We start from the raw sequence: 72,089 nt of genomic DNA, 5'->3' as shown, positions 1-72,089 counted from the left end.
AGTTTTTTGCGGCAGATGTTTGCCGCCGTTGATTTAGGGTTTGGCAGTCGTGCAGCTACCCTATTTTAGTTAATCAATTTCCAAGCGTCGGGCGCTGATTCAAACAGACCGATCGGCCATGTGTGAAGACGAGCCGCTAGTGAGTGTGTTTACATCTCCTGGGTCATCTAAAATAAGATCTAAGCCACTCGATTCAGCTGGCGAAAACAAGCGGTAACGATCGATTTGCAACAGTAGCATATTGCCGCAAATATGAATTAAGGTTTTAGAAACGGTCGCGTATACCCTAGTTCAATCGAGCAATTTGATACGTCATTGACTTCCCACAGGTAAGTCGATCGAGTGGGAATAAAATTGGGCTGGCAGTGAACTCATGTGCACCTCTTTGATCGCCAGAAACACGATCTATGTCGTCCAACTATGCTAGCTAAGTTGGACGGACGATCTATTTGTGACAGTTGTATACTGCCGCGACCCAAATTAGGGTTTTGAAAATAGCGTGCTTGCCCTAGTTTGGGCAAACGATTTGTTGCTCTACAGACTTGTCGCGGGCAGGTCGATCGGCCAAGGGGGAAGTTTGGCCGCAAATGTGCATGTTGGCGCCTCTTTGATCATTCCAGGGAAGATCTCAGCCGTCCAACAAGGCTGGCAAAGTTGTACGGTCATGATGTATTTAAGACCTTTTTTAACAGTCTTAGCTCGTTTGAGCTATTTTTATAGAGCGCGAACACTCATATTTGGGTCGGCGTTTCAAGCGCTTGTGAATGAGCAACATAGAACTCGAACGACTAGGGCACTAGTGGTTCCGCCGGTGGTCACTATGATGATTTCCTAGTTCTTCTAGGAGTAGCCTAAGCTTGTTAAATCGTGTGGCCAAATCGTGTGGCCGTGATTATTTTTTTAGACTAATATGAACAGTCCAGATTTTCCTTAAGGAATTTAAACGTGTTCGATCGCGCTAACTTTCAATTAAAAGTGCGTCGACACGAAAATCTCTTTGTCAGAGGAAGATGCAGCATGTGTGAGTATTTTCATGCGGATTCTCAATACTGACACTTAGGGAGATTCACGCTACTCTGCTGAGAGTGAACATTTAATCGTCGTGTCATGCCAATATTGGGAGTCCGTTTGGGTACATAGCATAGGAAAATATCAGGCAGGTCAATGCATTAGCGAATAATGCGATATGTTAAAATTTACATAATATCTGGGACTGTTGCTTCACGCACCATTCTGGATAAATTTCATATATAAATGTACTGAATTACTCAATACATATGTAAGTTGAGAGGTTTGAGCACTCATCACTTTTAAATGGATCAACCTATTTGCAGAGCGATGGCGCATTAAATATATTGAATTGCTCAATACATATGTAAGTTGAGATGTTTGAGCACTCGTCACTTTTAAATGACTCAACCTCTTTGCAGAGCGATGGCGCATTAAATATACTGAATTGCTCAATACATATGTAAGTTGAGTGGTTTGAGCACTCATCACTTTAAATGGCTCAACCTCTTTGCAGAGCGATGGCGCATTAAATACAGGGTTTTACAATTTTATCCCTGAGCGATGGCGATGAGAGGTGAATTTTCAGATTTAAAGGTTGTTTATGAAGGTCTACCCCATGCAGTCCGAGTAAGGGTTGACAGATATCCCTGGCGTGCGCTATATAGTGTGAACCCTAGAAAACACATCTTTGAGTCTCTCACATACGCTTAAATCTCTAAAGAGCCAAAATGACGAAAGTATTGATAGAAAGGTGGTGGCCGACGGCTTACACGTTCCATTTTATGGATTTGGAAATTGGTAATTTGTTTAACTTAACTTAAATTTTATTTTTTAAATAATCAAAAGAATTAATTATAGTTGATATTATTCCCCTTGATTTGTATTTCATTTGTGGGATCCCAAGTGGAGTGGGAGATCCTGTACCATACAACCAAAACGAATGGATGTCAAATAATAAATGGAAGACGCTTCTTCTCTCGTTTATGGAAGCACGTGCACGTGAAGATCATAAATATTTGAAAGGAGGCGGGCAATTATGTTCAGAGTTGAAGTACTTCCTTAAACAAAATAGACACTCAACAAATGTAGATGACTATCCTGAACTCGAAAGGGTGTTTATCTTATGGTTACTGGGTCAGACGTTCTTTCCAAACTCAACTACTGTTTCTCATATTGGTTGGCCTGAAGCGTTAAAAGATCTTGACAAAGCACCAGATTATGACTAGGGCTCTGCAATTTTAGCAGAAATGTACCGTGGGCTGGATCAAGCATCCATTGATATACCTAACTTCACTGGTTTCTGGGGCATTATAGAGGTAAATATCCAAATTATTATTTTTAAATTTACAAAAAATTTATGAACAAGTGTAGATTAAGTCAAAATACTAAATTATGGAGTAATTTGCAGTATTGGTGGTATACCTACTTCCGTTTTGGTAAACCAATTCTTAAAGACAATACCCATAGTTTTGCAATCATGGTCATGTACCTCACGACCAACTGGGAAAAGGACACTAGCAGCGACGGCTCAGTTTCCAGTTTTGTTCAGAGGTTTCAACAGATGACTCGAAGCCACAAGAATGTTGTTGTTCACCCTTACATTAATTTTCATGAGTCTCGTGGTAATGATGTACAACATATTCTTTATTATTCTCTTCGTAGAGTTATATTTTACACTCCAGAAATGGATATAGGGTTTGGTACCTGAGAGAAAGACTAATGTACCGGTTACGCGGTATTTATGCAATTTCAATTAACCTGCCAGCACAGATGCAAACCTCTGCATCATATTTTGATCGGTTGAGATTGTTGTCGTGGGAGAGGTGTGAACTAAACACACAAAGGGATATTGATGAAGTGCAGTATGTCAACTGGTACTTGTCGATTGTGAAGCCTGTAATTGGGAGATACAACATGCACATCCATGATGCAAATATCGTTGCTAGCCAGCCGCCTCCGGAAAACCCATGCTTTGTAACTTACCCCGCCAGGGGTGCAAGTTCTTCATCATCTTCGTCAAATATGCTCAAAATCTGTTGGGAGATTCCAAGTATTACTTCACAAGGTGATCCAACCACGATCCCCGTTATTTCCCAAGCTATGGAACGTGATTATCCTTACTATAATGTGGCTGCCAGTAGTGAAGAGTTGAAGAGACAACTTAACGATATGTATTGGTTGAATTGCCAAATGGAGGATATACGCTTGAGTGTGTGTCAAAAATTTCAGATGGACACAATGTTTGGATTGAGTCTAACTGTAAATGATGATGGGCGTTCACAGTCTTCTGATTCTACCAGGAGCAACAGATCATGGCACGAGAGTGATACAGTGATGGGAGAAACACAAGTACGACACAGTATTTCACCACAAACTATGCTTGTATCTCAACCTCAAGTAATTCAGCCAGATCCTAGGCGCATTTCATCATCATTCTCGCCCTTCAACCCAAATGATGCTTGCTACACTGTTACACCACCACCAAAACAACAAACATCTTATATGTTTGGAGGACCGAGTGCTTTCCAATCGCTTAGTGTTCTTCAACTAGTTTTTTCCCCTTATTGAAATTTAGAAAATATGTTGGCAAGTGGGGATATCCCAGGTCTTGGAGACCGACTCCATGCCCCGAAGATAACGATGAGCGAGTGGACGATGAGCGGAGTTAGTGAGATTGTAATTTTTAATTCTGCTACATTTGTAATTCTAGTTTTAATTAATTAAAAGTGCGACAGTTTATTTGAATGAAATTACATATGTTTAAAATTAAGCGTTTTACATTAGCTTCACTGATGAGAAGTACTAGGTGGAACAACAACTACAAGGAATGGGTTGACATTGTTCAACACCTTAAGGATTTCGAAACATTTTTCAAAACAAAAAACCATATTTTTCCATCTTAGCCATTTAGCTAAAGATCTTTTACCATCTCAGCATCAGTTCTACCTCTCAGTCTATATCAATTGGCTTCCATAGTTAAAACTACAAATTCACTTACTTCTTTATTAATTGTACTAAAACAATTTTCTATGTCGCATAAAACACGACGACTCGGATTACGGGTGTCACTACAGAACCCGTCGTGAATAACCGCCCAGAAATCCACCCATAGATAGTTTGCTGAAGCAAGATGAGTAAATAAAAAAATAAAATTTCTGCAGATAGATTCATCTTCTTATTTAGTATACGGAACTCGCTGAACTAACAAATGCCGAGTCATATTCTTTCGACAAATTTGTTGAATTGAAGAATTGAAGAATTTTTTTAAACTCAGAGAAGAAGAGTAAAGAAACTAGAAGTGTATAATGTGTGAATTTGGAGTCGAAATAGGAGTATTTATTGAACTCAAAATTCTAGCCGTTGGATGACAAGATTTTTCATCCATCCATATTTAGTCGTTGGCAGTTTTGGATCATACGCTGGAGGATTCACTTCAGACGCTGGCGTTTGAAGGAAAAATTGGCGTTTTTGGATCACACGCCAACTTGTTTGGTGGCGCCGCACGGTTTTTCATCAAGCGCGCGTTTAGTCTACTGCCACACTCAATAAACCTAAAATTTGTTGGTTAGCCCATCTGTTTTTCATGTTTGTTGAGTCCATGTTTGTTGAGTCCACATATTTTTGTTGAGTCATGTTTGTTCATTCCATATGAACTTCTCTAATAATAGCCTCAATGTAACCTCAGGTCGAATCGATATTAGATCATGTTTTCATTGAAAAATAATTGTATTAAACTACAACAGACTTATGTCCTGTTTGTAAGAAAAACAACATAATTCTAGGCTAAGTACTGCCAACAAAAATATGTGGTTCTATTCATCAAAGGCTACGTACTTCAGGAATTCCCATCTTTTTCATGTTACAAGTAAGAAGAATACTACATGGAACTGAAAAAATAATAGCAATGGATCCAACTTCATTAAGTGCTTTAGTTGTTGGAATTTGGGGTGGAAAGAAAATCCTAATTTGGCAGGATAAGTAGGTACAAGGTTTAGAATTTCCTCATTTTTCTTCATCAAGTGCTACTTCTCCTTATAGTTTTACTTTAGTCATGGAATTTATTGATTTGAGAACCATGTGTGGAAATAAGATGCAATAAACAATTTTTTTTGACAGATATACATCTCAATAAAATATATTGGATACGGTAATTCCTATTAATAGTGAAGATAGGTTGATGTAGACCAGAACAAAAAAGATTTCCTCATTGTCAAGTCTGCTTACCAGACTCTTTGTAATCTCAATTTTAATGGGGATATTGATAGGCGGGTGACTTCTAATAAAATCAGATAACAAATTTGGTCTCCGAACTTAATTCCAAAAATTAAATTATTTTTATGGAAATGTACTAGAGATATACTAATTTTAAATCAGAACTGGTTGAGTTTACCAAGCATTGGTATGCGAAGTTTGGTTGTCAAGTTTAGTTCCAAACTCGGACTCTTGAATTGGTTACTAAAGTCAACTTCGTCAGATTAGCTTTCGGATAACAAAAATATTGATACTACCTCTAGTTATTCATTGAAGAGCCGAAGACGCATTGAAGATAAACGAAGAGATCATCGTTCAGATTTAGATTAGTAGTGACTTGGTTTCCAAACAAGCCTTGGCCATAACACGATAATAGTGAAATGCGTATTCGTACAAACCCATCCCTGTTGTCACACATATATTTTGATTATTTATTGTTCAACTAATGATAAGTAAGATTGATTTAGTTTAGGACGAAAGAGATTATGCATTAAAGTTTTCTTCTGGGATCAAGAAGCATTAGAAGTACCGATGGTGAGAAACTAGATTGTTATTTAGTTTTTGTTGATTACTAATTGTTATTAAATTAATAACATGTATAATTATCTTCTGGATAAGTTCTTGTTATTTTATGGTCCTTCTCTTTTGAAATAAAATCACTTAAGACTTTGAAAATTGACAAATAGAGATCCAATGATTCTTGATACGTGGGATAAAACTATTGATTTGTCAACATTAGTAGACACTGTTCTGTGATTCAAATCATTAATGAAATTAAGTGCAGGTTTTTACTATTAATTGAAGATTAAGATTAAGAAGATTGATGACTTCGAGTTCTTTTGTGTTCCTGATATTGGCGTGATTATCTGCTTGACTTGATTATTTGGAACAAACAAGTTGTTTATTTTTCATAAACGTAAAGTTTGTGGAGATCGACAAGTTTTTTGCTTGAAACTTATCTGTAAATCACGACTGATTATTTCGTTAATCATTATCTTGGTTGATCTTGATCAAGAAGTTTTGAATATATTATATCTTGTTATCGTAAATCTAAAGAAAAGATCTTTGATTATGAATTAAGCATCTATATCTTAGGTATTTGTGATTGGATTTGAGTGGTTAGTAAATATTTTAATTTCTTGTTATTTGTAAAACGCTATGAAGAAATAGGGTTGTGTAAATCTTTAAAGAGATGAAACAACACTTAGCAGTGGATTCCGTTAGGTAATTTGTGTGTGTTGGACAGATTTTTCATAGGCACAGGAATACTGAGGAAAGTGAGTTGCCATGGGTAGTTTAATCGATTCAACTATACAAAGTTGTGGGTAATCAATTTGTGTAGATACTTAATTCTAAGAGTATTCAAAACTGTACTAGGTCCCTAAGTTTTTCTTCCAGATAATTTTCCTCGTTAACGAAATCTTGCGTGTTTGTGTTTTACTTTACTTTCGCGTTATAACTGTTTTATAATTAAACTAATTAGACTCGTACATCATCAACATCTTGGATAGATCTTGTCCCCTCTTCCGTAATCGTAATCTAGACTATATCCAAGATTATCTTGTTAAAGTAATCTTGAGTCGTTGGTATTGATAAGATTATACAAGGTATGTCTGATATAGGTTATTACAAAATAATTAATGGTAAACTCTATACCCTTATCTTTTCAACTAGCATATGAGGAAAGAAATAGTAGACGTCTGCATCACATAATCAAAATTGTCGTAGATGCAGATATCAGATAAACATAGCTCAACATGTCATTGTCATTTTGGTTAAATTATGTTTGGAAGGCACATCCGGAGGTATATTTATGTCCAATACCACGGCTTGCAAATAGTTACACAAAATACCACGAGCTTTCCAATATACCCGAGCCGGATACTATCTAATTAGCAAATTCCGGATGTATCCCAAAAATTGACGCACTGATGTCGCGTTTGTATGGGCCATATAAATAGGAAAAGTATACTCCGGATACCATACCATTTCTCTCTCTTGAGATATGCAGCGAGTATCTCCCTTCGTCGCCTTCAAACCCTAGTTCATTTGGTGCAAAATATACCCACACTAGTGCTTTTGCCATCAAATTCATTAAACGTGAGCTAAATTCAATCCCTACCTTCACCGTAACTCGAATGATTTCAATGAATTTGGGTGTTTTCCTAACTTTTGATTTTATTGTGTCTAGGATTTTGGGCTTTCGGCACTGCTAAAGGCTTCATAACTGGTAAATTCTTCTTCATTAAACTTATTGATACTCAGTAAAGTGTTTCATGGGTTTCTAATAGTTATTTCAATTCTGAAAATAATAAATTACTACATAGGCATGTTGGTGATATGCAAACTCATATGCATCGTACTTATACTTAATTATTTGTTTATTCTACAATTGGAGACACAATAAGGACAAGCAATTAAGGTTTTATCGCTGAATTTAATTTGTCAAGACCATGGTTTAGTTCAACATTTTGAAAAAGAAAACTGTTTCTCCTTTCAGATACTAACCCTATAAAACCATATATCTTAAATACAGATTTGTAGTTCTTTGACACCTTTGGGATTAAGAATCTGTGGATGTAGAATTCTTTGCAAACTTAAGTACGTGTAGTTCTTCTTTCTCGAAACCCACTGAAATTAAGTTCGCATGTTCTGATCCATATGAAAAGAGAGCTCACTCTTGAATATACAAGTTGAATCATTCAATTTGTATCATGTTCTGGAATATACAACTGGAAGATGGCTTATGGAGTTTATCAATATCATTTGGTTGTTGTTTATCATTTTTATTGTACTGTCAGATATTATCAAGCTTAGGTTGGGGTATGCCGATTATATATTCTGTTGGAATATGTTTATTGCCTGAGAGCTTGTTGTTTCAAGAACTTGTATTTAAATGATGATATGTCAAGTGCTAGGTGAATTGAATTCGCTAGGGTTTAACCAATCATGGTAGACCATGTTGTGGTTCCAGGCTGGAGCATATGAAAACTTATTTATTGTGTGCCAGCTATGTCTTGAATTTATTTCTGCAATTAGAGGTATCAAGAAGCAAGATATTTGTATTGTTGGATTTGCATAAAATATTATGGGATAGCGGATGATATGTGGGATAATGTTCGTGAATAAGGGGAGTTAGAATTATATGGAGTCCGTTAAAATGAAAAAAAAAAAGTTTATCTCGTTGCACAACAATAACATACTATTGATACATAGATATGATCATTTTTATTTATTTATTTTTCTTTTGATTAAAGATCAGTTTTACTTACAAATGAGGACTTGTTGTTTATTAAAAGAGAATGAGTTAGGAATGAACTCTCTAAAACTCCCCCAAACTCCCTCTAATAAACTCTCTCAAACTCCCTACACTCGCCCAAACTCCCCGAACTCAAAAACACCAAACTCTCTCAAAATCCCTACACTCTCTCAAACTCTCTCAAAATCCCCAAGATTCAAAATACACTCAACTCCCCCCAACTCACCCGAGGACTAATCCCCTGGTAGTGCTGTTGAATTCATGTATGAGTATTGGATTTTTATTAAAATGTAGGGTCATAAATTGATCCAGGAAATGCAATTTGCAGCAGGAGTTTCTCTAAAATGCATCAAACTGTGTCAGTCAACCACATTTTGCCAATGAGGTGGCTAGAATAACTGAAAAGGATTGTTGTAACTTTAAAATCTCAAGGATGGTTTATGGTTTAGACTTATACTTGTATTGAGTTAGTTCAAAGGTAATTTTGTATTGGAAAATATGACTGAACAGTAAATATCATAATTTTGTCCGGAAATATTTGCGACACTTCATATTTTTCCACCTTTTATCCTAATCTACCCCTCACTTGGAATCAGGCCCTAACATGGAGAACTGTATAGTTTAATTTTCTAGACACACTCTTAAATACTCCTATATATATATATATGTGTATTCCTTTAACATTTCTTCTCTTTAGTCAAAGTTTTTTTGTTTTGAGTTGTTCCAAGTTTAGAACAAAAAACTAGGACTTCTAAAAACTAAGAGCTTAAATATTAACCTAGAGTAACTAGGACTCCAAGTTTTGAAGTGTAAATTGCCTTTTGCACTATATTTCACGTGATTAATTATTTTGGCACCATTTTTTTAATGGTATTTTTCCAAGTGCAAATTGTCTTGTGCACTTTATTTCACATAATTAATTGTTTCTGCTGCACCATGAACTAATCAGAATTATCCAATTAGGTGATCTACCAATGCACCTCTTAATGGCAATTTTGGAAGGTTTATCGAATAATGCAGCGTCTAGAATTAGGTTTTGAAAATATGATTGCATGGAGTAATGATGTTTCTGGAGAAGGTGTGCATGGCTTTGAATTGTCGTTAATATCCAAGAGATGGGACGTTTAACCAAGCGCCATAAATAGCTATTAATGGTGTTATACTTTCTATATATGAGGCTTCTCTCGGATCCTAAGTTGGCAGAGAGAAAAGTAATTATTTAAATCAGTAATATGGCCTATCAGGCCATTCTACAGAATCTAAAAAGGGAGGTCTTCCAATGTTACTTTCTGTCGCACCAAGCTGTAGCGTACAACCTCTCTTGGTCATCTCGTCAGCTGCAAAATTTATCTCACGATATACATGCTCAAATGTCATGTACGCATAATCAACTTTCACTACTAACCATCTATGTCGTACAATCCATTGCATATAGTCAGCCAAGAATGCATGCACTGCACTTTTGGAGTCCGAACGCACACGAATTTTCTCATGGCCAAACTGCTTAGCCCATTCCAATCCGCTAACAACAACTTCAATTTTCGTCATATAATTAGTTGTGGAGCCAGACCGATGCTCAACTCCCCAAGCACTTCACAACTGCTACTTATTGCCACTATACCCGAGCCAGCAGGTCCTGGATTACCTTCTAAGGCCCCATCACAACAAATTAAAATTTCTTCACATTCCGGTGGCCTCCATAAACACTCCATTGGGATGATAAGCTTCACAGTCCTATGTGCAACTCGAAAATACCGTAGAATTCGCAAATCCTGCCATGTGTTGAACATGTGTCCTGTCATTCTCATTCATTCATTCATAGAAGTATTGAAACCGATTCATAATCTTGGAAACGCAAGCCAATTTTTGTTAGTCATGTATTTGACAGAAGATATAAAGATCAGACATATATGGGTGTTCGTAATTTGTCCCTTTGCCAGATTGTAGATTAAGACTATATGTGTATATGCCTCTTCTTCAGCCTTTTAGAAGCTGAGCATTTGGGGAGTATCAGACTTTTAGAAGCTCTCAAATTGGCTTACTCCCTTGGTCCCAAAAAGGTTATCCTATAAATCAGGGACACGCCTAGCAAGGGACTAACCTAAGTTATAGGTCGTCCCTAATTATAGTCCAGCATTATTTTTGTATGAAAGTTTTTAAAAAAAGTTGGTTTAGCCCAAGTATTCCGGCTCCTTAACGATTCTTTTGGCACACTTGCTAAAAACCGAACCAGAACCACGAACTGAACCGAAATCGTTATATTTTTTACCGAACTGAAGTCAGATTCTAATGGTGCATGTTAATTTGTCAGTTTCAGATAACCGATACATTAGGTTTTGGTTTTGGTTTCCATTCAAAACTGAACCAAAAACCTTCAGTTAAACCGATTATGTTTGGACGTAGGATATGAGTGAGTTACAGCCGTGGACTTAAGAATTAAACCCTGATACTTATACTTACCTTCTCTTCTTTTCTCTTCTAACTATACCGAGGTCTCACATTACTTCAATGAAGTGAACACTCTCTCGATTTTTTCTTCGCCGCCAACACCTGTTCACCACCACCATCACCATTCGAACTCCAACCTAAAACTATCAGTCCACCACCACCTTCTTCTATCAAGTTTTAGTATCAACCATCACCTACATCATTAGACAACCTTAGAATCAACCAAGGTCATGCGAGTATCTACTATTGCGGATTGTTGCAGCAACTTATATATCTAGTGATTTTGTTATTTTTCTTTTTTCATAAATGAAATTTCTTGCATGATGATTGTTTTTATGAGATGGGTTTTAATTTTATTATCAAACAAACCCACCAAAATATAAGGTTATTCTATAATCTTACATACGTCGTATTTTCATTGAGATCAGTTTGATTTTTTATTCTTTTTTTTTGGAGGAAAAAAAAGAGATATGAAGTTGATCAAAGCAGTAAGGATTTTTACTAAATTTGGTGGTTAATCAATCTATACTATGTATGAACTCCCCTTTGATCCATGGATTTGGGGGGTAATTTAAATTTTTTGTTTTTCATTAAGTGATTGAATGGCGTGAACTCTCTATTTGTTTGTTTGATTAATCAATTGTGAATGGGTGTGTTCTTGAATAGTTAATGTTGATGTTGTAGTGAATATTTTGTGGGTGGTAATTAGAATTTGATTGTTAGAATTTATGTTGGTTTAGAAACAAATCTTGTTTTGGATTAAGGTAATCCTATTTAGCTTAAGGTAATCATGTTTTTGGTTAATCTGAATTAGTGCTAAGCTGGATTACCGTCAGCAGCTTAGGTGTCCTGTGACTCACCTAGTGAGGTATCAACCAACTAATGATGGACAGGTTGGTTGACACATAGCTGCGACTCAGCCCTCTTCTAGCCTCTTATACATATTTGTTTTCAGTAATTATTTCATCTAAGCAATGAGAGGAAATAGAAGTAGAAGCTAAGTCACTTTCCTGCTTCTGTTTGGATATGCTTTTATTTCTTTTCTTCTAAACTTATATGTGTTGTGTGTTAAACTATTTAATTGTGCTTATGTTGTACTTGCTATTAATACATAATTCAGAACTGAAAAGATTTATATTATGTTGTATTGATTATAGTTATCATCTGATTAACTAAAGGTGTAAGAATTATGTACTGAATAGTTGTTAAGATGTTGTTGAGAATGTTAAGACTAAGGTTATCGTTTGTTTCAGCATATGGGTATTCTACAATCATGTTTAAGCATAAAGTTAGGTGATTATGGAGGTGAAATTCAAACATTGATAACTTTGGGTTGGGAATTGAAAAATGGGGTTTGAAGATACACTAGGGCATGATTGCATGAATCATAAAAAATGTAAAGTATTGAGCAACTCAACGGACAACAACATCAGAAAAGATGCTGCTAAAAAGCAAGGCATTGGAATCTGGAGATAAAAATAGTGATGGAAACGAAAAACTTGGAGATATTTTTCTTCGGGAAAGAGATAAAAGATTATAGTTAAAAGTTTCGGTTAACCAAAACCGACTGGTTTTGTACCGAATCGAGAAGGCTTGTAACCGAACTGAACCATATCATCTAATGATTTTCATGGGTTTCCAAAATTTAAAAAAAGAATGCTTCAGATTCGGGTTTGTCTGGCAAACAACCATACCGAACCAAACCATGTGCACCCCTAGTTGCCAGACAATTCACCTACTCGAGGTCTTTAATGCAGAACTTTAAAAAAAAATCTAATTAATCTGATTTGAATTATTTTTTACTAAAATAATTAATATACTCAAAAAGATAACATCAGACCCTTATGCAAAATATAAATATACTTGCTTCAAAAATAAAATAAAAAGTGAAAAACAATAAAATTACAAATAACTGATATTCGGAATGACAACCCTAATCTAAAATAGATATCCTAAATCAAAAAAAAGTAAAAATAAAATTGATATCATAAATCAATAAAATAAAATTGATATCCCAAATCGACAAATCAATTCCTGGCGGAACTTAAAGAAACAGAAAGCAGATCCTTTTACCAAAGTTACAATATACCGTGAATAAACAAGGGTTATCTAGGAAAAGGGGAAGGAACAGTATACCGTTGTCAAACAACCAAATCTGTTTTGATTACACTACAGTACCAATCTTGACCGAACGCTAGTCAAAATATGGTAGCTTGACCAGTTCTTTCCTTGAAACCAACCCTACCACACCTTTTTAACCTTATCTCTCTCCCCATCCCCTCTATATAAAGCAACACCATAACTTCCCATCAAACCTGCTTGCTCTATTCATCCCCTCCCTCACTCAATCTCCATTCTCTCAGTTTCTCTTCTATTCATCTCCATCTCTCCTTCCACTTGTGTGGTCTGACAGAACTGGCTAACTCCCAAGAATCTAGTCTGGAGTCAGAAACAGATTTTAACATAAGGGTCGTACGCGCCCTATATGAAGCCCTGAGTATTCGAGACGTTGAAACTGTTCAGCGATTGCTTGATTCAGACATTGAATGGTGGTTTCATGGCCCGCCTTCTCACCAGTATATGATGCGATTGTTAACTGGTGTTGATCAAAACGTTAAATTCCAATTCGTTCCTCTTTCGATTGCTTCTCTTGGTTCCACAGTTCTAGTTGAAGGTTGTGATCAGAATCGTCAAATCTTCTGGGTTCATGCTTGGACGGTTTCTGATCATGGGATAATTACTCAGGTTAGGGAGTACTTTAATACATCCCTTACCGTAACTCGTTTCGGTAACTCAAATCAATCTACACCGTCCACTTCACCATCATCATCACCGTCCACTTCTCGATCATCATCACCATCATCCTCGTTTCACTGTTTGCCTCTTTGGCAGAGTACGCTTTCCAATAGTGCTGGAAAGTCCATGCCTGGTTTCGTTCTGGCCATTTAAGTTCCGGGGTGTTTTAGTATTTTTAGCAATAAAAGAGTAGATCTGTTGCAGGTGCAGCCTTAGATTTCTATGTGCTGTAGTACCGGATTATTACTCGTTTGTGGGTGCGTTTAGTATTTCGTTGCTTACCCTTTTGTTTGGTGTGTGCGTGTGATTTGAGTGGAAAGATGACAAGTTGTTTGTTGTCCTTAGCGCCTTTTGATATTTCTATGTTATGGTGTTGCAGTTCTATAATAAAAACTTGTCTCCTAGTTTGTTTTAAACGTGTATTTTGTTCTTTGATTTCTGTATTAGCCAGAGTAATGACACCGTTCAAATCTAAGATCCGGATCCAAGTGATTTGTTCTCATAAATTGCACCTCACCAAATGTGTATCGAATATCCGATTATCCGGATATCCAGTCCGGCTGCCGGATTCTCAGGTTCTAAATTTTCGACTTGTCAACTGTAATTGCCAGCCCCAACTTCGATTTGGTTGGTGTTGCGTGTAGATCCAAAAATATATGCTAGCCATGAAAGGAGCATATGGCATGGAAAAACCTAGCTCACGTTTGTCCATAAATTATTGGATTGATGTAGAACCATGACATAACCATAACCACACCTGAAATGGTCGGAAAAGGACTAAAACTATGGCGAGAGGAGTCCAAATTCTACTATTCTAGACCCACTGCTCTCTCAGTGGTTGCTTTCACACACAGTTTTTTACTGTTCTAGAAAGATCTCTTGCGGATGAGTGGTTAAAAAATCATGTTTATTGGCAAAATGTACCAGCTATGGTCCTGCGGCCTGATGGCCTAGATCTGCATTTCAACCACAATTTTTCTATCGGCTTGCAGTGAAGCTACAAACTTTAAGATGTACCACAAATCTCTAAAGACAGATGATGCCAAAGGAGTGGAAAGTCGAAAATAAAGATTGTTTTGCTCAGAACATTGTGACCTGGAGTGTGGCTTGATTGCCAGCTGGAATGTGCAATGCAGTAGTTCACTTGTCATTTTTGGTTCTGATACACGATGATCAAGATGATTTGGAGTTTGGAGTTATTGTGGTTTCTTTTTCGGCTATTGTTCGTCTAGTCGACTCCACCACAGAAGACAAATTGCCTAGAGCCTCACAACAAATCGTGTCTGGTGCAATGCCTAAATCACTCGGGTCCTCAGGTCCTACAGATCTTAAATTATTTATTTAGGTGGGTGGCATGGCATTATTTTTGTTGGTTCCCAAAATCCCAGAAGACATGGTGAGTCCATGTACTAGGACAACATTTTTCTCAAATGGGGGATCAGGTGATTGTCCCATTTCCGAAAACACCCTTTAATAGAGTAAATAATGAGCCACTAACAGGCAGCTTTGCACATAGTAGTTGTTTACACGATTATTAGTGTTAGTTATCAACTAACTCTTCAAATTGAAAATAGAGTTGATAAAATCAGCTCACACGAATGATTTGCGAGTCGACAGGAGAATAAAAAGCCAGCTGTTTATGAATCTTTGAGAAGATTATTTTAGGTAGGAGAGGACACAGGAATCTATATAATTTTTCTGATTTTTAAGTGATGAAATGGAGAGGTACTCAAATAATTCATTCCTCGTTATATGTAGCGTTCGATCTCACTCGCTGGTCCGCCTTGATTGTGGTGTGGGTGTGGCCTTGTAGGTCTCTCCACATAGCTAGGATGTACAATAATAGCTCGTGAAGAACGGGACTAAGAGGAAGAGAACTGTATTAAGAACAGGTATCATTGGCTACCTACCGTCCAAAAACACATGTTAGATAGTGAGGATGATCCGAGTCATCGGCAGTTAGACCCAGATAATGAACCAATAATACCGGACTTTAGGTTGCAAATGTGCAAGTAGTTTATTAAAGTATGCAGAAGCTATACCCAGTCCAGTGGAAATTCTTGTCAAAACACTTGCGCGAACTAAACAACTTGGGGGGAAAATTTGATCTACCACTGCTGGATCAAAATATATCTAGCAGCATCTCCACCGTGAGTTTTGTTTGATATAAAAAAACAATTTTATTATAGGGGCGGCATGTTTTATTAGAGGGACGTCATTATAATAGGACAAAAAGGGTCACTGCTTGATCGTTCAAGGTGTCCCTTATCAAAAAATTGGAAATGACAAATTAATCCTCATTATTGATAACCTAGTTTAGTAATTATAATCAAATTTAGTGTTAATGATTAATTTCACTTATATTAACTCAAAATCAAAACAAAATCAGATTTTTAGAGTTAAAAAGAAAAAAGTTTAGAGGAGAAGAAAAAGAAAAACTTGTGATATTTGTGAAGCCTTAGATTTTGATTCACTCAACCAAAATGAGTGATTCCAGTGACCCGGCATACTTCGAAATTAGTTCCCATTAACTTTTTCTCGCTCAAAATTATCTAAAGTACGTAACAAAATCAAAACTTTTAAATTTTCAGAAGAACTTACGGTTGCAATTTTGCTCGTGACCAACCGTAACTCTTAGTTACAGTTCGTAAGTTATCCAATACCAACCGTAACTGGTTAAATTTTGGGAAGATCCAATTGTAAAACCAGTTACGGTTGGTAATTAAATTTGGACAACAACCGTAACTAAATTACGGTTGGTAACTAATGAATCGAGACCAACCGTAACTACCCTACGGTTGGTGCGTCAACTTAACTTTTGAACCGTAAATCACTGTTTGATAAATTCTTAAGACACAGGATTATTTACGGTTGGTATGGTTGTTTGAGTAACAAACCGTAACTCAATTACGGTTGATAAATATGATGCAAATACAAACCGTAACTGAACATATTTCTCAAAACTAAGAACTTACGGTTGGTATTTGAGTTAAAACCAACCGTAACATCAACCCAATCTACAGTTACGGTTCGTATTTGAGTTATTACCAACCGTAACTCACATGCAACCAGAAATTTCAATTTCAATTTTCATACAAAACCCTAATTTTTGATACAAAATTAACTTAAATGCAACACGATAAACTAAACCCTAACTGAGTTTTTCCAAATATTTTTCGAATCGTCGATTAATCGAAGACGATGAAATTTTCAATTTTAATGGAGGTTACAGTTGATGGAGGAGAAGAGAAGATGAAGAAGATGATGAAAAAAAACTGATTTGATTTTTTCTGATTCATTAGGTTTAAAAAAATTGATTTGATTTTGGTTGATTTAAGGTGAAATGGGTAATCTAATCAATTTACATCCCCTTTAAAACATCCCCTAACCAACTAAAGGGACATTACTTTCACAATGGCGCCCCTCTAATAAATCATGACGCCCTGTAACAAGCCGAGTTTGTTCGATAATTTAAATTCCCCTTAACTATTTATGCTCATCCGTTTGGATAAGAATGTCTCCCCAAGTGGATGCATAGAGGGAATAACAAATGGGACTTGTATATTTAATGATAACGATATTTTAATCTAAACTCAGTGGATAAAATTCGGATTCCAGCATTCAATGAGGTGATTACTATTTTTCAGTTTTCTATATCCATGTATGCGGTTTTTTAGTTTAGACGTATGAACGTAAACAAAAAACAAAAGGATACAAAAGGTGAAATGATTGACCGTTACATCGTGTTATCTAAAACTTGAATTAGGAACTTTCCGATGGCAATATCAGCGCTGTTAAACTTTGATTTTTCGATGTGGAGCATCATTTTCTGATGGCTTGTCAATTCTGTCATGGCTTGACGGCTTAGATCAAGTAGGTCCATCGGTCTACTTTTAAGAGATTAGTTTTACTCAGGTACACGCAATTTAAAATGATAAGTTTGATTTTCGCTAATGACCGTGTGTTTAGAACGGAAACATAAACCTCACCCAAACAAAACAAAAAGCTACTAGTATTATTTTCCATGTCCTATTCAGCTGACTCCAAAGGTTTGAATTTTACAGACCTCGATGTTTATAGCGGGAGTATTGAACAAGAAGCCTAAAACTTCTTCTGATTCGTAGATATCAGGCCCATTGCAGTGCACAAAGCCAACCAAAGAGCAAACCTCCCAATAGACATTTCCTACAAAATTAGTACTAATCATTATATAAATTTTGCTACCTCATCAGCAGCTTTATTACAAATTCTAGACTTATCTTATGGCAATATGGTCGGGGAAGATATTGAGTGAAGTTGAACATTGTAACACATTTATATCTTTTAGGGAATAACATTGTTGTCTATTTGCCAGCAAATTTGAATTTAGATTAACCAAAAAAAAAAGGTATATATATATATAATGAAAATAAACAAACTAACATTACTCAATTAGATAATATGTCTATGGAATGTGTCATTAAAAGGATTATAGATGTAGTCGATAGCATTAGAGTTGCGAAATGGCTCTTTGTTGATATATATGTATCCAAAGATCTTTTTGAGTATTATGACCAGCTGTTTGCACGCCTTTTTCGCTTCTTAACCAACTGCATTATTATTGTACCTTCTTCTTCTAGTTCTTTCAATGAAACTAACGTGTTCTTGTAAGGGATTACTTGACAAAAGCGTACTTGAAAATCAACCCGCCTTATTGAGGCGGAAGCTTTTGGGTCATAAATATGGAGATACCAAGGACAATAAGATGCGCAACCTAAGATACCACCAGTCTTTGTAACCGCTAATGGTGTACTATCTGAGGTGGCAACAGTAAACTCTTTACTCCAATCCAATGTGGTTTGCTCTTTCCTGTCATAGTTGGTATTCTTTTTTTTATGCATCCATATATCAGAACACCAGTGGTTAACGACTGAATCAAAAAACACAACAACATAATATAATAATCCATCAAAAACTCCTAAGTTATGATAATTGCGCTTGTCTACTGGTAGTGAAAGAGATTCACGGAACTTTTCATCAGCCATGTCAAAGACTATAATCATCTTCCTATCTCTGTCCTTCCAATGAAGAGCTCCATCCACAAAGATACCAGGTTCGTAACAACCATGGTCAAATTCAAGATTGAATTTTCCAATGTTCCTCCAACCATTTCCGCTGGCGAGAGTGTACACCATGACATATACAAAATGGCGTTCTTCGTAACACACTAGAACAACTTTGTACTCACCGATTGAAGGAAGGTAACCAAATCCGGTCCACCTATACTTATTATAATCATACTTTCTCACAGGTTCGGGAAGAATTACATACTCTTTTGTAATGGGATTGCAAATACAAAATCTCTGTTTTGGACCCTTAAGACATAACAAGCCATTAAACGAACCAACCAAATTGTGGCACTTAAATGGAGATTTTAGAGTGATTTCTCGGATTCTACCAAGGGGTGTCTCATGATTCTCAATATATTCGAAATAATAAAGCTGATTATCGGCAAACCCGATAAAACTCAACTTACCAGGATCAACATAATGAGTGTGGCAATTTATGTGCATCTTTGAGAACGCCGGATGTCGAATAAGATTTTTCCATGTCTTCGATACTGACTTGCAATCCTGAGTTGATTCAGCGGGTACACCGAGTGACAATCTCCGTTGTAATCTCCGGCGGAAAAATGCTAAAACTATCCATCAAAAGCTCTTTGTTGCTAAGAAAGCAGGATCCTGTCAGAACTCTTTTATAGGCACGCACGACGGAAAAACCCTACTTTTTTACTTGGAGCAAAAATAAAATCCTTTATTTCTCAAAATAAGAATTATGATTTTTTTTTCTTTCATGCCCACCGGAAAACCCAAGCCTTGTCAGGTATAGGGTCGAGTAAAACGTTAAGGGCTACCTCGTAAAATCCTTTATTCTTTTCGCTCTCTTCAGCTCTCAAACTTCTGAACATAAAATCCTAGATAAAACACCCTGAAATTGAAATCCAACAAAGAAGAAGAAGATAGAAATCGTCTCAAGCTGAATTACCACCTGGTTTTATCCTCCATTGTGCCTATTATCGTCTTTTTTTGAGGTTCGTTTTATTGTTTCTGTAAAGTTAATTTATCTTTTCTTAATTGATGTTTGTGGTAATAAATAAGGTTTAGGTTAAACGATCTAAGTAATCGGAATACTTACTGTTAAGTGATTTATCCAATGTAGAGAAATTGTGGGTATCATTTAAGTTTTTGAATTTTGGGCGATTTCACTGAACTACTCCAGCAAAAATGGCAATTTTATTTTTTGCCCAAGTTCAAGTAGAAAGTGCAGCAAAAATATAGAACAATGCTAAACAAAAAATACCATAGCTTTGCAAATAATGATAACCTACTGCACGTTTTGTGTTTGTGGGTTTATTTGGTGTTATGCTAGTTACTTTCACTTGCATTTGCGACATTTTGCTTGCTCTTGTAAGATTACAGAGAATTGTTTTTGTGTTTGCATCTTTTATTTAGACCATACAGCAATGTCAATACATGTGTTCTGATTTGTGAATATACTTGCTTAACACTAGTGAAGTATATTTTGAGTTCTGCTTTTGGTTAATGTGTTTAGCATTTTTTTTAGATACATTTGTAGGTGTTTTGTTCTTCTTTTTTTTTTTTTTTGCCACACAGTGAGTATTGACATTATGTTTCGTTGCGTTTGATGTTTCACTGAGATTTTTACATTTTTCTGTTGGCAGGTTCATCTTGTTGATTACGTTAAGTCTTTGGTTCCTCTTTGAATGGATGAAGAGTTTATACTGCATAAGAGCAAAAAGAAGAAGCATAAGAGAATCAATGAGAAGAGGCTTTGAGCTCTCCAGAAGTACCTGCAGAGAAGAAGAAGCAGAAAGAGAAAATGACCAAATTGGATGCAAATATTGAAAATAAGAATGCGAATATTGGAGATATTGAAACAAGAAACAGTCTCGGAAGCACAAATGAGCATTTGAGGAACTTGGATTCCAAAAAATCATCCAAAAGAGGAAAATTTGGTAGTCATGTAGAAGTCTTCCTTCATCTGATGACAAAGACAGTCGGTGAGTCTGGAGGAAACCCCAGAAAATAAGTTGGTTCGAGGTAAGAGGTTCACGAAGAAAGAAAATCAAATAATCATAGATGCTGTTCACAAGTATATAGAGGTATGCGTATTATAGAATTACTCTCTTATTAAAATTTGTACTTTGCTAGGCGGTGTGTGGTCTTGTCATAATTTGTTAGAGTAGAAATTCTTTCAAAGTTCTGTGTGCCCACACCAGGGAAGCATGAATGCGGCCCCCAGAACATCATGTTTGCCACCTCCAATATCCAGCATCTAGACACCAGATTTCATTGTTCATTACTTCTAATCCTAATTTCTTATTGATGCTAGAGCACCACATTAATAGCCATAATCCCGTTGACGTTCTTAGGTACATTATGATTCTGCACTGGGGGAAACATCCAAATATAAGAGGATGTTGGAAGGAAATAGGTGAGTGTACTCTTTCCATATAATTCTTTTATTATACTCATATTGCATTGTTTGCTTCCATTACAATGTATAATAGGTTCAAAATGGTGTGATGAGTCAATGATTCCACTTTCTGAGCTTGGAATTTTGTGACAAGAAAGGCATGTCTTTATTCACTATGAGTTAATGATGCACTTTCCGTTGCCTGTTCCACAAAAATTATATGATTTGAAGAGGTATTGAAACTTTCAGGGGCTGCCTTACCGTATAGGCCTTGGGAAGCAGCATGAATCACGGAAGTGGGCTGAGGATGAGAAAGCATTTGTCTTAAAGTATGTCTCGCAATGTTGGCTTTGTTGCTTTCTTCACGTGCAGTATGCTTACAAATTTCTATATCTCGTTTATCCTAAGTTGATTATAGGTTCTTTCTCTACTTCAGATTCTTTTGGTACATTTTAAGGATATGCCACAATCTTAAACTCTAGCTTTTATGAAAAGCACGAATCAGATAGAAAAGTATGGCTGATGTCTTTGGAAAGAATCGATATCATGTTAAGGATACATGGCCTCGGATACATCGTGCTTGTCTTGCAAAGGGTGAACTGCTTTCGTTTTTCCCTTACCCTTTTCTTTGGTCAGCTTACTTGTCTCAAATTTGTATATATTTTTTTTAGATTGTATTTTGTCTGCCTTGACAGCCATAAAACGAGAACGTATGTGTCATCGAATTTTGAGTTTATGAAACATAGATCAGGTTATATTTCCGTTCACAGCTCATTTTCAAATGAAAATTCGTATGAGTTGCCTCTCCTTTCCTGTGGTCTATTTACTGCGAACACGAACATTATGCAGTCACTCCATTTTTAAGGGATGATGGTTGAGTTTGTTAGTTGCAAGTGGGTTGTCTTTTGTTTCTGATTTTTTTAACATATATGGTAAATAAACTAAGATATAAAGCACATTACCCTTTTAGTTGGAAGTTGAAACTTCGGCATTATAAAATTTTACTTAATGATCGCCTTTTCCCCTTTGAATCGAAATAGGTAAGTGGAATCAGACAAAGTACCAGTCCTTGTTTAATTTGGTAAACAAGGATTTGCAAATGCATGTGTACGAGGAAAAGAAATTAAAGCATGGCATGGTTAGTATGAGATGATTTGGAAAGCCTAAGTAGTAATTGAAGGGCCATTCATCTAATTATCAAGTTTTTCTTAACTTTTTCGCCTAGATAAGTGACGCTATCAGTTGGAAAGCGATTGATAGCCGTTTGGCTACTCGGACAAATATAATTTGCTGTATGAAATGGTAACAATCTTATAGTCTCAACTTTGTGATCTGCTTACATTACTGATGGTCATCCATGTTTGTGATCTGCTTACGTTACGGATGTTTTGGTTCAAAGTTGAAGATCACCATTCAGGATGGAAGCACCGTCTCAATTATCATGAGTTCACAATACAAATTCAATGAATAGTTGAAATGTAAAACTTAAGAAATTAAGATAACTTAGATCCAGGTTTCACACCTTCCACATCCCCAGTCGGCATCTCAGTGTTCGAACTCAAGTCATTCCTAGGAGCCTTTGTTTTATTTTTTGACTTACCTAGGAGCCTTTGTAGTTGTACACAAATTATATAAATTGTCTATGATATCTTCTGCTTTCATCATTTTGGACATTTACCAGAATATTTTTACGTAACATGAGCTCTCATAAATGCTGAATTGTTTTATTTACTGGGTGAGGCTGCAATGGACTGCTTGACCAGTAGGCTTAGCTTGTCAGGATGGTTAATGCAGATTTACGTGTAGTTTATCTTAAAGAGATCTTGATTTTTGTTTGAACTTCATAGTACTCGATAACTTGATTTGTGAATCATTTCACGTTTCTTGATGGTTAAATCATTCTCCTTTTCAGGTATAAACAATTATCATCATCTATGGTGCAAGAAGGTAAATGGGCCGACACAGACAATTACCGGTTGTTGGGAATTTGTCTTTGGCTTTCTAATTTAGCCGCAGTAAAATAATAATGTATGGTTTCATGGTATCTGTTTTTCTAATCTAACTGTGTAACCTGTCATATGATGAAAAACACCTTATCCTAAGAGGGAAAAAAGGAAAATCTATTCCTATCATTTCCAACACTAGGAAATCTATCAATGTACTAGAAGTACAGGAAGTCCATACTTTGTCACGAATAGTTGTTTATCCTAGAGAATGAGTAGGTTTTTCGGTGGCTTGCTTACACAGTTGCACTGATTTCGTAATTATTGAATCTGAACATATCTTACTGTGAACTTTACTTGAAAGAGACATGTCCACTGAAATCTGCCAAGAGCTCTGAATGTTTGCGTTTAGTTTCTGCTGAGTAGTCACCGTAATGATAACACTTTGTCCAATCCTGGAATATATGCAGAATGCAGTTTTCCTTTTAGTCAAATAGTTTGTTTACCAAATGTGTGTTTCATCTGACCAAATCCTATGATTTGGGGTCACGGAGTTGTGCTTTGAAGGGCAATAATAATGTGGCTGATTGTATGGGCAGTAATAATATGGGTGGCAAAACTTAAGTTTAGCAACTGAGTCGAATGAATGGAGCTCAAATAAATCTAATCCAATTACTGGGATTGCAGACTTCTTAGGCTGGCTGCTTGCTGTGTTGAAGACGTTGACTGGGATAATCTTCTTGAGCATAGGTAAGCAACTTAAGTGATGCGTCAAGCGCTTTATTGTGATACTTGGTTTCATATTCAATTTGTATGATTTCTTGAAACCATTTTTTTATGTTGGGCCTGTTTGTATACCAGTATTCTAATACATAGCTTCATTTCACCTTTCAAATTGAAAGTCGATACCTTGTTTGAAAAATCCACACCTCACATGAAAGCCTAACCATTTATGAAGAACTAGTCTCTTCTGATCCTGTTTGTTGTGTCGATTGCAGGTCTGGAAACATCACTCTGAAACGTTGGAGACGGATGGTAAATCACATTGGGACACATGGACTGCAACCATTCGCAGAACAAGTAGAAGTACTCGCCAAACGCTATTGTCCTGAGCTACTTGAAGTCGGAGAAGCTCTTGACATCAGACCCGTGGTTGATTGAAGTGTGGATGTGGGAGCTGCAGGCTCGACAGAGAGGTTGCCAAGAAGGTCAAGTTCTGAACAAAAAGACTACTCAGAAACACAAAATTGGTGCTTATAAATATTTTTGTTTGATTCTCATAGTTCGTTCTGAATTAGTTATGTACTTGGTGAGGCAATTAAATGTTCATAGTTGAAACAATTGTGGTCCAACACTGAAAAACTGTCAATGAACAAAATTTGCACTTCAGGCACCCTACTCCCCACGCTTGCATATGTAGTTAGATACTAATATGGGAGAGGGGCATTGCCCTGGTAACCCAAAATCTATCATTGAGTTCAAATGGTTCAATGGCTGTCTGTGCATCTATGAAGGCATTAACTATTTCATTAAATCAACTTTACCAACAACTTTATCAGCTGTGAATAAACCTTTTATGGACTGAGTGTCAGTCTGTACTAACTCTCTGCATTGCATTGCAGGTTGCAACATCCAGACTCCATCAATTCAAAACTACTCATATTCAGTAATAAACAGCACACCCCTTTTCAGTTATCAGTCACTCAAATTCCTATAATCAGAACAGGAAAGGAGTAGTCTCTTTCTGTCACAGTCTCTCTTGCTTCCTAGTGAAATGTACAAGTTGATGTCACAACTACGGGACCAGTTTAGTTTAGGATGGTCCCGAATACCAAGTAATGATCAACTTATGACACTAGGCATCACCCCTCACCATGCCAATACCTTAAATCTGTTCATAAAGGCTCTCCTTCAACCACCATCCAGCTCTCAAAGATTTGCAGAGTTCATCTCTACTTAGACAACTACAACAAGAGCCAATTTGTTCAAAAATGTTGCGTCTTCTGCGATCTGTTATGATGGTAATGATACTGATCATAAAACCAGGGCTACTAGTGTCTGTTAATGAAGCTCATCTCTCTTATGGACACTACCAGACTTCATGTCCAAATGTTGAAGCCTTAGTCAAGGATACACTTGTACCCATTTTCTTGACTGATGCTACTGCTCCTGCATCTTTCTTAAGGCTCCTGTTTCATGACTGTCAAGTTCAGGTAACTCTTTCCTATGAATCTTATATAAAACTATGTTGATACTGCTTGAGCTTGGTTCATATGCAAGGAGAAACTTATTCATGAATCTGTATATATGTAGGGTTGTGATGCTTCGATACTACTCAACTCTGAACGCAGAAACATTGGTCCAGAGATAATTTCCTCAAAAAACTTCATGATAAGAAACCGCGAATCAATTGGGCTGATAAAATCGGTTGTGGAGTCAGAGTGTCCAGGGAAAGTCTCTTGTGCTGATATTATTGCTTTAGCTGCTAAAGAGTCGGTGGCCTTCACTGGAGGACCTCAAATTCAAGTTCCTCTTGGAAGGAAAGACTCAACAAGTTCAAGTTATAAACAAGCTGATATATGGCTACCTTCACCACAAGTGAGTGTAGATGGAATGCTTCAAATCTTCAGATCTAAAGGAATGAATCTTCAGGAATCTGTTGCCATGTTGGGTAAAATCTTAGTCATTACTTGAGTATATATTTTTGAGTTTCAGAATCTGTAGCCATGTTCTGCTTTAAAGGTTCAGCTATGTTGATGAGTTGAATCGTGTTTTTTCTTCTTCCAGGAGCACATACATTAGGGGTTGGACATTGTCTAAACATTGTGGATAGATTATACAATCCCAAACACACAAAGATCAACCCCGCCTCTGCTAACGATATGTTGGAAAAAGATTATGAAGCTCTACTGAAGATGCAATGCCCAACTAGAGTTCCTCTAACAAACCTTACATTTGTGCCTAATGATATAACTCCTCTAACCTTTGATAATCAGTACTACAGAGATATCATTTATGGTAGAGGTTTATTTGGTATCGACTCGAGAATCTCAAAGGATCCACGAACATCACCGGTTGTTAAGTCGTTTGCTGACGATCAAAACTAGTCTTTGCTTCTGCATTTGTGAAGCTTTCATCGACAAATGTACTTACAGGAAATTTGGGTCAGATTAGGAGTGATTGCAGTAGATTAAATTGAACATCTGCATGACTGCATCGACAAATGTACTTCTGCATTTGTTATCATGTTGTCGAACAACAAAATATGTGTAGTGTAAGGAGTTGGAAGAAGACATAAATTGTCTGGTAAAAGTACAAATAGTCCTTTCTTAGATTTTGAGTTCAAATTTTAGCACATTCTTGTTTAATCATTAGTATTGGAAGTACTTTAGTACTGTTGAAGGCATTATAGGCATTGTAGTACTGCTTATACGGCAGATATGGCGTACTTCGCTGTAACTGATATTGGCTGCTTAGGCGCGGAACAGAAACTAAGGCTGATCTGAAACTCAAAAATAGGCTATCTGTAGAGAATGTTAGCTGGTAGTTTTAGGGAAGCAGCTAGTAAAATTTGAAGGGCAAGACAACACAAATCTAAAAGAATCTGAATTTGATTACAAATTTCACCAGAAAAGGTCAATATAAACAGAAATTACAAGAGATTAACAAGCCTATGTTGTTGGCTCAGCTAAAAGATTTGGACGATTAGAAGTAGCTGCATCATCGTCTTTAGAACTAGAACTTGTTGTGTCCTGCTGCTCGCCACTGGAGTTGCCACCATAATCCAGAGATTTTCTAAAGTTCTTCAAATAAACTGCCTTCATTTTCGTTCTGTAAGTTACTGAGAGACGACTCGTCACCTCCTTCATTTTTTTCTGCAATTGAGTTAATATATCATGCAATACAGGAACTGCATTCTTCAGTAATGCATCCTCCACACCCTGCCAGGATTCACCATACAGGCGTTTAATGCACCCAAGCCGTAGCACTTTAAAGTGATCCTTGATACATATACTTTCCGCATCGATTGTGTTATACACGATCTCTCGTAGCAATTCCTCCACACACTCAATTGTACCTTTTACCAACTCAAATTGCCTATCGCGTTCGCATCTGTCATCTTCGAATTTAAACAGGTTCTTTTCATAAACATTTTTCTTGAAACGGCATGTATCACTACTATCACCTTCCGGAGTACTATCTGCAGACACCCAAGAATCATTCAATACTGCAACTCCAAGTTCTGTCCTTCCGCTAGCTAAAATCCTCTCAGTCGAAAGCTGATAACTTGGATTCACAATTTCACAGTTTGAGAGACGCCCAATCATGGGTTCATCAAGTTTCCTCCTTTTTGATGTTGAAGCCTCAAAATCTGTCTCCCTTTCATCCTTCTGGGGGTCTGATTGCACTTTATCCTTATTTGCTGTACTCGGAAAGGCGGTGCCATCATATTGCAGCAAATCACCAACCATATCTATCAATTCACCTTCTGAAATTATCTTTTTGCTATAAAGATACAGGCACTTCAAGTATCTCTTGTACTCGTCAGGATTTCTGAACTTCTCCTTCCTGATGATATTCTCAAAGAATTTGTAGTCTTCATGATAATCATCACCTTCATGTAACAACAACGCCTTATTGGCTTCAACCCTTTTTGTAGATTTGAATACCCTATTCTGCTCGGCACAATCATCGACTTGAATTGCATGATAGTAGTCATCAGCTTCATGTAACAACAACGCCTTATTGGAGTCTTCTGCTTGAACCCTTTTTGTAGATTTGAATACCCTATTCTGCTCGGCGTAATCATCGACTTCAATTGCATATCTTTTAGGCAAGAATATCATGTTGAATCTCAGAATAAGGTTGGGATGGCCATGAAATACCTGTTTGATCCTTGCTGCTGCAAACACCAAATTGGTGGCCTCGTAAGTCGGCAAGGACTTGAATTCTTTCATTACTTGAAGGAATTCATTAAACTTTGATGTTTTCTGCACAGATTTTATGTAAGAAAGACAATCTTCTGCTCTAGGTCTCTTCATCTTCTTCAACTCTGATTAATCAAAACTGAATCAAACCTTGATAATTGATCACAGACAGAACCCTTATTCGAGAGCGAGAAATAGAAATTGTAAGAAGAAAATAGATTACTGGTAAACGGGTTGCAGTATCGATCAGTATATATTGAGTTTAGGGTTTTTTTGAATAGTTGGATTTAGAGATGAATTTCGATTAAGAAATGGGTTTCTAAATATAGGGTTAAACGAGTTTTCCTTTGGCGCAATTTCTGGGGTGTATCAAATCAAATTTCTAATTTTATGATAAAAACAGTGGGGCGAAACAGAGGCGCACAAGGAACAACTCAAAAGGCGCCACCGCCACAAAATATGTTCACATCCGAATAGGTTATAGGGGTTGCTGGTTCTCACAAGTCCGTTTTTTTTTTGGAAGCATGAAATTCATTAATCTAATAAAGGATAACTCACAGGTCCGTTTGGACCTTGGCTGCACAATTTTTTTTTGATAGGAAATAAAATATATATTAAAATTTAAACTGTTACATTCGAGTTATCCTTTTTCAGCTTCCCAAGCAGAAAAATTGGAGGATTTTCATAACAACTACTGTCACCAAGAGACCTAGATTTTTTTGTTAGGGTATCCGCTACTTCATTAGCTTCTCTCTTGGCATGTTGACAAGACCAAAATTCAAAGTTTTTCATAATAAAAATGCATTCTTGTACAACACTATTTGTTGTCCATTTTATTGAACCTAAATCACCATTAATGGCATTCACTACATTGCTGCAGTCGCCTTCAATTTCCAAAAACTGGATGTTTTTTGCTTTAGCCCACTTCAGTGCCTCAAGAGCAGCTACAGCTTCCGCTTGCTCCTCATCTACTGCAAATGTTTTCCCGCCTTTTGCTCCATTGAATGAACCTGTATCAGAACGCAATATAAGTCCATATCACATAGGTTGTTTATCTGAGATAAATGAAGCATCAAAGTTTAGTTTCAAATAATCTTTGGCAGGGAATTTACCTTGGCTACACATGGACACACTAGTTTTCGACTAACTAGTCCGGCGACACAATTTCAAAATAATTTCTATAGTAATTAAGAAAAAAAGTTAACCTTTTGTAAAATTTTCCATTTCTGATTTTTATTGCTTTTGGTATCCAAATATTTATACGGTGTTTAGATACACTTTATAAGGAATTATTTTTCAATTAATTAAGAGGAAAAACTAGAAATTAGTTTAGGAATGCAATTTTACAATGTGGTTTTGAAAGAAGAAAAATTATGATGCAATTTTATTTATTTTTCTGCTTTTGATTTCTGAAAATATCTTCTATATGTGGTATCCAAACACATCTTAGTTATTTTAGTTTAGTTGTCATTTTTTTTCTTTGAAAGCATAGTTTTGCTATCTAGTTTAAGCTTTACTCAGCAAATGTTCTAGTTGGTTTTTCCTCCGCGCACTAATATATATTTTTGGAAAATCTACAAAACAGTCACATAATTAACACCCGATTTACAAAACAGTCATATTGTTACAAACTATTTACAAAGAAACCTATTATAAGGGCCACATTCCAATAGAGGGGCTTCACCTAATAGGACAAAAACGGGTCACCCATTAGTAATTTCAAAAATCCTTTATTTAATTAGCTAATCATATTAATGAATTTGTTATATATACTCGGTGAATTTTGGAGTAAGTTTTGGTGGGAAGAAAAAGTAGAGAGAAGAAAGAAAAAACAAATAATTGGAGATTTCTTTTCAAAACCTGGATTTTGATTTACTCAACCAAAATGAGTGAATCCAGTTGCCAATTCGAGGTGGGTGAATCTTTATATGATAGAGAAAACAAGTTTTACGTACCTCTTGATGGAGACCCAAAGATAGCTGATTTAGTAGATGATAGAGAGGTTTTAACACAAAGTGATGGTCAATCTCAACCAATTGAAGAAATAAATCGACAAAGTGAAGAACCAATGGCTGAAAATGAACATGTATACCTCTAAACTATCTCCCATGAGCTCAATTTCGCTCAGACTCAGCTAAAGTACGTAAAAAATGCAGATTTGTAGCCTTGCAGACCAGATTACGATTGGGTTATCCATTTGTAACCAACCGTAACCATCACTTACGGTTAGGTTTGGATCAACTCCAAACCGTAACTAGTGTATAATGGGAAAACCCATACTACAGTTGATTTTTTGGCATTCTAAACCCAACCGTAACCCATTATGTGCATGGAGGTATTTATTGCACTTTCTACGGTTGGGTTTTAACACAAACCAAATCGTAAGTCCTTCTACGGTTAGTTACGTTTGTGTACATACCCAACCGTAAATAATCATGTGTTTTGGAATTTGTTCTTAAGGTTGGAAATGTAAATGTTACGACTGGTTATCTGACCTACGGATGGGTTCATGGTTCTAAAAACCAGCCTGTAAGTGTAGCTTTTCTGTCTTCGTTTGTACTAATGCTTTGGTTGATAGGTCGTGCTTCCACCAAACCCAATGCCTACTCAACCTGATGCAAACAAAATTCTAACTGAAGATTCTTCCCATCACTATTTGAATGACTTGGTAGGGTTTTTTTTCCAACTTGGTTGATATGTATGTCATTCATTTGGACCATATTGCTATGTTTTTTTTTACTAACTTTGAGTTCTTGGACCATGTAGACATGTGAATCGAAAGAGGAGGGAAAACAATGGACCAGAGAACGTGACAGGTTAATTATGTGTGTGATAGTTTGTAATGGATCAACATTTGATCGCCACTTTCAAATGGTTTGCGAGTGTAGTGGAGAGCATAAAAGTCGTGCGAAAAAGGGTACCGAATATAAAGGAAAGACGAAGAGGAAGTATACTACATTCACTAAGAAGACCAAGTGTCTTTTCAAGCTTCAATTTAAAGTCAACTAGCAAAAAAATGTGATTTTTAGAGAAAGTTGTATGCGGTCATCATAACCACCTAATACCATGGACTTTGCTAACCCATCCTTATACGGCACAGCTTAATGATGAAGAAAAAATGACTGTAAGTTCCATGACCGAAAACCGTATGAAACCCATCGATATACTTGGTCATATAAAGCGCTTAAACCCATCAAATGCTTCTACTTTTCCAACCATCTATAATGCCAAAACGGAATTGAAAAATGATGAATGGGAAAATAAGAATCAAATGCAACAATTAAGGCATTTGAGGGAGAAGTATAATTACTCGGTTTTCCATGATAAAAATGAGGATAAACAAGTAAAACCTCTCATATTGGCTCATCCCGAGTTTATAAAGTTGGCGTGGTGCTCCAATCAGGTGCTTTTAATGGATTGCACATACAAAACCAACAATTATGAGTTCCCGGTGTTGAACATTGTTGGAAAAATTTCCACCAACTCTCCTTTTAGAGTCCCGTTTTGCTTCTTGCAAAATGAGCTCGAAGAGAGTTATGTGTGGGCACTAAAACAAGTGAAGTTATTCTACATAGAGGGATATACTCCAAAGGTGATTGTTACCGACAAGGAACAAGCATTGTTGAATGCAGTAACGAGAGTTTTCCCGGATGCTCATAACTTTGTTTGCACGTTCCACCTATGAAATAGTTGTTGAAAATTGTTGCCACACGTCAGGGTCTCCACGTGTCCGAGTCACCGTGTCAGCGAGTTGCCAACTGGGATGAGTTAAATGCAGTTAAAGTGCTTGAGTTAAGAGGGAGGATATTTTGGAGAAAATTAACAACGTTTTTTTCCCAACTGTTACCTCGGCCAAAATATTATATTTTGTAAACTAATTACAAAAATATGACCATCTTATAAACGAATTACAAAAAGTATGATCATTCTGTAACTGGCCATATATTTATTTTTTTATTCGTTAATGGTTTATGTTTTTCTTTCCATTTCATATATGTAAATATATCGCGTTTTACTTTTATTTAAGAAAAAAAATGTTAAAAAAATTGATAAAATCATCACTAGTCCATCCTATCTTAAAATAATGCCCAGTATCAGACTGAGTTAAAGACTACACATGTCGCCAGGCATAGTTTAAGTTTGCTCCTAGCCAAATTTTGTCGCCAAATTTGACCTTCCGAATATATTTGTTAATAAATTCATATTCATCGCACATTAACTTACCCACCCTGTAGCATATCCTGCCATTTTTACCCTCCTGCGACTTTCAGTCCTGCTTCAGTTGTCTGGCCCAGCCGGGTGCTTCCGCTGCCATTTAATTGATTTTTGACATACGTAGGGATATACAATATAAGTATAATATAATGCAAGGAGATTTTATTTTCCCGTTCCTCTTTATTATGGTGCCTGAGCTATTCTCTAAACTTATGAAAAGAGGTAGCTATAAAATTGAATATGTTTCAAAAATTCTCTATAAATCATAGAACTTTAGGATCTCATCTGAAATAGATGATACTTAGTATTCTTGGATGCGAAAGAAGAGGAGACGATTACTAATTCTGCAGATATACGAAGCTTCTACTGGTTTAAGAATCAATATCGCTAAATCTGCGGTAGCTAGTATTGCGGTAGACGCAAGAATTGAAGTGGATACAATTTGGGTTGACAGAATTGAACGGTTGCCTCTCAGATATCTATGGATACCTATTGGGGGACATTATAACTCATGGGAAATTTAGGATGATACAATACGGAAATCTCAAAAAAGATTGACTCGATAGAGAAGAAGGATGTTATGTAAAGCAAAGAGGTAAGTCTTGGTCAAAAATACTCTGACTGTACTTCCTTTGTATTAGTGTCATTATATAAGATGCCGGTGAAGGTAAAACAGATATTAACAAAAACTATGAGGTAGTTTTTATGAGGTTTTATTAGAGAAAAAATAGAACTCAACTGGATTTCATGAAAGAAATTGAGTATACCTAAGGAGTTTGGTAGTTTAGCTATTAGAAGTTTGAGAATTACAAACCAAGCTTTAATGATAATATTATTGATCAAAACAAAAAAAAAAAAAGAAAAAAAAAGAAAAAAAGAAGAAGAAGAAGACAATATCAGCAAGAAAGTTCTCTTTATAGGTTATTCAAGAAAAATAGACGGAGCTGAAGAAGATTTATGGGTCAAAGATACTTCTAAGCTTCGTGAAAGAGGTATGTGGAAAGATATCCATAATTGTAAGCAAATTGTTGAGCAACAAGCATCAACAAATATAAGTAACGGGTCTTCAATTTATTTTTGATGAGATACTTGATATGCAGGTGCAAGGCTTAAAGAGCAATTTCCTAAAGCTTACCAACTGGTATAAAGGAACGAATGCAAGGATTAAAGACCTAATATATATTGGATTATGGGTGAAAAAGAGGGGGTATAACAACCACACCCAATAATTCATTCGGCAATTTTATGGACTAACTCCAATATTATTCCGAGAGCACCAGCTTATAAGGCGAGGTCAACCAAAAAAGATATCAGACAGTTATATCTCTTTTTCTCAAATCAATCAGCAAACCAAACAGATAGAGATCTATGAGCCTGCTTGATGTGAGAAATACTTGGACGGTACCAAAGACCAATGCCCAAGTGTCAATCAATTTATACCCAACAAACAAAGGTCGGATTTACCAATTGATTGAACTAAGTACAACCTGTGATATTTCAATTATATAAACAAATATAATGCATAAAAGAAATAACACAGACACCAGAAATTTTGTTAACGAGGAAACCGCAAATGCAGAAAAACCCCAGGACCTAGTCCAGATTTGAACACCACACTGTATTAAGCCGCTACAGACACTAGCCTACTACAACTTAACTTCGAACTGGAATGTAGTTGAGCCCTAACCAAGCCTCACACCGATTAAGGTACAATCACGTTCCTTACACCTCGAGAACCACACCGGATTCTGCACACTCGATTCCCTTAGCTGATCTCACCATAACTAAGAGTTTCTACGACCTAAATTCGAAGATTTATAAACAAATCAGTCTCCCACAGATAAGTCTATTCTGATAGATAAATCTGTCTCCCACAGAAGTACCTATGAAGTTTTGTTCAATCTTATGGTAAATCAAGGTGAACAGGAACCAATTGATAATCTTATGGTCAATCACCTCACAATAACTTAACTATATGGTAGTAGAAGAAGTTAGTGTGGAACCACAAAGTCTAAGACAAAGAACTTTGTGACTACTTTTTATATCTTACCTATCAGAGATAAATCTCGAGCAAATATTAGAGAAGGTAGTACTCAATACGATAGAACAAGTAAGATCAGAATACGCAACTACAGAGAAAATAGTTGGATCTGGCTTTACGAATCCCAAATGAAGTCTTCAAGTCGTTAACCTAATATGGTTTTGGAAAAACCCAGGTTAAAGGAGAATTGACTCTAGTACACAACTAGGACACATGAAAGTGTCGGGATTAGGTTTTCCAGTTGGTAGAGTTCTCCTTTATATAGACTTTAAAATCAGGGTTTGCTTTCAATTAAATCTAAGATAACTTAGTAACAAAGCATTCAATATTCACCATTAGATGAATTCCTGATTTAAGATTCAAGCTAAGTCTGCTTAGAAATAAAGCAATTAATCTCCACCGTTAGATGGTCTTAGCTTGTTACGCACAAATGAAATATACCTTCATTTAGATATGGGTAACCGTACCTAAACGTTTACATTGAGTTGGTTCAATAACAGTTAACCGAAGTTATCCATATGAACACTTTTGTCTTAACCACATTCATGTAACACTTCTAGATCAAATATGATGATCAATCAAACATGAAAGATAATCAAATGAATTTAATTGTGTTTCATATAAAGTTGTTCAATTGTTCACTATCCCATAGAAATATATATGAACTAATTCAAACAAAATCGGATTGATTCGTAATCATACAAAGTACTTATACAAGAATCAATTCATGAACATTAAGCCACAGTTTGCAAAGATTGCATTCCTTAATTCATAAATGTATTTGTTCGTGAGTATGAAAAACATACTTAACCGTTTTTTAGAACTTAACCATTGTGTTCGCAAACCAGGTACGCGAGCAACATCTCCGGACCTTGGCCTTGTCCATCCGTTCGCATACTAGGTACGCGAACAACAGTCTCGGACCAAACTCAGGTAGATTCGTTCTCATACTAGGTGCGCAAACAAGGTTCCCGGACCTTAACAGTTAAAACCATTCGCATACTGGGTACGCAAACAAGGTTCCCGGACCTGAGTCACTACAAAACAGTTTGCATACTAGGTATGGATATTGTGTTGTATCCAGACATGGTTAAATGTTCTAAACTCTCATTTCAATCATTGAAACATCCTTAGAAGACGACAATAGCTGTCTCACACAAACTATTAGCTTCAATTAATTTTCAAGTGATCGAATGATCAACACGAAACTTTCCAAGTCGACATCAAATGATTGTCTCACACAAATCATGTAAGATGTTTCAAGACAATTTACACATGATCATTCTTTGACTTAATATTTAGTTTCTAACAAATAAATTGTTTCCAACTAAACTCGTCAAGAATAATGATGAACATAGTTAAAGAAAAAAGCTTCCAACACATATTCCGATAAAAAGATAAGCAAGATAAACTCAACTCAAAATATCAAATGTGTATAATGTGAAAGTCTATATAGCTATACGACTTAGTCTCATTAGGAGATAGAATAAAATAGACTTCTGAGTGATAGATAAGTTTTAGTCTCCATATACCTTTTGTTGATTAAGTTCCTCCAAGCTCTTCTCAGTAGATCTTCGTCTTCAATTGATGAACGTCGTGAAGTCTAAAGCTCAACTACACATTCTATCCTTTTGTTGATTAAGTTCCTCCAAGCTATATAGACTATAATGTGAAAGTCTATATAGATATACGACTTAGTCTCATTAGGAGATAAAATAAAATAGACTTCTGAGTGATAGATAAGTTTTAGTCTCCATATACCTTTTTTTGATTAAGTTCCTCCAAGCTCTCCTCAGTAGATCTTCGTCTTCAATTGATGAACGTCATGAAGTCTAAAGCTCAACTACACATTCTATCCTAATCTGAGACATAGCTATAAGTTGACTAGAAACCAAGATTATAGTTTTGATCAACTAAACTTGTCTGATATAGTAACTTTAATGGCTCAATATATCCCCTCCATCTTTATCTCACTCAGAGGATGTAATAGTGTGCAATTCAGGTAACACCTTTTCTGTTAAAACTGTTTATGAATGGATATTAACTAAAGAATGTGCAAATATGCTTGTGTTGATGGTGGCTTTTAGTTTAGGGATAAAATTGTAAATTTTCCGCATTTAATATGCTGTCACTCTGCAAAGAGACAGAGCCACGTAATAGTGATGAGTGTTCAACCTCTTCACTGGTGCATTTATTGAGCAATTCAATATATTCACATGAAATTTACCCAAAATGGTGCATGTAGCAACAATCCCAGATGTTCTGTAAATTTCGGCGCCCTGCGTATATTATTCATTAATATAAGACTCACTGAATATTTTTCAGTGCTATGTTCCCTGGCTGAACCCTTAATATTGATATGAGATGACAATTAATGTTCACTCACAACAGAGTAGCATGAATTTACCGAAGTATCAAGGTTAAGGTCTTTGCATAAAAGAACTCAACAGGAAAGCATACTGCTCTCCGGAAATAAATTTAAAGACTTTATGCAGAGTTCAATCAATTTTGTGATAACTCATAAAAATATCCTAACCCAATTAATTTGCAAAATTAGGGTTTTGCCCCCCACGCATTATATCAGACCTTGCTGGTCGAAACTAAACCTAGGCAAGCTATGCAATTGATCCGCCATGGATTAGTAGGTTCAAAATCCTACCCAAAATCAGAAAACAAGGAATAAAAAAGAGGATCCGCGTAAAAAAGGAGCAGCAACAAAGGGAGGTGTGGTCGTGACATAAGCCAGCCGGCGCCACTTGCCAATGGCCACGCCCCATGCTGCTTGACTGGCCCTCTTCTTTTCCATCGACCAATCAGGTCTCTTTAAATCCGCTGCACGCACACTAGAAGTGTGGCCACGCCCATGCTTGGCCGGCCTCTTTTATATTAACCAATCAGGTTGCTCTAAACTTGCCACAGTTTTAAAAGAGGAAAATTGCGCCAGATGGTCACAAACCCAATTGGCTTTCCAAAACCGCGCAAACATGCCAAACGTGCCATGTTGCGTCAATGAGCTGAACGGCATGCCAACATGCCACTCCGTCACGCCAAACGTGCCACTTTTTGGCAGCATTCCAAACCGGCCAACGTGCCGTAAATAGCGCGCCTACGTACTAACCTACCTCATGTTCGTGGCCAACGCCATGACGTGCTTAAATTAGGGTTTTCTAGTCAGAAGCATGACTTTGCTTTAGGCGCATTAACCAAAACCCTAATTTCCAGTTGTGGCCCAAATTACGCCGCTTTGTGCCCCACAACATTCCACGAGCCATGTGGAACCCAGGAAACCCTAAAAGTGGCTCCATGCTATGGCCACTCATAGCCGCCCTTGCTCTTATGGACATCCCCATGTTATGGCTCTGCCATGATTCCTTTGGCGTGGCCATGGCTCCGTCTGCACAAAAAACGACACTGTGCCACGACCACATGCCACACGCGCTAATTAGGGTTTCGATATGCCGAACCCTAATTTAGCCAAGGTTGTCACGCCAACCAAGCCAAGTAATGCTCCCTAAGGCATTAAATTTGATATGGCAACTGGAGTCAATGTTGTCGAAGCCATATTTGGGTCTAACACCAATATGCCAAATTCTAGCCTTGGCCATGCCGCCAAGCCTTAATTTTGGACACAACACCAAATCCTAGCTTGGCCATGCCTCCAAGCCCTAATTTTGGCCACGACGCCAAATCCTAGCTTTGGCCATGCCACCATGTCACTGGCATGTGCCAATAGCTCTACTATGCTATTAAAAGATGCCAACGGAATGCGGCCATAATCAATGGCCACCCTCTCACATGAATTACAATCCCAGCCATCCAAATTTGCCACATAATTGACAGGCCCATGGAAAGTTTTAGGCGACCAGCAAGCCTAATAGCATCACGCGCTATTCTCTTGTGGCAAGTCTCCTGACTTTGACTCGCTACACATGGCTATCTGCTACTTAGTTGACGTACAATTAATCAGATTATCCAGGTCTTGTACACAAGACCCACTTAGCAATCTGCTACACTTTTCCATACTCGAGACATCAAACATGTCACAAACTGGGGGATGCTCATCAGGGTATTGGTCTGGCAGTTTACAGCGTGCGACGTGAAATACGTCCGTCATAAGAAAGTGTCAGGAAAACAGGGCAGTTAGTGGCGGCAAGAAGTAGTGGGTGTAAACAAACCCGTTTCCTTCATAGTGGGAACGTGGCTTCTGGCATTTAAACATTACCCCACTTCTCCATCACTCAACGACTCCCACTTCCTACGAGACCAGGGTGCGTTTAATTATGACTTGTATAAATAGGTTTCACCTATTTTAGACCAAGCGAAAAGTTTTTGGTTAACAACAACACAGTATCCAGAAAATACCAAAAGAACTGATAGCTTACATTCCGCAAGCCAGTTCCACATTCTGATACAAGTCATAAAATAGCCAAACCTTCAGAATTAATCATTCTAGTCTCAACACTTTCTTCGCTTCCCTCCCTAAGACCAACCCTTCTCCTTCACTTTGTGACCGAAGCAAGCCTGAAACGACCATTTCTTGGTTTACGCCATGATTGTACAGATTGATCTCTCGAATCTAAAGTACTCCCGTGCAGTGCATTTTTTTAAGGTTTAGGCTCGTTTCTCATCCACACACCCAAATTGAACAAAACCAGCAGAAACAGTTTTTACCCACAGACAACTTGTTTTTCCACACAAGCTTATATTGATCAAACATAAACCCACCTGTTTCAAACATAAACTCGTCTGTTTTTATTGAAAAAATCAATAATCAACAAGTAAATATTTTGAAAGAAGGTGGTTGGACCGATGCAATGACCATAATGCAAATTATTGCGTATAATGTGTATATATAGTATTGGCGACATGTAACTAACTTCTAAAAATATGCGACCAATTTTAATTGGGAGGTCGAAGCATATGGGTATGCTGGTGACCTTCATAAACACGTGATGTACCCATTTCGCCTCAACATATGGGTATTACTGTTACGCCACAGACTTATAACATCAGCCCCATCCAGGAGAACATTATAACCATGCCTGATATCAGGCGGATCTATTATGAACGTCTGGTGGGCGGATGTTATATCAACGCCTCACCCAGGAGAACATTATAAATACGCCTGATATCAGGCGGAGACAATACTCACTTTTGGTAGGGCAGATGTTATTTGTTCGTCCAGTTCAGGCGGTCTTTATAACTTCGCTCCTCCATCAGGAGGTTACTTCCATCTGCGCCCGTTGCGAGACGCTAATTATACCATCGCTTACTGTCAGACGCACACAATATGAATACTCGAGCAAATATAGTTTCGGTCAGAATTTCAGACTAAATTGGTCCCATACCCTAGCTAGAAAACCCGACCAAATTCGGTTTTGCTTCATCGTGGAGGGCCCAAAGGCTCTGAAGCCTTATTTGATCCATGATTCGTGATTGTGGACGTCCAAAAGCCTCATGGTAGAGTATAATCTAGAATCATCATTTGGGGCATATCCAAAACTTTTGGGGCATATTAAATAAGACAAAATCGGAAGTGGAAATAGTGTTTATATAGTGCCCCATATCCAGCCATTTTTCATAATGGCAAAAATACCCTTATCATTTATAAAAAAATATATTATTATTTCCAAACCTTTTTTTTATTTTCTTCAAAAAAATATTTTATTTTATATTTTTATATAATAATACTCCCTCCGTCTCAAAAAGACTGTCCTCTTTGGCTTTGTCAAAATATTAAGAAGACCATAGTAGTTTACTTGACTACCCTTAGTTACTTACCTATTTTATTTTAATAAAAAAGCTAGCAATAAAAACTACCTAAAATTGTTAGGAGGATTATAAATACGAAATATAAAAGGAAAATTAAAAGATATCAAATTTATGGAATATAAACTTTATTAGTATTTTAATTATTGGAGCCAAATATGAAAGGCACGAAGAATCTGTTTGTTTCCTTAATTATACAATTTTCTTTAATATTTAGATAGGGCCCCGTTAAAAGTGAATTTATGAATATAAAAAACTTAAGGGTACATTAGAGAGTTCAACGGAAAAATATGGCTATAAATAGTAGGTGGATACAACTTTGAAACAGTCGAAAATGGAATAGAAGACATTTTTTTTGAAACGGAGGGAGTAACTAATTAATGAAATCAAGATTCGTACAAAGAAAGAGTTGGTAGCCGAGCAACAAGCTGGGCACTAACACCCTTTTGAATAAACACACCTAACCTATGAAAACCAAAACTGCCATGACCACTATTAGCATCCTGACTGGCTAAGCAATTCTCAAGTCTTTTAAGAAAGACAACAATATCTCCTCCAAGCTCTCCCAAAGTAGTGAAAGCCAAAACACCCAAGCCATATCCATGAGCATCACAATGTTCCAAGTGTTTGTTGCGTTTACGCAAGACTACGTTTGAAATGGCTTTCCCTGGGGTGAAAACACGACCTGCACCACTAGTGAAAGGGGTTTGTCTAAGCACATATCCATCCTATTCTCCCAACTATAAACAAGAATATCCACGGGCCTCAAAGCGCCCTGAAAGGAAGCCCAAAGGCATTTCTTTCCTAGCATGAACTTCAGATTTGTAACACATATCGGCTAAAACATAACGAACAAGGTCGTGACGATACTTAAGACCGGCGTCACTAGCACAATGTACATCATGATCTCTGAAAACGTCCATTTCCCGATTGCAACTTGAACACAAACTACCTTCACTAAAAAGTGGGATGCCAAGCCGGTAGCTCAATACTGATCTAAATTTGTTTTTTTTTCTTTTTAGTTTTTATTTTATTTTATTTTTTAAAATTATATTATTTTTTCTATTTTTTATTTTTATTTTTTATTTACAAACCTAACTTCGGCTGATAACTTGTCAGCCGAACTTGGGCATTGTGAAAACATACCTAGGTTCGGCTGATAAGCTTATCAGCCGAACTTAACTCTGTAACTATGGAACTTAGGTTCGGTAGATTCGAACATAAAATAAGACATCCGAACTTAGTATTGTTTTTATAAAGTGAAGTTCGACTAACATTTTCGTGTTTAATTATCACCCGAACTGTTCGTCAACACTTTCAGGATTGAAGAAAAATGAGAAGTTCGGCTGATAATTTGATTTTATTATCAGCTGAACTTCGCTCTGGAACTGTCATAGAACTCTGATTTTCTGATTTTAAACATAATCAATCAATCGATCATAAGAGAATAGGATTTGGGTTTGTGGAAAACATTTTGTTTTGTATATTTCCTTGTAGTGAGAGAAGAAAGAAGGAAACAAATATCTTTTTTTTTAAAGTAAAAAAAAAAAAAATTAATGCTTTTCTTTAAATAAAAATAAAATAAAATTAAAAGGGTGTTGATGGATGCTGTGAGGAAGCTGGAGGATCCTCAGTGTGAGCTCCGCCCTTTGAGAAGTTTTGTGGGGGTTTCTAAGTTATATTTTTCTATGCGTACTACTATGCCTGAGCACTTATCTGAGGCACGATGCATTTTTGATTTGTATTTGGCCCAACATGTGTGTCATACTGTTACGAATGATGGTCCTAGTTTTGGGTTGTTACAGCATAGGCTCATCTCCATACCCCTCAGGCATGGCGGTTTGGGTTTATTTTTTATGGATGACGCAATCCACTACTGTTATTTCGCTTTAGTGATACAAACACAGCCCCTTCAATTCGTTATTTTGCGTGACACGTCTCTACTGGGTCCTGATCTTGGTCTTCAACAGTCTATGAAGTTATTTTCTAGTGCATGTCCTGATATCAACGTCGATCTTACTGCCCCCATCCTATGAAGTTTTTGGCAGTTAAGTATTTTGAGGTTGTCATGAAAGAGATGCCAAATAAGTTTTCCATGTCTGATCATGACTGTGCCGTTTGGCAATGCAATAGGTCCAATCATGCCTTCGATTTTCTCAAAGCCTCACCTATCGAGGGGATCAACCAAAGGCTGGGGGGGAGGGGGGTGGAGATGGGGGGTTCTTTGTTATCGTTTGGGTATCCCTCTATTCTCCGCAGATAGTCATTGTATCTTTTGTGATCGGGATATGGACTGCTTTGGGGATCATGCTTTATATTGTGCTCATGAAGTGGGGCTCAAATTTCGGCACGATCTTGTCAGAGACACTATCGCTGACATGTGCTTTCGGGCAGGTGTGCCGATTGGGAATGAGGTTGCTTTGGGTTTTTTGTTTAATGTTGGTGGGCCCCTGAGACCTGCGGATATTTTAGTGTACAATTGGGACAATGGTCATGGCGTCTGTTTAGATGTGACTGGGGTGTCGCCTTTTACTGGGGAAGGGATTCACGCCTTTCAGCCAGGATTAGCTTTGAGTAATGCCATTGTGCGTAAACATAAAAAATATTATGAGCAGTGTTTGGCTCAAGGCTTTGGGTTTGGTACTTTAGCTTTCATGACATTTGGGGAACTGGGGAGGATTTGGTGGATCTCTTGAAGAGGCTGCACAACCATTTATCTAGGTTTGATGTTAGTGCTAAGAAATGTAATTTCTTTTTTCATATATTAGGCATCGTTATACAGAAGGGTGTTGGTGTCCAGCTGGTGACAAGGACCCCTACAAGTTATTTAAAATAAAATAAAATAAAATAATTAAAAATTAATTAATTAATCAAGGGTATCCAAATAACTTAACCACCCATTAGACACCCCTTATCACCCCATACTAGTTAAGGTCATAACTATGTATGCCCCAAAGATTCTGAGTATGCCCTAAATGATGGTTCATAATCTAAGGAGGCGGAAGCTTTTATTACTAATGTAAAATGTTATGTTATGGGCTACCTTATTGAAACCTTTTTTCTTTTCGCTCCACAATTCTCAATGTTCGTAGCATAAACCCTCTGAGTTGAATTCCAACAGAGAAGAAGAAGAAAAATAAAAAGAAGATTGACATCGTCTCAAGATTACCTCCTGATTTTATCCCCAGTTGTGCTGTCATCGTCTTCTTTGATGTCTGAACATGTATGTACTTACGATCACCTAATTCATCCGATGTACAGAGAAATTGTGGGTTTAATTTAAGTTTTGAAATTTGGGTGATTTTACTCCAATGAAAATGATGACTATTTTCTCATCTGGGTATCCTTCTCCTTCAATAAAACATGGGTAAATATCTCTATACTCTTCTACCCAATTTCACTACTACTACTCGTATGATGAAAATTCTCCATTATTCTACCAAAAACAATCATCCAGTTTCAGCAGAAAAGTTAGTTTCTTACTTGGAAGAAACCTGTATAGATATCAGTTCTCTAAAAAAGGTTCATGCTTCCATTATAACTTCAGGTCTATTTAAAAACCATGTCTTTTTAGGTTCTAAACTTTGTGTTTGCTATGCAAAATTTGATAAATTAACTGAATCAAAAAGGGTTTTCAGCAGTATTATCATAAACAACAGAAACAGGAACCCCAACAACATAGAACTAACTTCTCTTTGGAATTCAACTTTGGTTGGGTATTTCAGAACTGGTCATTTCAGTGAAGTGTTAAAATTGTATTGTGATTTTAAGAACTATTCTTCTGATAATATTAACATAGATAGTTCATCAATCACATTTGGTTTGAAAAGTTGTATTGCGAATGGATCGATACAATTTGGAAGAGGGATTCATGTGGATGCTTTGAAATATAATTTACATAAACATAGATTTGTGGGTTCTTCACTTATTGGATTTTATTCAAAGTATGGATGTAGTAGTGATGCCAGACAAGCGTTCAATGAAATAACTGATAGAGACGTCGTTGTTTATACAGCAATGGTTACTGGGTATGCTCATAGTTATGATTGTTATGAAGCTTTTGAAGTTGCTAGACTTATGCAGGAGGAAGGTGGGATAGATCCTAATAGGGTGCCTTTAGTTAGTTTGCTGTAAGCTGCAGCCAATTTAAAAATACGGAAAGAGGGTCGAGCAGTTCATGGACATGCTATTAGAAGGAAAATTGATACTTATGATGAGATAATTGAGACTAGTCTCATGGACATGTATAGTAAATGTGGAGACTTGAAAATGTCGCTATCCGTATTTAATACAATGAATAAGAGAGATATTAGTTCTTGGATGCATTGGTTGCTACCCATGTTCAAATAGGTCAGCCGTACACAGCTTTCGAGCTGTTTCAGATGATGCAGCAGGAGGATATAATGCCTGATATGATCACTCTTGCGAACTTGCTTTCGAGCTGTGGTGATCTGAAGTTCCTCCGTCAGGGCAAAAGCATCCATGCATACCTAATTCGCACAGAAGTTCAGCTGGATTTAGTTGCAACCACTTCGTTGATTGAAATGTATTTCAAGTGCAATAGAACAAACCAGGGAAGGATACTGTTTGATCGGATCGAAGCACAGGACGTGATTATGTTTAATGTGATGGTTTCCGGGTATCTTCAAGCTGGGTTTACTGATAAAGCTTTAGAAACAGTTCGTCTGATGATTGAAGCAGGTAAAACACCTAACCCTGCAACCATTCTTATTCTTCTTTCTTTGTCTGCAGACCTCAGAGAAATGAAAATTGGCAAGGAAGTCCATGCTTACATAGTTAGGCAAGGGATTGGATCAAATGTCGATATAGCAAATCAGCTTCTTTCCATGTTTGGGAAATTTGGGCGAATTGAGATTGCAAGACAAATCTTTAACAGGATAACAAGGAGAGACTTGGTTTCATGGACATCGATGATTACGAGTTACGCACAACATGCGTATACCAGCGAAGCACTAATGTTATTCCGGTTATTAGTTCAAGAAGAAAGACTCCAGCCTGATTTAGTCACCTTAGTAAGTTTGCTCCAGGCCGTTTCAGGGCTTGGGTGTTTAATACTAGCAAAAGAGGTTCATGGTCACATATACAGAAATCAATTAGAGAAAGAAATACTTATTATCAATTCCCTGTTAACAACTTATGCAAAATGCGGAAGCATAGATACTGCGGAACACCTGTTCAAGTCCGTTGTAAAGAAGAGTCAAGTTTCATGGAACACCATGATTTCTGCTTTTGGGATGTATGGGAAATGTTTAGAAGCACTTGACTTGTTTTATCAGATGCTTAAGGAAGGTTTTCAACCAGATGATATCACATTCACATCAATCCTCTCTGCTTGCAGTCATGGAGGATATGTGGAAGAAGGATGCCGTATTTTCCAGTCCATGGTGGAGAAACATTCTGTTACTCCGAATACAGAACACTATAATTGCGTGATTGATTTATTTAGTCGGTCAGGTCAGCTCGAAGAAGCTTATGGTCTTGTTCAACATTTGCCACCAAGAGAAAGAATTTCTGCATTGGATGCTTTACTATCTTCTTGTAGAGTTTACAAAAATATGGAGGTCGGTGACATTGTTGGGAGAGAATTACTGAAGTTAGATCCTAATAACTCAGGTACGTACACCTTGTTGGGAAATTTATACGCAGAAGCTGGTAAATGGGATGCAGCGGCTAGAGTTAGAGAGATTGCAAAGGCGAAATCTTTGGCCCGGCAGTCTGGTTATAGTATGATAGAGTCTGGATCTGTTAAATACTGTGACAGTCTCACAGCCTGATCTGTCAGGAAGGGATGTCATTCTGTCGGTATTCTAGGTCTTACTTGATCATCATTACAAGAAAAATCCCCATCCCCAGCCGTGGTTTCATTTGATATAGGATTATTTCTGTGGAGTACCGCAACTGCAACATGATAGTTCATCGAGATCTTAAGCCTGAGAAGTGAGAACCTGCTTTTGTTTCAAAATACAATGTGAAACTTGCTGATTTTGGCTTGAGCCGATATCACGCGTGAGGGTCATTTCAAAAAAACAAGTTGTGGAAGCCCGAACTATGCTGCCCCCGAGGTATGGCAGAACACAATACATCTTGGTATTTCTCATAGTTTAATGAGACTGCAACATGATTTAAGATCCAGTTTGGCCTAAATACCAATGACTTATGTTTTATATATTTGCTTTGCAGGTGCTATCTGGAAAACTATATGCTGGGCCTGAGGTAGATGTCTGGAGTTGTGCTGTTATTGGACGACGACCAAAGGGAGGAGTCCCTTAGTGATGAAAAAATGGTGAGTTTGTCCGTCACAATGTTTGTGCAGAGAAACTGAATATGGTTTTCTGGAAATCACAATTTCATGAAATTAAGCTCAAACTTGGGATCATCAATCAAATTGATTACAGATTTCAGTCAAACACCATTAAACAAACAGATTCACAGCTTAAAATTCTTTAAGATAGCCATCAGATTGATTGAAATCGATCAATTTCAGTATCATTTTATTAAAAAGCAGTTCCCTTTCATCGTCGGCCTTCACTGCTGCAGCAGTAATCTAGTTTAGTATGCCCTTCTATGTGGTACTTTTCACTAACCTGTTCAAGAAAATAAAGGTAATATCCTACTCAACTTAACTAGTCTGTATCAGTAAATGAGTATGTATATAGTGTCAAATGCTTGATTCTGCAGAGCCCAAGCTACCATTATTGAATTTACCTTGAACAGACTGTCAGTAGTTGAGGTTGAATAATGTGTGTGCTACCTGGCTGTTTTGTTCCCATGACATGCAATTAGTTAGATAGATGCAGCGAATATAAACTTCTGCTTTATGAGTTTGTTTCTCTCAAGCTATCTAATAGTAATATATTTAGTCAAATATTACAACCTTTTTAAGCCTAGAGATTAAAGTCTTATGCCTTTTACTTCACTTGGTCCTGTACCTCAGGGTGAAAATTATAGTCACCAAGTAATTATGAGCTGGAGAAAGGGATTTGATCCCGAGGATGCTTGTGGTTGATCCCGTGAAGCGAATGACCTTTCCTGAGATTTGTCAGCATCCATGGTTCCAAACTCATCTTCCACGCTATAAGCTATTTAGTTTTTCCTCCACCAGACACAATGCAACAAGTAAAGAAGGTATTCACATATGATAGATTGGTTTTTTATGGTCTAAAATATGATTATGGTTTTCGTTTTTGTTCCTATGCGTGTAACAAAAGGGGATTTACATTGGCTACCAGCAAAAGGGGGTTTACATTGGCTTATTACTGCCTCAGTTTAAAATAATATCCATCATATGTGTAGAGCACAATTTGAGATGTCTTATACTGATTTTACTTGATCATTCCAAAGATAAAAAGATATAGAGAATGCTGGTCTGTGGCCAATTTTGTGATTAACCGGGTTCCTTTACGATCGATGACACCACCACCTGTCACTGCAAATGATTACTGGTTGGTATGAAAAACATGCGCAGATTCAATGCATCCAAATTTACAAATTCAAAAAGTTAATCATACATTCAAATGTTTCCAACAGTTGCTGCTTCTAAGCAAAATGTGATAAGAAATCCAAGTTGCATACATCTCTGTATGGTCTCAAGTGCAAAGGCTCTTGTGGAAAGGTTAAATTGGACATTTTCGTCACAAAATGCGAAAATCTCCGGCTTTGAGCGTTGGCCTACTACGTCCATAGTCAAGGCCGCCGCAATTTGCACATGCAGTTTTGTGGAGAACATCCATATAAGGCAGTACCATTGGACGGTGGTCAAGTTGTTGCTTGCATCAACACGCATGCTGCACGCAGGAATTTACTGGAAAAGTTTGATTACCAACCTTAATTAGTTGTCTCTGTCAATCTTTTTTTTTTCTCGGTTGAGTTGGACTTTCAGGGTTTTGTTAGTTGGACCATTTTACTTCTCACGTAGATGACTTTCAGCTTATTGGATTTTGAGTACCTTCTGTATTTCTTATCTACCTCCAAAAATAAAAGCTAAAATTGAATACTTTTAACAACTTTGGCATTGACAATAGTTGACTGCTTAAATTTCCAGGGGTGACATTGCAAAGTTGAACGAATGGCTTGTCAATTAAGTTCTAATTAATGAGTCAGCAGTTGCCATCTTTCTTCAGCATGCCGATGGCACCTACGTAGTCATGATCACTTGACTTTACAAGATTCTTCTGTTGCAGCTCTGGAGAAACTACCACACTTCTGATTAAAATATGAGCCAAGGGGTAAAAGTCCGGTGAGAAAAGAACATTTTCAAGTACTTAAACAGAAAGAGTTCTAAAGTCAAATAAAGTTTAAATTCCCCCCGGTGGAAGCTAGACATTTCTACCTGGCTGTTAGATCTCTAACTTTTCTGTTCCATTGGTCCCTTTTAAGTAAACTTAAGATCAGATTTTCGTTTAATAATTACCATCCCCACCTTATTTAAATGTTCCATTTTGTTTGGAATAACCACTTGACTTTGATTATTTTAGTTTTCTTAGCCTTGTAGCTTACTGTTTAAGCGAACAAAACCAACCACACATTCATGCTTTTAAGTCTGAATTAGCCAACAAAAGAGACATAAAACTTACATTTGTTTTCTTTCCCAAGTATGAATGTTCAATTTCCAGAAAGGGAGATTTTGGGTTTAACACTGTACACTAATCGTAAGTTCAAGGCAACCTTTCATTGACAAAATCTTGTGATAAGTCCTGTTCCAGGTCAGAAATACAGTGAAATCACCTAATTCTGTAGATTTATGTACACATATATTGCGTATAATAATACCTGATGCTCCTAATATATGTACACTTCCATACGAATTTGACAAGCAAACCTCCAAATGGGATAAGTGAAGGCTCTTAATCTTACAATGTGTTCAAGCATGATGGAATCCCAAATATCTAGTATACCGTAAGCCCAAAAAAGTTGACTAAACACCTACATACATGAATCATTGATCAAATTTGACAAAATACACTCTTTATTGGACTTTATGTAAGTTTTTTCATTTTTTGGCAAACCCCGAAGAGAATTTATTGATCAAAGGCGAAAATAAAATAGAAACTGGAATATAATTTGTATTACCTCCGTTTCAAAAAAAAAAAAAAAAAGGTTTGTTTTATGTGTAATTTATCTATAAAACAAGACTATTCTTTTGAAATAGAAGGAACAAGGCATCTCTAAGAGGGACTCCACGTAAGTGATCAATTAACGGGCATAGACATTTAAATGGATCAATAAAAGTTTCAATGAGCAGAAGACAATTGAATGGATCATTGGAGACAGCTAATATTTCCCTAATCTTATAATGCCCGCCCGGGCACCATGTACATATCTAGACTAAGATTGTTGTATTTGATTTGAGCAACAAAAAAGTAATAGGATTAATGCAATTTGCTAATTAAACAATTGTTCCGGCTTACAATAACACTCAGATTTTAGCAAGTGTCGGTCAGTGCGGCTATTTCAGGTTTTAACAGGAAATTTTTTAATATGAATTCCACTTGTAATTAATTTTCATTCCTTCCTTCTAGTACAGACGTACAGTTGAGGGTTTAAGTAACAAGAGAAATGGACATCAATCTTAAAATTCAAAATGAATTAGTGATCATGCCTAACAAGACATTGTTACAACTCAATACGGTCAAACAGAAATTAATTGATTACTAGAATATCGAACAACTCTAAATTATTACACAAACAAATCATTTTTTTTATCAGCAAATATTAGTCAATGGTGATTATTTACTACAATCATGCTTCAAAAAAAAAAAAAATTACTACAATCCTACACAGTTTCTTGAAGTAGTAACTCCTCCATCCACAACTAAATTATGACCACTTACATATCTTGATTCATCACTAGCAAGAAACAAAGCAGCCTCAGCAATATCTCTTGGTTTAAGGGTTGTTCCTTTAAGATCTGCTAAACCACGCACAAACTCCTCCGTTTTCTCAACTTCTTTTTCAGAAGGTCCTCCAAAATCCATACTATCTTCTTCATCTTCATCTTCAACTTTCCTCCATGCATTAACAAGCATTGAAGTTGCAACACCAAATGGGGAAATGCAGTTAACTCTAATCCCATACCTTCCTAATTCACAAGCCGTATTCTTTGTAAGTCCGACGATGGCATGCTTCGAAGCCGTGTACCCGTGAGGTCCAAATCCTCCCATGACTCCGGCCACACTGGCTGTTGAGATGATACATCCGGTACCTCTTGGCATCATAACTCGTGCAGCGTGTTTCATACCTAATGCAGTCCCTCGCACATTAACACGCATAACTGAGTCGAACTCATCAGCATCAAAGTTCAAAATGCTTTTCCGTTTTGATTGGTTTCCGAGAATACCAGCGTTGTTGAAAAGTATATCCAGTCGCCCGTAATGTGCTATTGTTGAATCGATTAGGTTCTCGATATCTTCTTCTCTGGTGACATCACAATGTACAAATGTAGCTGAAGGAGCTAATGAATTTGCAAGTGAAGTTCCAGTAGCATCTTCAACATCAGCAATGACTACTTTTGCACCTTGTCTTACAAAGAGTCTTACAGTTGCTTCCCCAATCCCCCTCGCACCACCGGTGATGATCGCAACTTTTCCTTCCAACCTGGAGAAAAAAACAAGTTCAATTAACAAAATTGTACCATTTGCTAATCAAATGACATGATGAAATTGCATACAAATGCAGAGTATAGAGAAAAGAGTTTCAGAAAATGTGTGTATACCTTCTTGGTGCAGGAGAGTTCATGACATGGTTCATTCCTGATCCTTGAATGGATGCTGCTACATTCTCATGAGTCATTACTGGTGCAGGCATGATTTATTTGCTTATTGTAGGATTCACCACGCTCAAATGAGAGAGAAGGAGAGAGAGAGAGAGAGAGAGATGGGAGACTTGAAATGTTGGAATGAGATGCGTAGAGAAAACTGGGAGAATTTATAGGGCATGAGATATGAATGAGAAAAGAAGAAGAAGAGGGAACTTTCTTAGTAATGTCCCTCACCCTAAGCGTCGCTTGTCCCTCAAGCACATGTTTTCCTCTTTCTCTTCTTCTCTTTTCTACACTTTTTATCTCAAGTCTACCCAAGTACCCGTATTTTCTACTTTCTTTCTATTAAACCCCTTGCCATCGGTTGGGCGACTAAAATGTTACCTACCAAAAATACCCACAAATTATGTGTTTGACGGCACAACTAATTAAAATTTACATTTCATGATATTCCCTCCGTTTTCAGGAAAGAGTTGCTATCATTTTTTTCCAATTTAGCATATTCTCGTGTTAAAATGAAGAAAATGATAGCGCATCTTTTCTGAAAACATATGTAGTAATAATATAAAGTACTTATTGTTTCGGTCCTAGAAAGAATGAGTCTTTCTCAATTGATAATTGAGATGCTGCAAAGACATACAGACAAATAGAAGGAGATAAATGAAATTCGAAAGAATTTTAGTCCAAAAAAACATGTAAAATATGTGCAAGAACTTAATTAAAGTGAAAAAAACACATTATTCCTTATTCATATGCCCTTACATTGAGAAAGAAAAACAGTTGAGCATGCAAATAGCTGAATAAGCATGCGTAATAGGGAGTAAGTCAGCAGCCATGTCATTTTCGAGTATAAAGAACCCGAATCTAAGATATAAAGTGGGCGATTAAACAAACTGTGCTGTATGAATAAGCTCATAACTAGGATAAATTACTCTTCCAAGCTTCCATATTGTGGACTTGGTAATGTGGTAACAACAAAATTTAATTTAGTAAATTTATGAGTTAATAAAGTGTGCAACTTTCCAACTTATATTGGTTCATGAATCTTCTATAAGGGTAATGTACGATGATCCCTTTTACTTCTTTTGTTTTTTGAAGGAGTAAAATGTTAAACATATGTTTATTCGAATAATCAGAGAAGATTAAGATTGATTAATTTAAGACTCCAGACGACACACCCCGGCTACGATCTGGTCGGGCCATATGACACGTATATAAATCAAAAATCTGTCCCTTTCAAATTCCCGTAAAAAATTCACTTTTTAAAACAACGTAAGAAGTTAACAGAAAAAGTTAATTAAATAATTGTGTAATAAAATTATTTCGGACTTTATTTTCTACTTTATATTACTGTCAAAAAAAATTAGTTAAATAACCTGACCTCAAGGTCCTTAACTGTTCGGTTCTTACATAAGGCGTGCTAGTCCAATGAATCTTACATCTCACATTCTCCCTCTCTTTTCCTACAAACAGCACAATTTATATGAGAAATGAAGATTGTGTATATCTTTCTGTTGCGTTGGGATGACTAGGAATAGATGAAATATTTCCGTCATCCACATCCAAATATCCAATGATACCAGGAAGTTAGGAACTTAAAGTCTTATAGACAATTATTATACCGGTGTATCCGCATGTATGGATTATAACTGGTATATTGTACACGAGCAAATTGATGAACAAGAACTAAACATTAAAACTCCACTCTATCTATATATTTAATGTTCATTTTGCATATACTACCTTCTAACAAAAACGTAGTCTTATTTCATGTACAAATTATACTTGAAACAAGCTTATCCTTTTTTGAAACACGGATGGGATGGAGTATTATTTTTCAAATTTTATGGATACGGGGAGGGCATTGAAAAGTACTGTTTATTTTCTGGATCCGTTAAAAAACACTCAAAAAAAATTTAGTGCATCATCTGAGTTATTTTCGTGCGTCATACAATATTAAGCACAAAAAAAGTAGTAGTAGTAAATTTTTTCCATAACATACTTTATACCTATAAAGGAAAAGGAAAGAGTAAGTATCATTTTTGGACATCTCTACACGACTAAAATGACCAGACAACCAACTTGTCCGGAGACCCAAACCTACAAAATAGGGCCTAATGCTTGAGCATTAACAGTATAAAATATGCGCTCCCTAGAATCAATTATGAAACATAATCCAATATCTTATGCTAATGTAATCTTCAACCCTTAAATCTTGCCTACCTAATGTCGAAACAAGCTGGAAATAACTAGCTAGGTTATAGGACAATCTTATTCTAATCCACCAATAATCATGCACGATTGGAATAATTAGTCACTAGATCGTTGGGGGAAATGTACTTATTTAGTACACCAAAAATCTAACTTGATATCTGTGATCACGAAAAGTCCTATTGGCTATGTATCAGCCAGCTGGTTTTTGAACTTCAAATGCTGACTTAAATTTTGATCCTAATTTTGTTCCGAAGTTGCAAGAATTTCAAGTCCAACCATGACTTCAGTCATTCTGTATTCCTCTTTTATTTTGATGCAGCACTTTATATGCTTTGCTCGATCTATTATTCTCCTTTGGAAAATGCCCCATTTCTTTTATGACCATGAAATCGGCTGCCAGATTACGTTATGTTGTTTCACATTTGAACTCTCTCCATCGACAGCAACTTTCAATTTGGAATCCGTGTTAAGAAAAAACAATTTGCAGTATTATATCAATTTGGTACTTGGCAGCTGGCTAGATTGCATATCTTAGGCCTAACATGGCCATGATATCTATGATAAATTGGCGTAACATGGTTAGATTATACTGTATATTCGTATCTATCATAGATACGTACGACCTCAAAAATCCTGTCGTCAAGAATAAGTGTTTTGATGATCATCATCAGAATAGTACCATGAAAGAAAAAAAGACATATTGATGTTTCATGATCATAATTTTCTGTCCCAGACTGAACCTATAGGAAACAATATTATCCTACTACAGTACCACTTTCGGTCGATACCGTATCAACTTGGCAATCAAATTTTCATCACAAAATTGACAGCCTATATTATTAGCATGGATACGGAAAAGATTGTTCCAGATTCCTGATCTAAACTAGCTTTAATGGGTCTAAAGTATAATATGAAAATATCAAAGCAACCTCTTTAATTATTCTTATTGTAGATAAATTTCAAATTGCTTCTTTAATTTATGTACACAAATGTTGAAGAACTTAACAAGTGTGAAAGGCAGGGAATATTGGGTACCACATTGCTCTTTTGCAAGGACGGATTCAGGAAGGCTAAATTTTCTTGTAAGGTCCGGGTTAGAAGTTTTGGTGGAGTAGAATTTTTTTTTTTGGTTTATGGACTGGGAGGACTATCCGGGCTAAAGCCTCCTTTAACCCAGCTGTAGGTCCGTCGGTGCTCTTTTGAACGCCAACAATTCGATTAAAGTACACATTAGTGTAATAATCTTTCTAAAACGACTTTGTTTATTGTTTATTAGCTTTGCTATTTAGGCCTATTTGTATGAATGAGCAAAGTTCATGTATCGATATAAAATTGATCTATGCAGAGAATAGCTAGATTGGTCCCCGGCCATACCTGTAAGATTAATTAGTTGGCCAAGAAGTTCCCTTGATAAGTGGATGCTTTGACAACTTTGTATTGGCAATAACTTAATACTACTAACACGTCATTTATATGACAAAGAATCACGAGCCATTATTTTATTTATCGGAAATGATATTCACCTCCTTATTCTGTTTCCTCCAATCTACACCACACATATAGAATTTGAATCACATTCAGGTATATATGGGGTTCACCATTTTCCAGATGTGAGGTTTCGATTGGAGGAAGCAAGAGTAAGGAGGTGGAGAATAGGGAGGTGAATAGCACCACCGTTATTTTATTTGCAAAAAAAAGAGTTTCTTATATTTTAGACGCATAAAAAGAAATGCAATCATTTCTGCGTTGTTTTTTCTTTTTCCTAGGCAAATATCACATGGCTGCTAATGGGGGTATCATTTTGTTTGGGGTGTACTAATCCCTTACCAAAATGTGTATTATCTTTTATGCAATTTGGTACATCCCAGGCATAATGGTACCCCCATTAGCATTGAAATATCAAAGAAAAAGATTCGCGTAGGTCATAAGACGTATGAAAAGTGAACCACCAAAGTTATATTGGGCTGACTCCAATACAAGCTCCACATGGAGCCATCTGAGTTATTATGTTCATTTCAAAAAAGAATAGGCTGGTTTTATGTACAGATTGCACATGAAACTAGCCTGTTATTTTGAAAATGAGGGAGTAAAACAACAATAAATCCAAAGTAGACAGCATCCCCGAGAGATCAAGGAAGATAAAGCCACCGAGAGGTTATGTAATCTTAAACTAGTAGTAAGCCTGCATCTTCACTGTGTCGGTGACTTAGGACACCTCAAATTTAACATGATTGAAGACCAAATCGTTCTTGCAATTCCATATTGTTCCGGTGAAGGCTGCGGGCAAATCTTGCCACAACACTTGACTGACAACACGATTTCCTGCATGGTCTTTTCTTTCTAGTTATTTTTTTTAAGCAAATTGTTACGAATGGTTTATTAATAAAAGAAAATCAAACATAAAAATAGAAAGCACTAAACCTGACTTTTGCAAGGAAGGAAAATAAAAAACTAACAAAGATTACATTAGGATGAAATCTAAAAGAGTGAGAAGAACATCTGTCAATCCCATTGTTATCTTGATGAAATCAGGAGGTTAATTCCGTCATTGTGAGATGTCACTATTGGCATCCCATTTAGCTAACTCATCAGCCATATCGTTGCCCTCTTTCTATATATTTGGAACTTAAACTTATTGTCTTAGAAAAATCCATTTCGGTTATTTAGTATTTAAGAGCGACTGCAATGGTACGACTAAACTCAAAGATCAAAGACTAAAAAAAAAGACTAAATATGAGTTTAATTTGTATTGTGACGTTACGGGGAGAAGACCAAATTTGGTCGCGCGTAAAACAGTTTTACGCATGAAGACGGGCGGAAGTATTAGTTACGTTTCATTTCTGGGCGGAATTATAAATTACGTTTCAAACGGGCGTAAATATAAATCACGTTTGTTATCAAGCGTAAATAAAAATTACGTTTGGTAAGGGGCGGAATCTTAAATTCCGCCCGTTGATCAGACGGATTCCAAATGACCGCTCGAAGAAACGTAAAACTAAATTCCGTCCGAGTTAAACACGGTCACACAGCACGTGTGAGATCAGACGGGCGGAATTTTGGTGTCCGCGTGATGAGTTGTACGGACGGACATCTTCTGTCCGCCTGATGAATTTGTCAGGCGTAAAAAATTATTACGCCTGATACAGGCGTAACCAAAATTTCCGTTTCATTAGGGTTTAGGGTTATGGCGTACTCTCCTGTCCGTCCGATCAAATCGGGCGTAATCTTAATGAACCGCACCTTCCACCAATACCGCCTCTCCTTCCCAACCACAACCCATCTCTTCTACACGAGCCTTCTTCTTCTCAGTTCATTTTCTTCCACAGTTCATATTCTTACACAGTTCATATTCTTGTTTGCTTCACGGCTCCTCTTCAGTTCATATTCTTCTTCTCCATTCCCATCTACCAACCGTACAGATACCCTAAAAACTCCACAAAAACCCTAAAAACTCCATTATAAGGTATGTATTTTCTACTTTCTTTATTCAATTTGTGTAATAATAATATCATGTATTGTATTTTTTGTTCGAATTTATTTCAATTTGTGTAATAATATGCGCAGGTATTGTATTTTTTGTTCGAATTTATTTAGGGTTTTTACGTTGAAAATTGAATCAGACTTTATTACTAATTGGATATTCATATTGGGTTAATCAAATCTTATTAAAATTGGGTTAATCGTAATTTAATTTAATATCATGTTTTATTTAATAGTTATAAATATTAATAATTGGATAATTATTTTTTGTTAATTTAGTTAGGTGATTTAATTTAATATATTTTTTTGTTAATTTAATTTCGTAATTTAATTTATTTTTTTGTTAATTATAAATAGTTATAAATATAGTTAATTGGATAATTATTTTTTGTTAATTTAGTTACGTGATTTAATTTAATTTATCTTTTTGTTAATTTAGTTTCGTATTTTAATTGAATTTTTTGTTAATTATAAATAGTTATAAATATAGTTAATTGGATAATTATTTTTTTGGTTAAATTTATGTTTATGGAATTTTATGATGTTGAAATTTTGTTCGGTTAAATTTATGTCTATTATGGTTCGTGGATTGGTCTTTTAATTATGAAATTGTATTTAACATGTTTGTGCGTAGAATGAACAAGTTTATATCGAGGTTCAGTGGTCGCCAAAAGACCAACAAGAGACAAAAATCTACCGAAGCTGATTACAACTTAATCTCTACCGGTCAAATTGAGGAGGTCGACGTCCCCGGGTTAGGGAGGTTTCCTATAGTGGAAGATGATAAGCCGCACGCTACTGAAGACATTACATTTTCAGACGCACCAACATTTAAGTTTAAACATCGTGGATGTCTGGCATCGGTAATTCATTATTATAAATTTATTTCAATACATTGTCCTAGAGTTAAATATTTGATTGAAAAAGCGGGGTGGGAAAAATTGTTGAACATAGAGTGTAACGTTACCCAACATGCCGTTGTTGATTATATTGTTGAGAGGTATTGGGATACAACCAACACGTTCCATTTTCCATTTGGTAAGATGGGGTTCACGCCATTAGATTGGGTCATGTTAACTGGACTGAGTATCGGTGATGGTTATGTAGTTCCGTATGATTCGAGCCTATACCAATTTGACTATGTCCGTGAGAAGATTTTTCCGGATATCACACAGGGAACAAGAGGCGCGTCGTGGATATCAAACTCAATTACAATTACATATTTAAGCTCATACTTCAAAGAAGATAAGTTGGTGGCGGCTAATGAAGATTCTCTCCTCGCCCATAGAATAGCAATTGCCTTTTTTATGTATGTTTTGGGTCAATTTTTCTTTCCTAATGCAAAGAACTATATTGATGCTGGATGGTTAGCTGCTTTCGAAGAAATCGATAAAATACAAGACCTTGACTGGGGCGGTAGTGCCTTTTCGAGATTGTATGCAGGTCTCCGACAAGCTTGTAGGAAACAACAGAAGGCACTAAGCGGGCCCTTCCAAATATTAGAGGTATTTTGGTAATCGATTTTATTTTAATTTTCAACGTAAAGTATATTTTCATTTAAGTTTATTTCCTTGGATATATTAATTTGATTCATTAATTTTATGGACTAGTTTTGGGGGTATGAATACCTAGGCATATGTCGACCAGACATCTCAATGAACGGTAATGAACAGAAATGGCCTGTAATTTCCAGATGGAATGGAAGGAGGTGTCAGAATGATATTATTCGTTGTAGGATTTTACTGAATCAGCTGACGATTGACCAAGTGACATGGCACCCATGGGAATCATACACCGACGTCCTCAGTTCTGAGATGGGAAAGTCTGCTAGGAAGCTGTCGGACTCGAGATGGATATTTTCTTGGAATGGCGTTGTGAGTTAGACATGATTTTTTATATTATATCATTAATATTAATCGTCAATAACATAGTTTTTTATTTTTCGTTATTTATCTAATTAATAACGTACTCACTACAATTATATTCCCTTTTTGGTTATACAGAATAGTGGAAGGTGTTACAGCCGAAGACAGATATTTTGTGCAAAGGCCCGATGCGTGTGGAGTTTTAGGATTAAACCCTCATCAAAAAGTAACTGCAGCGGTGCGAATGTTAGCTTATGGATGTGCGGCAGATGCAATAGACGAGTACTTACGCATAGGCGAAACCACGGTGTTGGAAGCAACTCGGAGGTTCTGCAAGTCGATTGTCAATGTGTATGGGAAAGAATATTTGCGTGAACCTACGGCTGGTGATGTTGAGTTGTTGCTCAACCAAAACAAAGATAGAGGATTTCCAGGGATGATAGGTAGCCTAGATTGCATGCATTGGAAATGGGATAAATGTCCGTCTGCCGAATCAGGGGCTTACACCGCGTATAAAGGGAGCGAAAGTATCGTGTTGGAGGCGGGGGTGTCGTATGATCTATGGTTTTGGCATGCATTTTTTGGTATGCCAGGCTCTAACAACGATATTAATGTGATGAACCGTTCATATGTTTTTCGAAGTCTGGTCACGGGAAAAGCACCACCGGTGAACTATGTGGTAAACGGTCATTCTTATGACATGCCGTATTATCTAGGTGATGGAATATATCCAGAAATTGCTACTATTATTATGGCGTTTAAACATCCGCTTGGTAGGAAAAAAGAGATATTTTCAGCGATGCAAGAGGGTGCAAGAAAAGACGTAGAGCGGGGATTTGGTGTACTTCAACAACAGTTTGGAATCATCAAACAACCTGCTAGAATGTGGAATCCAGATGTGCTTGCCTATATCATGAAAACGTGTATTATCTTACATAATATGATAGTCGAGGATGAGCGTCTACCCGGTGAATGGCCACATGTTTATGATCATCGTAGCAACACGACACCGGTTAATATATTAAGAGGCAACAGTGAGGAGTTTTCCCAAATTAGAGCTGAGCAACGCCGACGTCATATGCGCAGCAAAGATAGGCATATTCGCTTGCGCGATGACTTAATCGAACATATATGGGCAGAATATGGGAATTAAAAGGTTGGAGACGAGGACAAAATATTGGAATTAAATGTTGTTTCCCATATGAAAAAATTATGTGATTTTATTTTAACGAATAATTTCGAAGAAATGTATTAACTCTATTTCATATACTCATCACTTGGTAAATTAAAGTAAGATGTTACAAAATAAGTTAAAGTTGATTAAATTAAATGAAGATAAAATTAAATCCCAAATATTACATAATAATACGACTAATGACAAAATTAATACATATTAAAACGTAAATAAACTACTAAAACTATTATCACTTATTATTAAACTTAATACTTAAGGTTCGAACTATCCCGTTTTGACGATTATAATTGGCTCCTTTTGTCCCGTACTATTAAAGCCTTTCGAAGTTCGAAGTACTCCTTTTGTACATGATCCAATTTGGAAAGATCCATCATCATGATGCGAAATTCATCGTCTGCGACCTCCTTGGCTATTTTAGCCGCATGCTCAGCTTGTTTTTGTGCAAACTCGGCCTTTTTTTGTTCCATCTTGAATCTTGATTGTTCCCGGTAATGAGAATTGAAATTTTCTTGCTGTGTAATAATTATTCCCATCAATTCCTCTTGGCTGTTGGATTTCTCTCGCCCGGTTTTCTTCAATCGTTTAGCTGCTTTTTTTCCCATCTGACGAAGGTATGTATTCTCTATGTCTCCTTTATCTGTGTCGTTACCGGACTCGACTTGAGTGCCATCTTCCTCGGTATTCACGCTACTATCCAAATCGTGCGTCGTATCAAAAACAAAAGTCGATCGACGATTATATTTTATATTTTCTATGACAATTGGGTAGCACTCTTCGTGCCTAAATTTTCTTCCATGATTGCATTCCTTAAACCGTTTGTTTACTTCTTCGAGCTGTTAATGTTTTTAAAAACAATTAGGTTCATGGGCATCTCAATATTAGAAAATAATTGTTTCAAAACAGAGAGAATACTCACGGTCATTTCCGGACCCCATCCCGTATGATATTCACCTTCCACTTCCGCTTGTTTTGCCGAAAACAACGCCACTTCTTTACTTATTCCCTGAAATCGTTTTTGCCAGGAACTCCAAGACCGCTCTGGTTTATCCGGTAAATGAGCTTCAATATCATCCTTGATACGAGTCCACAACGCAATCTCTGATTGATCGGCTCCAACGCCGGGATCTTGAGATATTGATAAATGAATTTTACACATCGTGACATCTTCGATTGTCGTAAAATTTGGACCTCTTGCTATTCGTGGTGTTGACATTAAAAACGATTCGATGAAAATTTTCAAAATGATTTGAACTATGGAAAACTATTTTTTCTTCCTGATACTATTTTTTTCTTGCCGAATACAAATGAATGATATGAAAATGTGAAAGGAATTCATCTGGTATATATAGGTATAAAATAAACCCGTTATTAACATTCAATTTCAAACGTTCGAAAGATATAAATATCTTACCAACGGTCAAAAATCTGCTACGCAATCCAACGCCAACGTTCGAAAAATTTATCATTCTAACGTTCGAAAATTTCATTTCATGTTTCATAATTTTTCTCAGGCGTAAAAAAAAAGTCCGTTTGGGAGGGGCGGAATTTTGGTGTCCGCCCCAGACAGGCGGAAATTTCGTGTCCGCCCCAGACAGGCGGAAATTTGGTGTCCGCCCCAGACAGGCGGAAATTTGGTGTCCGCCTGGCAACGCGCGGAATTCTTCTGTCCGTCCCATCAGGCATAAATTTATGTTACGCCCGCAACAAACGCAAATTTAAATTCCGCCCCACCAACATACAGAACTTTGGTTTACGCCCGTTAACAAGCGTAATTTAAATTTACGCCCAGCATCAAACGTACTTTAAATTTACGCCCGACTATATTAGAATTTGGGATTTGGTCGCGACCATATTTGGTCTGGAATTTGATCTTTGGTCCAAATTTGATCTTTACTCCGTCCCACTGTGTTACGATCTCATCCCATAAATTTGGTTATACTCGCCCACTGTGGATGCTCTAAGGACTTCAGTGGGGATTATTGCAGGTTATCAACGTAAAGTCATTTTTTTTTTAAAATAATTATTGGATAAAGAGTATTATTACAAAAAAAATTAGTTGGAAGCCTAACAAGGTAAGCTCTAACAACGTACATTAGTTGAACAAGTTGTTGTGCTAGCCACCAGCGAGGCTCATCAGGAACCAGCCAAGGGAGGCGAAGAGGATAGGGGGATGATTATGTCGCAAGGGGACAAGCTAACTCTACCTTCCATGTCAAATTCTGACATATTGCACCATCGGGGACTCGAACCTGGGACCCCCTGGAGCGCATCAAGCTTTTGAGGAACGGGGATGACCAACTGAGCTAGCTACCCGTAGTAAATTCGTATTACTTGTATATTACCTTATATTACTTTTGATTATTTTTTCACATCTTTTGAAAATGCGGGGGTACCAAAATATACCACCAACGTTTTCTTAGGCAACATGTATGGACTAAACTCCAATACAATTCCGAGAGTTACAACTTAATGAATCTCAATCAGGAATTATATGAAGAGTTTATATCTCTTACTCTCACAATCAATATGCATTCGAAAACAAGTCCGTGACCCTGATTATACCGTGAGAGTTTTGGACGACTCCAAAGATCAATATCCAAGATCAGTCAAGTCGTATCCAACAATTACGATGGACGTATCTACTTTCATTGATTTAGGTACAACCTGTGATATTTCAATTATAAATATAAACAATATAATGCGGAAAAAGAAATAACATAGAAACCAAAAAATTTGTTAACGAGGAAACCGCAAATGCAGAAAAACCCCGGGACCTTGTCCATATTTGAACATCAAACTGTATTAAGCCGCTACAAACATAACCTACTATCAAAACTACGGACTGGAATGTAGTTGAGATCGAATCTACCATCACATCGATTCAGTTACAGTCACGCCCCTTACACCTCTTCAATCTCGCAAGATTCTGCGTAATTGATTCCCTTAACTGATGCCCTTTATAGCCTAAGAGTTTTTCAACTCAATTGAAGACTTTAAACCAATATGCTTCCCACATATAAGCTTATATGTGATTTCCATTTTAATCAAAGATCAAGGTGTGATAAGAAATCATTTGCAATAGACAAAGTCTAGCAAACCTCAAAATTCGGTACTTACGACTCCCTAAGAGGATCCTAGATTTTTATTCACCTCATAAGTAATTCCTACTTTGGTTTCAAAAAAGAATCGTTATAGAGGAATATACTTGTGAAATCACAAAGTCTGACACGAAGAACTTTACGATTTCTATCTATCTCGCTTGTTGGAGCTAAAGGCTCAACATTCAGTAGCAAGATCAGGATACACGAACTATCAAGATAAAGATAGTTGGGCATGGCTTCACGAATCTCTAGGTGAAGTCTTTTCAGTCTCTAAAGCTAAAAAGGTTTAAAGGAGGGGATGACTCTAGTTTACAACTATGACACACAAGAATAATGTCAAGGATTCAAAAATCCCAGTTGCTTGAGGTTCTCCTTATATAGATTTTCAAGATCAAGGTTTCTTTAGATTTAAGCTAAGGTAGCTTTGGAATTAAGTAATCAATAATCACTGTTAGATGATAAAAAAATGACTTGAGATTAACATAACAGAATATACACTCTGGTTAGGATGAACCGTAACCGAACCGTGTACAATGACTTGTTCATGAAAGGTTAGTCGACACTATCCAGACGAACTGTAAGCTTAACCATTTTCATATAACACTTTAAGAATTTAATCTTGAGTCACAACCATAGGTTATAATGTGATCAACTATGTCTAGATAGTGTTTTTAGAGAGTTGTTCAAATGTCGATTATCTCATAGAAATAATTCTGATGCATTTGAAAATATTCGACAGGGTAAGTACATGTACCTGGTGCATGTCCTGTATTCCTGTTCGTGAGCATTTTTATTATGGTACATGTACCGGATTTGTATACCCTTAAAAAAAACGGATTCAGGAGCCAACAGATCTTTTCCGGTTTTCATACTGGGTATGCATACCATCCTGGTTCAGGAGTCAACAGATCTTTTCCGGTTTCCATACTGGGTATGCATGCATACCATCATGGTTCACGAGTCAACAGACTTTTAAAGTGTGCATACCGGGTATGCGTACAAAAAGTCGTTGTCTAACTATAGCTGCGCCAGTACGTGTACTAGGTACATGTGCTGCGGCTCCGGACCGATAATAGTTGTGCTAGTATGTGAACTGGTATGCATACTGTCTTGTATCCAGATTTACAGTAGTTATATATTTCTCTAATAATCAATTTGAATCATTCCCGAATAACATCAATGACACATATCACTGTTCCAGGATATTTTCAAATGATTAAATCTTGAATCATAATTTAGGTCATAAATCATAAATTGTTCTTAACCAAATTCATCAAGTATGAACAAATGTTCTAAAACTTAGTCAACATATTTTGAGAATGATTAACAAGATAAACTTGACACGAAATTTCTGTTATGCATGTAATATCCTATTTAGTCATGTGACATTGTCTCATAGATAGAAAGGTGAAAATTTGAGTAATAGCTGGTTCAATCTTCACTTACCTTTTGTTGATGAAGTTCTCCAAAATCTTCGGTTGATCTTCGCCTTCAAACGGTAGAATGCATTGATGTATGGTACTCAAATACATACTCTTATCCTAATCTGAGACTTGACTAAATGTATATTAGAAATCAAGATATAGTTTTGATCAACTAAATTTGACAACAAGCTTGAGATAGCAACACTTGTGAGTTCTACCGAGTAATGCTCTAACATCTTTTATTAGGTGAGTTATTCAAAATCAATGGACATGGATCTAAAAGTTCTACAAAAGTGAAGTATTATAGGTTTCGAACTACCCAAAACCAAGAAAATCAACGAGTATGTGATAAAATTGAAGAAAGAGAGAGAGAAAAAAATTGCTCGGTCCGCCTGGACCAAGTATACCAGTAGTCTCTAGCTCAACCATGTAGGGAATGAAAAAACGATTTCAATGAATAAAGACCATTCAATTCTGATACAAAATGAAGAGTAATGAGAAAATAGTGCAACCAACTTGGATTTGTTTTTTGTTGTTGGTTGTTGGGCTATTGATGGGCCTGCGGGAGAAGGAAAAAAAGAGTTGCGTTTTGGGATTGTTTTCGACAAACATTTATCCTAGTTTTGGGTTTTTGGCGAGCTTTTGAGACGTATTTCAACTCATGAGCGCGCACTTCTAGTACTTGGATACTATGTAATAAACAGTATTTCAAAAGTTTTGCGAGAAAGGAGAAGCTAGGAGCAAGAAGATTAGGGTTGAAAACGTGGGGGTATAATAACCACACCCAATATTTCGCTCGAAATCTGTATGGACTAAACTCCAATATAATTCCGAGAGCACCAACTTAAAAGTGAGACTCAATCAAGAAAGATATCAAAGAGCTTTATCTCTTTCTCAATGCAATTAGTAAATCAACTAGATAGAAATCTGTGAGAATGATGATATGAGAATAACTCGTATGGTACCAAAGACCAATGTCCGAGTATCAATCAAGTTCTATCCAACAAACAAGGTCGGATTTATTAATTGTGATTGAACTACGCACAACCTGTGATATGTCAATTATATAAACAAATATAATGCGGAAAAGAAATAACACAGACACCAGAAATTTTGTAAACGAGGAAACCGTTAATGCATAAAAACCCTGGAACCTAGTCCAGATTTGAACACCACATTGTATTAAGCCTCTACAGGCTCTAGCCTACTACAAGTTAACTTCGGACTGGAATGTAGTTGATCCCTAGAAATATTTATTTTGCTCATCTATCAACACTAAATTGCTTAAGTTAGCAAAATACACGATCAACTGGGTTTAGAACTCATTGATTCAACTATCAATTGCTCGATCGAGCAATATTCCTCATGTCGATTCCACTATCAACATTCGAGAATTCTATTGATACAACAATCAATATTCTAATTCATATTTAATGTTTGGTCCTGCTACCAACATTATTGCTCGACTGAGCAACATGGTTCGAATGGACGACCATCCAATATTTTTGATTCCTACTTTGTCATTTCATTCCCTTAGATGATCTCACCCACAACTAAGAGTTGATACGACCCAAAGTGGAAGACTTATAAACAAATATGTCTCCCACATATATGTCTATTCTGGTTTTGTTTCCGTCTTTAGATAAATCAAGGTGAACAGGAAAATTAACTAATAATCCGGTCTTATACTCCCGAAGAGCAGACTAGAAATATTAGTCACCTCACCATAACCTAACTGATTAACAGAAGAAGTTATTGCGGAATCACAAGAGTCTGAGACGAAGAACTGTTGTGATTACTTTTTATATCTTACCTATCGGAGATAAATCTCGAGTAAATCTTAGAGAAGATAAAACTCAACATGATAGAACAAGTAAGATCAGAATACGCAACTACAGAGAAAATAGTTGGATCTGGCTTCACGAATCCCAAATGAAGTCTTTAAGTCGTTAACCTAATAATGGTTTTGGAAAACCTAGGTTAAAGGAGAATCGACTCTAGTTTACAATTAGGACACACGAGAGTGTCGGGATTAGGTTTCCCAGATGCTAGAGTTCTCCCTTATATAATCTTTCAAATCGGGGTTGCTTACAATCAAAGCTAAGATAGCTTAGTAACAAAGCAATTGATATTTACCGTTAGATGAACTCCTGATTTAAGATTCAAGCTAAGTTTGCTTAGAAACTAAGTAATTAATCTCCACCGTTAGATGGTATTAGTTTGATACACACAAATGAAATATACCTATATTTAGATATGTATGTACCGTACCTAAACGTGTATAACCGTTGGTTCAATAGCAGTTAACCGAAGTTAGCCATATGAACATTTATAGTCTAGCCACATTCATCTAACACTTCTTGATCAAATATGATGATCAATCAATCATGATAGATAATCAAATGAATCTAAATGTGTTTCAAGAGAGTTGTTCAAATGTTCACTATCTCATAGAAATATATATGAACCATTTGAAACAAAATCGGTTTGGTTTGTAATTGTACAAAATACTATACAAGAACCAATTCATGAACATAATGGCACGATTTACAAAACAAGTTCGCATACCTTATTTCATTAAAGTTCCAGGAACTTTTGTTCGCAAACTGAGCCCGCAAAAGAATCTGAGTTCATGAGTATGAAAAGCATACTTACAGGTTTTAGAACCTTACCACTCTGTTCACAACCAGAGTACGCGAACCACAGTTCCGTACTTAGCCTTGTCTAGCCGTTAGCAAACAGAGTATGCGAACTACAGCTCCAGACCTTTTCACAGGTAAACCCGTATGCAAACCAGAGTTCCAGACCTAAATTAGAGCTACACAGTTAGCATACAAAGTATAAAACCTGTGTTATATCCAGACATTGGTAGTAGTTCCAAACTCTCATTTTAATCATTGAAACATCCTTAGAAGACAGGAATGGTAATCTTACATATACCACTAGCTTCAAGTAATTTTCAAGTGATTAATCAATCAATACGAAACTTCCCAAGTTAACATCAAATGATTGTCTCACACAAATCATATAAGATGTTCAAGGTAATTTTCACATGATCATCTTGACTTAATATTTAGTTTCCAACAAATAAATTGTTTCCAACTAAACTCGTCAAGTAGATGATGAACTTTAGCTAAAGCTAAAAGCTCCCAACACATATTTCGAGAAATATATAAACGAGATAAACTCGGCTCGAAATTTCAATTGTGTATAATGTAAAAGCTTATATATATATACGACTTAGTCTCTTTTAGAAGATAGAATAAACTTCTGAGTGATAGATAAGTTTTAGTCTCCACATACCTTTTGTTGATGAAGTTCCTCCAAGCTCTTTAGTACATCTTCTTCTTCAATTGGTAAACGTCGTGAAGTATAAAGATCAAATACACACTTCTATCCTAATCCGAGAGATAGCTATAAGTAGACTAGAAATCAAGTATATAGTTTTGATTAACTAAACTTGACAAACAAGCTTGAGATAATAACGCTTGCGAGTTCGACCAAGCAGTGCTCTAACAAGGGTTAATCCCAAAAGTGGGAAAACGCTTGGTATTTTGTCCTATAAATTTCCATGGGTTTTAATAACCCATGAATAATTAATATTGTTTAAGGATGAATTCAATGTTCTAAACATAATTTAAATTGGTATATGATTTTCTTTTGAGTACCTGACATGTTTCTTTTTAATAATTAAAATGAATATATTCGATTGGAAAATTGTTCAGAGTGCATGTTTAATTAATCTAATAATTAAATTGTCTTTATTAAAGAATTGAGAGATTCGTAATTGTCCAACGACTCTATAGACAAGTTGGAAATGTGAGCCCTTACAGAGGGATTATGTTGATCAATCGCGCGTAAATAAAATTGTATTAAGTAAGCCCTTGCGCAAAAAAACAAAATTTATGTTCTAAATGACTAATATTGCGTCTATAAATATTTAAAAGTTGAGCTAGCTAAAAGTGAGCTGACGAAACCAAAAACTGAGATGACAAAATGAAAGCTAAGCTCAAGTCCATAAAAATCTGAGTTGATATGATGAGAAAAGGTGGCGAACAGTAAAAGCGATGGCAGAGTTGTATTTTAAAAGAAAGGGAAATAGTTTTTAACTAGTATAAATACCCGCTTGATAGAACAATGAGGAATCTCTTCTTCTTCTTCTCTATTTTCTCCTCTACTTTTTCTCCCCTCAAACTTGATAGATGTGTAAACTCCGTAACCTGGAAAACTAATAGTGAAAATACTGAAATATCCATGGACGTAGGTATTTATGACCGAACCATTTATGTCAAGCTTGTTGTCAATGTTAGTTTTACAAAAATGTATCTTGATTAAAGCATGGTAATTGAGTATCGGAATTTACCGAATAATCCTTGAAGATTGATAAACGACGAAGACATCTGCGAGGACTTCATCAATAAAGGTATGTGATGACTGACTATCATATTTACTCATTATTTCTACCATTCTATCTAGTTAGACAATGGCCTATGGCTTTAGTATAATTGATGCATTGCAAAGAAGAAATTTGAGTTCAAGATTGTACTTAATTAATCTAGAAACCTAATTTCAACCAATTAATATTTATAAGTTAAGGGTTCAGGATTCGAAGACCTGAAGATCATAAGACATATCAACTACAACGATTACGTCGTCCTTCCACTTGAGGTATTGTGATACTGACTTAACTTGTTTGCATTCCTATCGTTGCTTTCAAGTCGTTTAAGATTGAAAACACAATATGTGAGGTTGTATTTTGTTAGAGCATTGATCGGTCGAACTCGCATGCGTTGCTATCTCAAGCATGTTTGTCAATGTTAGTGATCAAAACTATAAGTCTTGATTTCTAGCCTACATAGCTAAAGGTCTCGTACTAGGATAGAAAGTGTAGTTGAGCTCAAGACTCCATGGCAATCATCATACAAGACGAAAGACTACTCAAGGAACTGGTGGATCTTCATCGACTAAAAGGTATGTGGAGACTTGAACTTATCTGTCACTCAAAAGTCTATCTATTCTATCTCCTACTCTTGAGACAAAATTCGTGCTGATGTATAGACTTTCATTATACACATTTGCTATTTCGAGCCGAGTTTAACTCGCCTATCTATTTCTCGAAATATGTGTTGGTAAGCTTTCGCTTTAGTCAAATTCATCTTTACCTAGTGACGAATGTCATGTTATGTTTCAATCACTTTGAAAATTGCTCTGACGAAAAATGGTATGTGAATAACGGCTACATAACGTCCTCTGAGAATGTTTCAATGATTGAAATGAGAGTTTAGATTACATAATCATTGGTAGGATATAAGAATTGTTGTGGAAACACATATATGTACAAGTCCTTATTCCTTGAACCAAAGTTTGCGAACTTTTTTGATCAAGAGAAAAGGAATGTGGCGTGAGCCAAGTCCGCGAACTGGAGGAAGTTCTTGACCCGAGAATTTCTGTTGGAGTTTGTAAACTCCTTCCGTGAGCTTAAGTCTGCGAACCCAGTCCGCGAACTTGAGCAGGTTATATCTAAAACCGGTTGTTCTTGAACTCATGTTTATTTAAACTAAGGAATGCTTTTGCAAAATGTGGCTATAAAGTTCATGAACCGATTCGAGTGAATCAAACCGTTTTTGCTTAGATTGTGTCTTGTGTAGTTACATAAGATCTAAGAAATTGAACAACTCTCTAACTAGTTCATTTGAGTCATTTGAACTAGTTATGGTGAAGAAGAATATGGTGGATATGAAAGTGATCATATGGCTAACCATTTGGTTAACTATTGTTGAACCAAAAAATGTTAATGTTTGGGAACGGTTCGTAAACCCAAAATTGGACATTTCATTTGTGTGTAAAAAGCTAAGTTTTCGATCCAACGTTTCAGAAATATTAGCTTGAATCTAATCAGCTTTTCATCTAACGGTGAATATTGAATGCTTTGTTACCAAGCTAACATTTATTGCAAACCCTGATTTGAAAGATTATATAAAGGAGAACTCTAGCAACTGGGAAACCTAATCCCTACACCTTACGTGTGATACTAGTTGCATAGCTAGAGTCGATTCTCCTTTAACCTTTGGTTTCTTCTTCTAAAACCAGGTTAACGACTTAAAGACTTCATTGGGATTCTGAAGCCAGACTGATACTACTTTTCTTGTAGTTGTGTGATTTGATCTTGCATTTTATATCGTTACGAGTACGATTATAATAATTGGCTCGAGATTTATATCTCCGATAGGCAAGATAGAAAAGTAATCACAAACACTTCGTCTCATCGTTTGTAATTCCACAATATCTTTTTTCGCTGCGTCGATTAGGATTATTGTGAGGTGATTGATAATACTAGGATGTTCTTCGGGAATATAAGTCCGGTTTATCAATTGGTTCCTGTTCACCTTGATTTATCAAAAGACGGAACAAAACTCATAGGTATATTCGTGGGAGACGGATTTATCTATCACCGTAGACTTTTATGTGTGATACAGATTTGTTTATAAAAGTCTTCGACTTTGGGTCGTAGCAACTCTTATTTGTGGGTGAGATCAGCTAAGGGAATCAAGTACGTAGCATCATATTGGGATCCGAGGCGTATGAGCATAACTGTACCTTGGATCAGTGTGAGATTGATTGGGGTTCAACTACAGTCCAGACCGAAGTTAGTTTGGAGTAGGCTAGTGTTTGTAGCGGCTTAGAACAGTGTATGTTCAATTTGGAGTAGGTCCCGGGGTTTTTTCTGCATTTGCGGTTTCCTCGTTAACAAAATTCTGGTGTCTGTGTTATTTCTTTTCCGCATTATATTTTGTATATAATTGAAATATCACAGGTTGTGCGTTGTTCAATCAATTAGAATACTCGACCTTTTGGTTGTTGATTTAAATTGATTAACACTTGGATATTGGTCTTTGGTACCATCCAAGTTATCTCTCTAGTATTTGATAAAGACTCGCAGATTTATATTTGCTTGAGTATATATCAAATCGAGAGATTGAGATATAAACTCTTTGATATAATTATCTAGATTGAGTCTGACTGTCTAGTTGATTCTCTAGAAAGTATATTGGAGTTTGTCCATACAGATTGCTAAGCGAAATATTGGGTGTGGTTGTTGTACCCCCACTTTTTCAATTGGTATCAGAGCAGGCAAACACTCTAAACCTAATAAGTTTGTGTTTGTTCGTACCTTAAAAATTGTCCCATGGGAAATTTCTTTGGAAAACTTGCTCTTGGCATCTGTAACATACGCCATAAGTCCTTAAAGATTGCTCAAGGATTATTATGGTTAAAACCTCCGGGTTCACATAATAATCTCACTTCATCTAAAAAGGAAATGTTAGATGATGAGAACCAATCTAAAGTAAAAAATAAAAAGAAGGAAAGATTGAGGAAACGTTCGTCACGCTCAAGGATATGGACCCTCACAAGATTAACTCTTGATCTCTTTGAGGAATGTTATCGTAATGGATCAATTGATAAAGATCTATTTAGAGCGTTCGAAGGCGTTTTTAATCTCTTAGAAAAACTTAATTCTGTTAAGTCTAAGAATCCTTCCGAAAAAGGTTTTGTACATGTTAAACCTTCGAATAATATTGTACAACCTAGGATTCGGAAAAATCTTCCTTCTAGCCAGATTAAACAAAGGATAGGAAGCTCTACTTCCCTGATTATCATCATTACGTTGATTATATCACAGGGACTGTTCACACATATCAACCAGAAATGTCGCATGAGAATTCCTCTGCACATTATGCCTCTTGGTAACAAGCCTGACACTACCCCATTTGTACATATCTTGAAATGGGGCAAGAAATGTTTGAGTTGTGTACAGTTTTGCTATTCTCTTTTAGAATACCAAATAAAGCTTTCGACTGCATCCATCGTCTCTCACAAAAGTGTATTGTCACGGGA

The 72,089-nt window shown here is 36.5% G+C and overlaps 6 protein-coding genes and 1 pseudogene across 7 annotated transcripts; 4 read left to right on the top strand and 3 right to left on the bottom strand.

The window, feature by feature from the left end:
* Window positions 1-11,854: 11,854 nt before the first annotated feature.
* LOC113312474 lies at window positions 11,855-14,204 on the top strand. The gene is made up of 2 exons (XM_026561225.1): window positions 11,855-11,862; window positions 13,261-14,204. The coding sequence occupies exons 1-2, from the start codon at window positions 11,855-11,857 to the stop codon at window positions 13,916-13,918; spliced, it is 666 nt and encodes a 221-aa protein (XP_026417010.1). The 3' UTR covers window positions 13,919-14,204.
* Window positions 14,205-18,312: 4,108 nt separating this feature from the next.
* LOC113312473 (F-box protein At2g16450-like) lies at window positions 18,313-19,317 on the bottom strand. Its single transcript, XM_026561224.1, has one exon. The coding sequence runs from the start codon at window positions 19,315-19,317 to the stop codon at window positions 18,313-18,315; it is 1,005 nt and encodes a 334-aa protein (XP_026417009.1).
* A 301-nt stretch (window positions 19,318-19,618) lies between these two features.
* Window positions 19,619-26,496, top strand: LOC113307914 (annotated as a pseudogene).
* Window positions 26,497-26,855: 359 nt separating this feature from the next.
* On the bottom strand, window positions 26,856-28,226 carry LOC113312472 (paired amphipathic helix protein Sin3-like 3). Its single transcript, XM_026561223.1, has one exon. The coding sequence runs from the start codon at window positions 28,224-28,226 to the stop codon at window positions 26,856-26,858; it is 1,371 nt and encodes a 456-aa protein (XP_026417008.1).
* Window positions 28,227-43,221: 14,995 nt separating this feature from the next.
* Window positions 43,222-48,354, top strand: LOC113308867 (pentatricopeptide repeat-containing protein At4g21300-like). 2 transcript variants are annotated; one of them, XM_026557315.1, is made up of 4 exons: window positions 43,222-46,220; window positions 46,339-46,441; window positions 47,093-47,967; window positions 48,200-48,354. In XM_026557315.1, the coding sequence occupies exon 1, from the start codon at window positions 44,520-44,522 to the stop codon at window positions 45,930-45,932; it is 1,413 nt and encodes a 470-aa protein (XP_026413100.1). In that variant the 5' UTR covers window positions 43,222-44,519; the 3' UTR covers window positions 45,933-46,220; window positions 46,339-46,441; window positions 47,093-47,967; window positions 48,200-48,354. The 2 variants fall into 2 exon arrangements, with proteins under 2 accessions (XP_026413100.1, XP_026413099.1); XM_026557314.1 differs by lacking the exons at window positions 47,093-47,967; window positions 48,200-48,354 and having other exon boundaries at window positions 46,339-46,874.
* LOC113312471 (pentatricopeptide repeat-containing protein At3g09040, mitochondrial-like) lies at window positions 43,501-44,271 on the top strand. Its single transcript, XM_026561222.1, has one exon. It carries the CDS (start codon window positions 43,501-43,503, stop codon window positions 44,269-44,271), a length of 771 nt encoding a protein of 256 aa, XP_026417007.1.
* Window positions 48,355-49,781: 1,427 nt separating the features above from the next.
* Window positions 49,782-51,036, bottom strand: LOC113313709 (short-chain dehydrogenase reductase 2a-like). The gene is made up of 2 exons (XM_026562507.1): window positions 50,870-51,036; window positions 49,782-50,751 (listed from the first exon to the last, which is right to left on the bottom strand). The coding sequence occupies exons 1-2, from the start codon at window positions 50,959-50,961 to the stop codon at window positions 49,923-49,925; spliced, it is 921 nt and encodes a 306-aa protein (XP_026418292.1). The 5' UTR covers window positions 50,962-51,036; the 3' UTR covers window positions 49,782-49,922.
* Window positions 51,037-72,089: the final 21,053 nt, after the last annotated feature.

This window comes from Papaver somniferum, chromosome 9 (genome assembly GCF_003573695.1).
Source record: "Papaver somniferum cultivar HN1 chromosome 9, ASM357369v1, whole genome shotgun sequence".
NCBI classification, from domain to species: domain Eukaryota; kingdom Viridiplantae; phylum Streptophyta; class Magnoliopsida; order Ranunculales; family Papaveraceae; genus Papaver; species Papaver somniferum.
The sequence above is the reverse complement of the archived record's forward strand: the minus strand, read 5'-3'. Positions and strand labels throughout refer to the sequence as shown.

Excerpts from the sequence above, each read along its gene's own strand:
- LOC113312472 (XM_026561223.1), bottom strand. The coding sequence starts at position 28,226 with ATGAAGAGACCTAGAGCAGAAGATTGTCTTTCTTACATAAAATCTGTG.
- LOC113308867 (XM_026557315.1), top strand. The coding sequence starts at position 44,520 with ATGATGCAGCAGGAGGATATAATGCCTGATATGATCACTCTTGCGAAC.
- LOC113313709 (XM_026562507.1), bottom strand. The coding sequence starts at position 50,961 with ATGCCTGCACCAGTAATGACTCATGAGAATGTAGCAGCATCCATTCAA. Across the intron at positions 50,752-50,869 it reads AACTCTCCTGCACCAAGAAG|GTTGGAAGGAAAAGTTGCGA; the intron begins GTATACACACAT and ends TTTTTTCTCCAG.
- LOC113312473 (XM_026561224.1), bottom strand. The coding sequence starts at position 19,317 with ATGCACATAAATTGCCACACTCATTATGTTGATCCTGGTAAGTTGAGT.
- LOC113312471 (XM_026561222.1), top strand. The coding sequence starts at position 43,501 with ATGGGTAAATATCTCTATACTCTTCTACCCAATTTCACTACTACTACT.